General features: G+C 39.1%; 1 protein-coding gene across 2 annotated transcripts; it reads right to left on the minus strand.

The window, feature by feature from the left end:
- Positions 1-8,506: 8,506 nt before the first annotated feature.
- LOC144216869 (uncharacterized) lies at positions 8,507-31,590 on the minus strand. 2 transcript variants are annotated; one of them, XM_077746324.1, is made up of 5 exons: positions 31,462-31,590; positions 30,458-30,576; positions 28,245-28,355; positions 26,003-26,143; positions 8,507-8,543 (listed from the first exon to the last, which is right to left on the minus strand). In XM_077746324.1, the coding sequence occupies exons 1-5, from the start codon at positions 31,548-31,550 to the stop codon at positions 8,524-8,526; spliced, it is 480 nt and encodes a 159-aa protein (XP_077602450.1). In that variant the 5' UTR covers positions 31,551-31,590; the 3' UTR covers positions 8,507-8,523. The 2 variants fall into 2 exon arrangements, with proteins under 2 accessions (XP_077602450.1, XP_077602449.1); XM_077746323.1 differs by lacking the exon at positions 8,507-8,543 and adding an exon at positions 25,621-25,787 and having other exon boundaries at positions 31,462-31,588.
- Positions 31,591-72,089: the final 40,499 nt, after the last annotated feature.

Raw genomic sequence — 72,089 nt, forward strand, 5'->3', positions numbered from 1 at the left:
CCATTGAGTATAAAGGCCATTACTACACAAGTCAGGACAACTCAGAAGAGCCCGTTGGGCTCCAAAACTCTCTATGGCGTGGGCAGAGGCAATTATTGGGCCTGTATCACATTCACCACCTCCTTCTGTCCAGTGCAGCTTCAATCTGCCATTTTCCTCAGCTGTTGATCTTGAAGGTATTCCTAAATAAACACCTTGCCAGCTAAACTCTCTCAGAACCTTTGTTTTCAGGAATTCAAACTGAGTCCAACAAAACAATGGGAAAAAACATTCTGATCCTGAGCAAACACAAGTCTATTTTATTGTAGCATTACAGTACATTTCGATCTGGGAGAGAATTTGCATCTGCTTTCTTGGATATATTCTCTTCAACAAAAAATTAGGAATCAGCGTGATGGTGTCTATTAAAGACTTTTACTTGAATGTGTATTTGTTTTGATGTTATACAGTAAATTAGAAAGGCATTATATTTAATCTTCCCAATAAATGGCACCATAATTATCTCCATCTACTCAAATCTTTTCTTGTATGCCTCAGTGAAGACTTAATTCCTCGAATAGCAGCTGCACATTTCTTCTTGAGAGCTTCTGCTAATTTTAGTGCTTTCACTCCATTCTGAATGGAATTTGAGTTCCTCTTGGATGTTCTGAGATATAGGCGATTTTCTTAATATTAATACTCCTACAATTAATCATTTTGTGGACACTGTTCATATCGACATTTTCCTATGCTATTATCTTAAAATCTTATGACTTATTTGGTTTTGATAGGTCTCATTTAAAAAGCACAGAGCAACCTATGGTGAAAGTGTCTATTCCTTGCTGAAATGAGAATCTCTGACATTTAAGGATTTCACTGATACTCACTTACTGGGATCACTAATTTGCAGCTGTAGGTTACATTTGTTCTTTACTCTCTATCCTATGTTTTTTCCAGGTGTTTTCATTTGTGTGTACCCAAAACTATACACAGTCTACCACCAAGAAGGCACTTGTATTTCCTTTTCTCTTGATTAGTTTAGTCTTTTATGTTATATTTGCAAAATTATTTATGTTATATTTTTGGGAACTCTTAAAAGCTATGGCTCCGGTTTGTTTTTTTTTCTTTCCTAGATTCAGGTAATACCAACAAACACTTTGAAACTGTTCTGACACTCTCCTGATATTTTCTGATAAATTCCATTTATTCTCAGATTTCTGAATATACATTTTGAATGCATCAAAATGCCACTTTCATTATTGTAGAGGATGTCTTTTGTTACTTTTTTTTTTTTAATGTTTATTTATTTCTAGGAGACAGAGAGAGAGACAGCGTGAGTAGGGGAGGGTCAGAGAGAGAGGGAGTCACAGACTGAAACAGGCTCCAGGCTCTGAGCTGGCAGTCAGCACAGAGCCTGACCTGGGGCTCGAACCCACGAACCGTGGGATCATGACCTAAGCGAAAGTCGGACGCTTAACCAACTAAGCCACCCAGGCACCCCTTGTTACTCCTTTTTTGGCTAGTAAGAGCACTTTCAGTTATGTCTTTCTTAGGCATTAGGATATTTTCTCCCATTATTTCTTGGTTATTTTGTTCCTTTTATTCTTTCTATTCTCTTCTTCTGCTGTTTGTACAGAAGAAATTCTAGCAGCAGTTTCAATTTATTTCCCTAGATATAAACTTACTAGCTCAATAATTTCTCTAATTTATTTCATTTTACTACTTAATCCTTTTTTTTTTAATTTTTAATTTTTGAGAGAGAGAGAGAGAGAAAAGGAGGAGCAGAGAAAGAGGGGGAAAGAGGATCTTAAGTAGGCTCCATGCTGACAGCAGCGTACCCAACGTGGGGCTCAAACTCAAAAGCTGTGAGATCACAGCCTGAGCTGAAGTCAGGCGCCCAACTGACTGAGCCACCCAAATGCCCCACTACTTAGTTTTTCCATTGATGTTTACTTCAGTGTATGTTTTACTTCTATGACTACATTTAAAAATTTTAAGATCCCAATTTTTTCTTTTTAAAAAAATGTTTTTTAAGTTTCTTTGAGAGAGAAACAGTGTAAGTGGGGTAGGAGCAGAAAGAGAGAGAAGAGAGAGAATCCCAAGCAAGCTCCACACTGTCAGCACAGAGCCTGATGTGGGGCCCTAGCTAACAAACCATGAGATCATGAACTCAGCCAACACCAAGAGTCAGACGCTTAACTGACTGAACCACTCAGGCACCCTCAACCCAATTTTTTCTTTAATAGTACCCTTTTCTTTTTGATTTATGAACAAACACTATGTATCTTTTATCATTATGGCACTACTAAATACCTTTGTTTCAAAGGTAGAATTATTTTATCATTTGATGCTTCTATTTCATAATTTGGTTTCTTTTAGGTTTATTTGATAACAATTTTTTTTAATTTACTGCTTATTGTCTCAATGTTACATTAGAGAGTACTTGTTACTGTTAATCTCCTGGGGATTATAGGTTGATATGAGAGGAGACTGTATTTAATTATTTTGGCTGAAAAACATTTAAATATTTAATATATACATGCATATATGCCCATTATCAAGTTTAAGTTCATTATCTTAATCACGAGGTAAAAAAATAAACCCTTCATGAAAATGATATCTTGTTGATGGGAAATTATTTATATGGGTCACTAACAGACCCCACTTTTTAATGATAATTATTTTATCTTCTGAATTTTTTGTATACAGTGCTAGGATAAATATTAATCCAATTACATTGAAGTTATATTTATACTTTTGGTGAGTATATTATTGTTAATCTTGATATTTACAGGGTGGTAATTCTTACATTTGCAACTTCTTAAATTCCGTCCAAAAATGTATATCCAGAAGAAGGCTAGAGTTTATTTATTTATTTTTAAATGTTTTATTCATTTTTGAGAGAGAGACAGCATGAGCAGTGGAGGGTCAGGGAGAGAGGGAGACACAGAGGATGAAGACAGCCTCTAGGCTCTGAGTTACCTGTCAGCACAGAGCCTGACACGGGGCTCGAACCCACAAACCGTGAGATCATGACCTGAGTCGAAGTCGGACGCTTAACCGACTGAGCCACCCAGGCACCCCAAGGCTAGAGTTTATTTGAAAATCACAGGTTTGAACTAGGAGATAAGTTTTCAGTGTGTAATGTGTTTTGATGCTTCACCTCATTTCTTTAGAGAATTTAAGACATTCTCCTAAGGGATAATACTCTGAGATATATATATATAAAATTTAAAAGCCTGGACTGTGAGACAACTTCACTTCACTCTAGATGTTTTGACAAAAAAGAAAAAAGGAAGGAAGGAAGGAAGGAAGAGAAAGAAAGAAGAAAGAAGAAAGAAAGAAAGAAAGAAAGAAAGAAAGAAAGAAAGAAAGAAAAAGAAAAGAAAGAAAATAACTAAAAGAAAGCACTCTTTCTAAATGTCAGGACTAACAGAATCCATTTTCCTATAATATATTCAATAGCTATTAGGGATACTTTCTTCTTTCTGCCTCCCCAGTCTTGTTTCCTCCCTTCCCGCTTACATATCCAGAGGGTCTTCTAGCTTTCACTTCGGAGCTTTGACCAGCCTTCAGTACAATGAAAAACTGGCCACTTCCCTCTAAAATACAGAAACATCCTCCTCTGTTACTTGTGTACAGAAAGACACACCATAATCACAATTATTAGAAACACCTAACAAGAAACAGTAGATAGTAACAAAAAAAGAGAAATAGAGAAAGGCTTAGATCCATGGTTAGGATATAAACCTCCCCTTCCTTTGTCCTTCCCTACACACACGCACATATACATACAAGCACACACACAGCGTTTCTCCCTTCTGAAGTCCCTATGGGAATGATCTCTAAGGATCTCATGTCCTGTCAACATCTGGCTCCTACACCCTTAAACAACAGTGCTGGCATCCCCGCAGTGAGACGCATGACAGCTGGGGGCAGTTAAAATCTCCCAACTCTAGAACTGGACTATGATTTAAACTGGGTTATGGGGCACCTGGGTAGCTCAGGTGGTTAAACATCTGACTTTTGACTTTGGCTCAGGTCATGATCTCACGGTTCCTGAGTTCGAGCCCGCAACAGGCTCTGGGTTGACAGCGTGGAGCCTGCTTGGGATTGTGTGTCCCCCACTCTCTGCCCCTCCCCCACTTACTCTCTTTTTATCAAAATAAATAAACTTAACAAGATAAAATAAACTGGGTTTTGAGAAATATTCTTAAACTATAAGACACGTAACTGCACCAATGATAAGTAAAATCCAAGCCCAACCACACTGCTGTCCATAGAGCAAGACAGGGTAATAATAAAATCTGTATGTTTTAAAAAGTTGCTGCTTTTATAATTGCCCAGCCTTGAAAGCAATCAAGACGTCCTTCAGGAAACCGTGGCTCAGTCAGTTAAGTGTCTGACCTCGGCTCAGGTCATAATCTCATGGTCTATGAGTTTTAGCCCCACATCAGGCTCTGTCCTGACAGTTGAGAGCCTGGAGCTGCTCTAGATTCTGTGTCTCCCTCTCTCTCTGCCCCTCCCCCACTCAGGCTCTGTCTCTCTCTCTCAAAAATAAATAAACGTTAAAAAAACAAATATAAAATAAATGCTTTCAAAAAAGACACTGTTAAGAGTTTTGTCTCAAATTAAAGATGTAACTTGACGTCATTTGACTTAAGACCGTGAGGTGATTTGTTAGAGTAACTGCTTCTACAGTTTAATGAAAATAAGACAACCATCTATTTGGATTACTTCCCAGCCTCTAGAAAAATAGATGTAGGCACTTGAAGAAGAAACACCCAACTCAACATTCACGGGTGGATTACTATAATACTCTTTAACACTGGTCAGCTGAGAAGAAAACATGCTAGTGACTATCCAGTGTTTTGAAGAATTGGGGCAGGTAAATGAGAAGAGCGAAGGGAAGAAATTCAACTAAGAGATAAATTCTTGCATAGGATAAAACAAAACAAAACACAAAGGAAACAAAACAAAGCAACAAACTACAATAAAATCAAAGGGAGTGGGTTTTAAACCAGGAGCAATTTTTTTCATGCCAGGGGGCACATTTGGCAATGCATAGCAATACTTCTTAAGTTTTTATTCATTTGAGAAAGAAAGAGCTTGAGAAGAGGAGGGCAGAGAGGGAGGGAGAGAGAGAATTCCAAGTAGGTTCTACACTGTCAGCATAGAGCTGGATGGGGAGAGTACTTTCACATAGTGGTTAGAGGCCAGGGATGCTAGTTAATATCTTATAATGGACAAAACAACTTCCCATCTCCCACTCCAGCAAAGAATTATCTAGTCCAAAATGTTTATAGTGGCTTAGTTGAAAAAAAATCTGTGATGGAGGAACAAAACATCATCAGAGAAGAGCAGATGAATATGGTAGTATATCAAGTTCAAAGGAAGGATGATGCTTCAAGTGAGGACCTAGAAGTGTAATTCACATTAACAGAGAATACGCTGGGGAAAATGTACTTTGTAGGTGAAGCACAATACCAAGGTATGACCTTATGGTGGCACAGACAGATAGAAGGAAGTGATCTGAGCACCACTGCATATGTTACAAGGTTTTTTTGAGCCCAGGTTTCACCAAAGATTAACTCAGGTTTCCTGAGAAAGACTCACATGGTTTCAAAATAAAATCCCCATAAAAAAACCAAAGCTCCACGGATAATTATAAAACTAATGGTATTAAATATGACCAAACCTTAAATTTATCTGGGGTCCAAGGAAGGAAAGAGGGTCCAGTGTCACTGAGCATTTTCTTTCACCTCCTACCTTCTCCAAAACTATAGTTTTCTTTCTTTCTGAAAGAACAAAAAAAACCATACCATTTTTTCCCAACTTTACTTGTGTGAATCATGAGCCCTATTAGCCAGTGTATCTCATCAAAGAAAAGACACAGTATTACATTTCAGCAGAGAAAAAGAACATGACAGATTATTAATAAGGGATTGAGAAGCAGTTTTGTCAAAAGAAAATGATTTTTCTTATAAAAGTCAAGAGATAGACATCATCATGTCTGCTCTTTTTATAAAGCTATATATCTTTGTTATCTGGGGAAATTTCTGTCTGGAGAGTCTGTATGAATTTCTGAGCAGACAAAAGAAAATCAAGATGTCGTGAGTGGAAAACTATAAGTGGTGGCTGAGGACTGTGCTAATGACAGCACAGGAAAAGGAATCAAGGAGTGAAATAAACATGTACAGAGATCACAGGACCTGTATGTTACACTTAAATTTTAACAAGTCATTATGTCTTATATTTTGATCCACTGTCTCTCTGGTGATTACAACTAAGGAATGAGCAGAAGACTGTTATTTTAGGCAAGCAATGATTTGCTGTACCTGAAATCACACCAACTATGATGTCCAATGCACTTATGGTACTAATGCATAAAGTCAATTCCAAGCTCACAGACACTTATAGCAAAGGTGTTAATATTTCTGGATCACTGACACCCCTGTGTTATTTTCTACTGTTCTTGACTAGCAGGAAGATTCCCCTTACTATTTTCAACCATAAGTCATAAGGCATACAAAATAAGAAAGTTTTTACCCTGACATAGGATTTCACCAGTATTCCTGGTCTGTCATCCCAGCTGAGAGTCAATATAATATCAAGAATTTACACAGTGAAGAATCATTTTGCCGGCCAGTAAGTTGTTGTGTAAACTCTGATGACTAATCAATGAAATTGTCCACAACTCTACTAATTTTTAACAGATTAAAAAAAAATCTTTTTCTATAGTAGGTAATGAACAGATTTAAGATAATTTTTAAATGGTGTGTCCAACACACAGACTGTAAGATTAAAACCTATTCTTTTGGCAAGAAGTTGAAGCTCAAGATACACTGTGAAATGTTGGAACTCATGAAATGTTTGATTATATCAGACATGCTAAAAGCTTTATTTAACAAACACAATGTGAAGTACTCAAATGATGTACAAGTCTTCTATCTAGGTATGGGTCAAATAATGACCTCCCAAGCGATGCTGGTAGAGAATATAACAAATACTGAAGATAAGTGTAAGCTATTAGAAATACAAGAGGTAATCTAGTAAAACAGATTAATTTGCCCTAAAATTAGTGGAATAATAACTACTTAAAATACTTTGTTGAACCCTACACTTAACTAATTTAATTTTACCTTCTTAAAGTAAAATCTACCTTATTGGTGCCCAATTTATTTAAGACACAGATATTTCATGTTGCACAAATTATCAGAATAATATATTCCCAAACAGCTGTGAGAAAAATAAACTACCAACAAAGAATTAATTGCAAAACTGTAAACTCAATCCTCTGTGAAAAATGATACACGTGAAATCTTAGGATAGTAGTTTTGTAGATACTGAAGTATAAATGGAATCAGAATGAATTTCACTGGTAACCTACATTTTTGGCTATGTTAGCCCCAAAGTCATATTATAAATAGCCCCTATATGAATCACATCTGAGCACAAAAATTTATTTTAAAAAGAAATGTTGATAAGTATTTGTGGAATCATTCTTAACCTTCAAAGAACATGAAGACATATATATTTATATTAAAAACAATGGGGGTTTTAAAATTTCATATTGTAGAGTAGTAATTTTGAAAAGACCATTAATACTACAACTAATGGATAATATCTTCTTTTACCAGCATTAAAAAATATATATATCAAGACCAATGAAAGTTCTGAACTTTACTCTACTTGAAAGCAAAAAAGTTAGCTGCCAGGTTCATGAATGATGGCAGAAGAAAGGAGATCCGTGGGAGAGCAACAAAGGAGTTTATTACTTATGGCACAGAAGACAACAGGGTCATGATACTCACATTTGTCTGTCTTCTTTCTCCTGTTCCACACGACTGAGGCACAATTGTTCAGCTGGATGCTATACTTACTAAAACTTTGCATTAGGCTAAGTGAGCCCCTGAATCACATATGTTATTGCAGGTCACACCATTTTATCAATGATGATAATGAAAAGGATGATGATCTGCAGACAACAAGCAGCACAGAGAAATGCCATTGTCGGTGGTGCCTGGGTGGCTCAGTGGGTTAAGGATCAGACTTTGACTCAGGTCATGATCTCACTCTCTGTGAATTCAAGCCCTGTGCTGGGCTCTGTGCTGGCAGCTCATAACCTGAAGCCTGCTTCAGATTCTGTGTCTCCGTCTCTCTCTGCTCCTCAACTGCTCATGCTCTGTCTGTCTCTCTCTCTAAAATGAATAAACATTTCTTTAAAAAAAAAAAAGCCCATTGTGGGCCAGGTTCTGATTTTGCACTAAATGATCATACTGATCATCTTATGATATTTACACAATAACATCAAGTTGTATAATTTATTGCGCTATTCCCAGAAAGAATGGTCAATTTAAGAAGAGAGCTTAATTAGGGACGCCTGGGCGGCTTAGTCAGTTAAGCGTCCGACTTCGACTCAGGTCATGATCTCGCGGTTCGTTGGTTCCAGCCCCGCGTCGGGCTTCGTGCTGACTGCCAGCTCAGAGGCTGGAGCCTATTTCAGAGTCTGTGTCTCCATCTCTCTCTCTGACCCTCCCCTGCTCACGCTGTCTCTCGGTCTCCTAGAAATAAATAAATTAATAAAAAAAAAAAAGGAAGAGAGCTTAATTAGCTTAAGTTTACAGAAATAAAAGGTCCTAGATGTCTGGTGCCAGAGCTCATAGTTGCATTCACAAATTACAAACGTCGTAATCTTTTGTTCTGAAGAAATGACTTCCAGTCTGAAACTTCCAGAGACGATTGGTCAAATATCTCTTTCGAAGTCTTAAAACTACCCAACAGGTAATGATCCATTATTGGGATACGTGGGATTGGCACATTTTGCTAATGTATTTTAATGAGTTATACTGAGAAATATGTACAGAAGAAATTTTAGGAACTGCAGTAGAAGATTATATAACTTTTCCAAGCTTCATGTAGGACGGTGGTTCTCATAGTCCAGTCTTAGCACGAGCAATATCAACTTGGCCACACAATTTATGACAGTTGCCAATTTCAGGCCCCATCACTACCAAACACAAATTCTGGAAATGTGTCTCTGCAAACTGTTTTATCAAGCCCTCAGTGTATGTGTGATGCGTGCTAATGTTTAAGAACCACTGCTGGGGAAAACCCTCCCTGGCTTCCAAATCAGGAAAACCAAAAACAGTAAGAATGGGGAGGGAGACATACTTTGTGAAAATAGGGAAATTGATTGAACTATTTCATACAGAATTCTTACTTAGTCCTCTTTCAACAATTTGGCTTCAAGAATATTCTGGTAAGCATACAGATTCCCAAGCTGGAGATGTTAACACTTTTTTTTTTCCTGGAGAAGTGAAAAGGCCCCCAAAGAAGTCCCTACGTATCTGACACTGAAAATGGTGAGTATGCTATCATTCACCCCACAGGCAAGCCCATGAGTTAGCAAATCTTGCATAGGGTCACAGAGGTTCCAATCAACCTTTGATGCCTCACTCTAACACATTTACAAGCCAAACCATCAGTGAAATGCAAATCATAAAAGCATTTTCAGACATGTCAGCTCTCCAAACACGCTCTTTCTTAGAAAACTCCTGGAAGTTTCACTCCTCTAAAACAAGGGAATAGACACCAAGACAGACAGACCTGGGATCCATCAAGCAGAGCTCCCCCCCCAAAAAAACACCAAAAATATATACCAGGAGTATATTTGTGCAGAAGATCTGGCAAGTCACTCTTCCAGATTGTTTCTCAGAGATGAAGGACTGTAGGTGGACTGCCTCCAAGGAAAACATGAGGCTGTTCATCTGATGGTTTTGAATACAAAAGAAATGGCACTCAAAGAGGTTTTTAGTACTGTTGAATAATCAGACAAAGATTAATGAACGAGAAATGGAAAAAAATGCAGAAAAAAAGTAAACAGAAGAAATGGAATGATAATAACTACATGTCTTTTTCGGGAAGAAAAATTATGGAGCTGTAATAAAGTAAATAGTCCAGATTCAGTCAAATCAAGCCTTCAAATCAAAAGATTAGAGGGTCACATGGGTTGCTCAGTTGGTTAAGCGTCCAACTTTGTCTCAGTTCCTGATCACATGGTTTGTGGGTTTGAGCACTGCGTCGGTCTCTGTGCTGACTGCTAGCTCAGAGACTGGAGCCTGCTTCAGATCCTGTGTCTCCTTCTCTCTCTGACCCTCCTCTGCTCACGCTGTTTCTCTCTTTCTCTCTCAGAAATAAATAAAACATTAAAAAAAAGTAGAGAATGTAGTTTACAAAAATGGAACCAAGAAAAACTGTGTGTATGTGCAGGGACATGTATACACAAAAGTGTTTTAGTAAATATTATAAATAATGGGCAATAAGCAATGAATAAGTTTATCTATTAGCCTAAAAATTAATAAAGACTTGCAAAGGCATATTATCTAACTATATGGCAGTAAATGCCAAAAAAGCTAAAAAAGTTGGAAACAATCATGGTTTAGCATAAAACTTGCAAGATTACTTTCATAATTTTACACAAAATAATTATTCCAATTACTATTATTTATTTTGATAAAAATAAAATTTACAATTAAAACAAGGGGTAAGAGGGGACAGATTACTCACTGGCCTAAAACAATAAAAAATGGGCAAAATATATACCAGTGCTTAAAATATCAGGTAGTGAAAACCAGTAAGATTTGAGAAACCAGAAATTAATAACGCAAACCCTTAAAATGCTCCATCCTACTGCCCAGAAGATGTCTCAAGGCAAAGAGAGGGAACACCATGTAGAGCCTGCTGGGCACCCTAAAGTTGAGACAGAGTTGAGAAAACAAGGAATCCAGTGAACCTAGAGTTTGTAAGACACAGGAAAAAGGTAGAGAGCTGCACAGAGAGAGGAGTCTGGATTTATGCAGTAGTCAAATATTCAGCTGAGTACTAATAAAGGAATATATGTAATGAAATTAATCAAGGCTAGCAAAAACAAAATAAAACAAAACTAAGCCCTGAAAGGACTATAGAGGGAAGATTGTCTGTAGTTGACACAGGGCTAAGAATGATTCCTATACTTAAAAGCCAGAGTGTAAAACTCATCAATCAATGGGTAATGACTAGAGTATAAACTGTCTTCCTGAAATAGCAGGAAGGAGGTAATTTAACGCTAGAGGTTTACACAAATGTAGCTTTGTTTCTACCTAAAGAAGTTTATCTTTTTCACTTGAACAAAATTTTTTAATGCTTATTTATTTTTGAGAGACAGACAGAATGTGAATGGGGGAGGGGCAGATAGAGAGACACACAAGAATCAGAAGCCAGCTCCAGGCTGTGAGCTGTCAGCACAGAGCCCAGCTTGGGGCTTGAACTCGTGATTGGGGAGATCATGACCTGAGCCGAAGCTGGATGCTTAACCGACTGAGCCACCAGGGTGCCTCTCTACCTATCAAAGTTTAAAGTTAGACCAGCAGATCAAAAGTGTCCAGGTAATCTGATCTTCTTTGTCCTAGGAGAAAAGCTCTATAATAATTTTAAAACTCCAGCATGCAATATGTAAATACATAATGCCTAACATCCAAATGAAAATTACCAGGCATGCAGAGATCCAAGAAAATACAACACATATTAATCAACACTGGTCCATAAATGACACCATACTGAAGGCAGAGTAGTAAATGAGGATATTAAAATAGTTATCGTAATATTCCATATGTTCAAGAAACTAGATAAAATACTGAATATGGTAAATGGAGGCATATAAGATATTAAAAAGACTCAAAAATCACACTTGTAGAGATAAAACCTAAAAAATACACTGGATAAGATTAACAGCAGATTAGACATAGATTCATTTGAATTTCTAATTTAAAAAATAAAAACGTAGCAAATTCTTTCCAAGTCATTATATCTGTAATGGCAAAAATATTTTAAAAATTCTATGCCACATAAGAAAAAGTTACAAACTGTAAAAAAAAAAAAAGTATGGATTTAAAATGAAGGCACACTTTCAAACTATGAGAAAGTGCTTTATAATGGGACACATCCAGGAAAACTAGAGGGCTACCCTTATTAAACTGAACAGATAATTTTCCATACTTAAATAACTCTGTTTGCCACTCCAGAAAGTAGACTAAAAGATTATCTTATCCTGCACTTGAATCCAGGTATATTAGAACTGAGAGAACTGAGTGTATATATACACTCATATATATATAACACATACAGATTTTAAAATTATTAGTCATCATATAGGAAATAATAAATAGTAAATATCAAAAATGGACTTGGTAGCATGCTGGAAATTTTATCTTATTTGACCATTTAACAAAATCCACTGTGGAACTCTTCAATATTTATCACTTTGTAGAATGCATGCTATGCTCCAATCAATGAAGAAATATACCAGTTGTTGTAAAGATTGATATGAATGGTATTTTTTGAAATAGTTAATAAATCTTTACAGTCCGCTATTCCCATATGATTCAGCTTCAAATAAGCTGTACTAAAGATTGCAAATGAATGTAAAAATATTTTGAGGATCTATTTTGTGCCAGCCCCTGCATGGCACATATGCAGGATGGACCTGAAGGGGCACAGCAAAGGCTCTGCAAACTGAACGGACATTGAAAGCATCACCCACATAAAGCGATACAGAATTTGCACTCTGAACTCAGCCATGTTGATTGCATCTGAAAATATAAAATACATTTGTCGTAGAACTTTAATAGCATTCAGAATCTTTCACTGCAATACTGAAAATGTATCAGATACAATTCTAAATTACCCCAAAACAAAGAACCAGAAAATATGATCAACTTTCAAAGGAATAGATAACCAAAATATGCCAATCTCATGATGTCACAAGTGGAATTTTCAGGAAAAAAGCTTTAACACAGCTACTATTAACTGTGGTCAATGAGGGAAGATAAATGATCCTGAAGAGTAGAAAATGAGCATATTATAAAGACATACAAGCAGTAAGAGAAAATCGGAAATTTTAGAACTACATACTACAATCTCTTACGTCTTAAAAATGATGAATTGGGGCCCCGTGTCAGTTAAGCATCTGACTCTTATTTTCAGCTCAGGTCATGATCTCAGTTTGTGAGATTGAGCCCCATGCTGATTTCTGCACTCAGTGCAGAGCCTGCTTGGGATTCTCTCTCTTCTCTCCCTATGACCCTTGCATGCATTGTCTCTCCTTCTCTCTCAAAATAAACAAATATTTAAAAATAAATAAAACTTATGAACTGAAGGACAATGACGAAGGAAAGATTCAGTGAATCTGAAGTTAGATACAGAGAAATGCAATATGAAAAAAATGAAAAAAATGTTCAAAGAATGAACAGAGCCTCAGGCAGTTAGGGACATTATCACCAGTTCTAACATTTATGCCACTAGTGTCCCAGAAGGAGAATTTACAGATTCAAGAAGCTTGTGAATCAATCTTGTAAAACCTGCACAGGATCTGTATCATGAAAAGTACAAGCACCGATACAAAAAAAAAAAAATCAAAGAAGACCTAAATAAATGGAGAGACATATAATATTCATGGTTTGGAATGCCAGGCATATTAAAGATGTCTGTTCCAAATGATATACAGATTCAGCGTAAGCCCTATTACTATCTCAATAAGATTTTTTGTGTATATACTTACAGGCTTACCTTAACATTTATGTGGAAACGCAAAGGAATCAGAATGGCTAAAAGAGTATTGGAAAAGCAGCAACAGTTTGTAAGAACCACACACCCATTTGTAAGAATTAGTCAATATCTACAGTAATCAATATAGCATGGAATAGCAGAGGCAGAGACACATAGATCGATGGAACTTGAAGTAGGGAACTTGGAAATAGACCCACACAAATATGACTAGCTCATTTTTGACAAAAGTTACAATATTAATATAAAATGGTGGTGGAAAAAAATGGACAACAATGACTATAGTTATTTATCTAAACCTCACATTTTGCATAAAAATTAACTCAAATGCATCAGAGATGTACATGTAAAAGGGCAAGGTATAAAATTTTTAGAAGACAACAGAAAATCTTTGGGACCTGGAGTTAGGTAACAGGTATTTAGATATGACACCAAAGATACTGTCCATAAAAGACACTAGCTGAAGTATTTGGAGTCATAAAAATTGGAATTCTGGGGGCACCTGGGTTGCTCAGTCAGTTAAGTGGCCAACTCCTGACTCAGTCGGTTAAGTGGCCAACTCTTGTTTTTCGCTCAGGTCGTGATCTCGCAGTTAATAGGATTGAGCCCCATGTCATGGAGCCCGCTTGGAATTCTCTCTCTCGCTGACTCTTTGTCCCTTGTCCAATTGTTCATGCACTCTCTCCCTCTAAATAAATACATAAATAAATAAAAATAAAAATAAAATATAGGTAAAAGACTTATACTCACAATCCACAAAAGAAAGTATGGAAACGATAAGTACCTAAAAAATTGTGCAACGTCCTTAGCCATAGGGAAACACAACTTAAAAACACAAAATACCACTACCTATCTATTGAAATAGCTTAAAAATATTTACATCTATATTTATCATATGTTACACTAATATAACAACACTCTCAGGCATTTATATGAGGAAAACTTATGCCCACATAAAAACCTTTGCACTGTCACAGAAGCTTTATAATCACCACAAATGTGAAAGCACCTTTGAACATAGGACATGTTAAAGGGCTCTACATAGCCCAATGGAATACTACCGAGCAATAAAAGTAATGAAGTATCAAAGTATTCAAACGTTTTGGCTGGATCTTAGGAAAATTATGCCTACCTGAAAATGCCAATCTCAGAAGTGTACATATGGTACGATTCCATTTATAGAAAATTTGTGAGTAAAAAAATTATAAACCTGGAGAACAGATAAGTGGTTGTCAGGAGTTGGGGGCAAAGAGAATGGCGTGTCCATTAAGAGCAGCCTGTGAGAAGTGGTTGGTGGTATCAGACCATTTCTGTATCTTGACTGGAATGATGTGTATATAACTCTATACAAGGGATAAAATGTCAGAGAGTTCTATGTAAAATCTACAAAACCTGTCTGTAAAAACAGTGACATCTTACTATGGTCTGCAGGATAGTTTATTGTAGTGTTCCAATCAATTTCCTCTGTTTGGTCATACACTACAATTAAGTTGAAGGAAGCAGGCTGACAGGTACATGGTACCACTCTGGAGTCTTGGTGCAACTTCTTGTGAATTTATATTTATATCAAAACTAAAAGAGGTTTTAGGGGCGTCCGGGTGGCTCAGTTGGTCAAGAGTCCAACTCTTGATTTCGGCTCAGGTCATGATCTCATGGTCTGTGATTTTGAGCCTCAAGTCAGGGAGACTGCTTGGGATTCTCTCCCTCTCTCTCTCTCTCTCTCCCTATCTCTCTGTCCCTCTCCCACTCTCTTTCTCTCAAAAATGAAAAAATAAACTTCAAAAAATACTTAAACATTCTTAAGAAGCTCATCATATCTCAAACAATATAAACAACAACAATATCCTACCCTGACACATCTAAGTCAAACCACTGATAATCAAAGGTAAAGAAAATAATTACCAAAAATGTATGGAATTTTATTTTGAATACCTAAGTTGGGTGCTTTTACCTGTATATTACTCTCCTCACAATTGCTATTAGTTTAGGTATTATGATATCCATTTTTTCCTTAAATAGTTTATTGTCAGTTGTTTTCCATATAACACCCAGTGCTCATCCCAAAAAGTGCCCTCTTCCATGCCCATCACCCCCCTTCCCCTCTCCCTCACCATCCCTCAGTTTGTTCTCAGCATTCAAGAGTCTCTCATGGTTTGCCTCCCTCCCTCTCTCCATCTATTTTTCCCCTTCTTCTCCCCCATGGTCCTCCATTAAGTTCCTCCTAACCCACCTATACCTGCAAACATATGGTATCCTGTCCTTCTCTACCTGACTTATATCGCTGAACATAACACCCTCAGGTTCCATCCATGTTGCTACCAATAGCCAGATTTCATCCTTTCTCATTGCCATGTAGTATTCCATTGTATAGATGAACCAAATCTTCTGGATCCATTTGTCAGTTGATGGACACTTAAGCTCTTTCCATGTTTTGGCTATTATTGAGAGTGTTGCTATGAACACTGGGGAAGATGTGCCCCTATGCATCAGCACTCCTGTATCCCTTGGGTAAATTCCTTGACACATCCCCACAGGCAAGGGAATCAAGAGCAAAAATGAACTACTGGGACCTCATCAAGATCAAAAGCTTCTGCACGGCAAAGGAAACAATCCACAAAACTAGTAGGCAATTGATGGAATGGAAAAAGATAGTTGCAAATGACACATCAGATGAAGGGCTAGTATCCAAAATCTATAAGGCTCTCACCAAACTCCACAACCAAAAACCAAATAATCCAGCAAAGAGATGGGCAGAAGACATGAACAGACACTTCTCCAAAGAGGACATCCAGATGGCCGACAGACACATAAAATGATCTCCATTTTTTAAACGACAGCACTGACTCAGAAAGCATAGAAATTTGCTAAGTGGTGGTAAGAAATTCAGTCCAGTTTGACTAAATTTGAAGCCCAGTTGTTTTTATACACCCAAATAGTTGTAATGCACTTTCTTAATAAATCAAGTGAACATATGGAGTATAAGCATATCCCTTACTGTTTAAGTATAAAATCAGAAGGATAGGATACTGTAGTAGTGATTTCTAGGCCATATTGGTTCCACTATTGAAATGGAAGAAATGATCACGGTAAAGCTAATTTGCATCAATTAAGGTACATTAGGTGAGAAACAAAGTAAATGACTCTGGCTAATGGGACCAAACAAGACTTTATTGAGGGGTTAGTGGGGATGCATAGCATATTAAACTAATAGTTAAAACAGCCAGGTCTTCCAAAAAGGAGGAACTGAAGAAAGTCCAGTCATAGAGGCTCATAGATCTTCAGTTGCAGACAAAAGATTACCAACTGCCCAGTCTCTAGCTCCTCTATTTTCATTTTCCAAGCTATTGGTACAGATTGCTCCAACCCAGACTGATGATTCTTCTGAGGGTGAATCATGGAAGCCAAGTAGAGAATTAACCACTTCACTTAACTGACTTACTTGCCCATATACTTGTGGACAGAAAGTAGAGCCTCTTATCAAAGGAAGTGGGAAAAAGAACTACGCAGGTGAAACCAAAAGCAACTATAATCGATCTCTTCTATGACACTGAGGTACACGACACTTCTTATACGTACATAGCCATACGGGCGATGGACATAAAAAATAGATTCAAGATAATCATCTATATAGAGATTATATACACATGTATATATTTGCATGTGTTTCTAAACATATATGCATATATATCATATATATGAAACATGTGTATGATATATTTGCATGGCACTAACACATTCATTGTACAAGTTCAAACATAAATTTTAATTTCCTTTGTCATCTGCCATCTTCAATCAGAGGGACACATACACATATAGGTGTCCCAAATCCCATAGGGCAGTTTTAAGTTTTAATAATATCAGAAGTACAAAAGCTACAAATTATGAACACCACCATCTGAAAGTTGGATCATTTTAATTTCCCTCATATTGCCTCATGAACTGTGAGTAACGCTTTTTAAATTATTTTGTGGGTACCTGTCCCTCTGATTGAAGATGGCAGATGACAAAGAAAAATGAAAATTTATGTTTGAAAATGTACAAGTAATGTGTTAAGTGATATGCAAACAATTCAACATGCAAATTATATTGTTCAAAAATTGATAACTTTTAGATTTCTAAAAATATGAAGCTTGATAGTAGTATGATTTTTGGAACACCCTTGGGTGCATATATTTGATTGTGATGATTTGTGACATATTCCATCCTTTCTACTTTCACCATACAAGAAGTGTGTGTACACCTGCATGTGCACAAGCTCATGAAAGCCAAAGGGGTGGGTTTTTTCTGCTTTTGGTTTCAATTGTGCACTAGCTTTTCCTGTCTCCATAATAAGTAGAGCGCCCCAGGCAAGTAACTGTGTGGGCGGGCATGTTAGAGAAAGGCAGGGGGAAGGTATATGTGCATTTAAAGAAAAGGATATCGAAAAATAAGTAAAATTGTTAACAAAGACTACGCTGGTGGAAACGTGTGGATGAAAGGGTATGGATTACAATCTGTACCATCCAGGTTCATGCTCTGCTGCACGTATTCATGGATATAAGGCGGAGAAGAGGGGGACATGTTAGGTGGGGCTCAGAGCAACAGCTGGGCTGGAGGCTAAGACTTGCAGCCCGGTGGTCAAGCCTCCACTAAATGAAAGGGACCCTGAGAAGCTACAAGTAGATCTCAGACTGGGAAAGAAACTGGTATATCCTTTGAAACCCTCTATCAAGTGAGCAATCTTCTCCCGAGTCCTGCCAAGTTGTCTTCAATCTTCTTTTGCACGGGTGAAAGCTCTAGGGATGAGAAACGTGCTTTCGACAGGACAAACATCTCTCTAGGGATAGCGCCCTCTTCTCCACCAGACAATCTGGCAGGTGTTTGCAATGGCACCTGACTCCTGGAGGGGTGGGGTGGGCGGGCAGGGGCAGGGAAGTCTTCCTAGAGATCTCCTGAGTGCACGCTGTTCCTCGTGTTCCTCGGGCTCCTCGCAATGTGGCTCTTTTCTCCAGACAAGGGCACCACATTTGACCAGGGTAAATTGGGAGCAGCTACAAAGGATCAGGCACATCCATCTTCAGTCAGCTCTCCCTTGAGGCTGTGGGGCTCACGAGAACTTCTGTGCTCCCACGAGACCGTAGAAGGTACTGGATACCATTGCTTGAAATCTTTCTGCCAATGGGTCTGTGTTGCTGTGAGAAAGCCAAGAGCGAGAAAGGGGTCTCTTCAACAAGGAAGGCAGCTTTTCTTATCTTACGGATAAAGGTCCATTCACTCTGCATGATTCAGAAAACTCGGGGAAATTCCCGGGCTCCAGTCTAGCTGTGTCTTTTGGAGCATGGAAAAGGAGCCCTTCCTTTGCCCCATTAACTAAAAAGACACACACTGGTTCACGGTAGTGTGAAGCTGGCTTTACAATGTCTTTGCAGCTTCCTCTATGTTTCACTCCTATATCGATGCCTTCAGAAGAAAGCATTTGATGCTGTATCAAAAATAAACAATCAAAGGTGGGGACTGTGTCCTTTCATAAAAGAATACGGGGATCTCAAGGAAGCAACACGTTTAAAAGCTGCCGGAAATGATACTTACTGGAAGGGTAGCCTCCATCCCTCTCCTTCTCCAGGTGCATCTGATACTTTAGAGAAAGCAGCAGAACTACTGGCAAATAGTTTATACAAATGGGGATTTAAACAACAACAGCAGCAACATCAAAGGCTTCCATTAGTTATTTCTCTCAAGAGGTTATAACTCTCACTCAAATCCACGGAAAAGGTATAGTACGACTGGCCTACATAAACCAACCTTTCCTCCAGGGGAGAAAGTTTGCCCCTATGTAGTACTGTGCCTATTGAAAGGGAATAATAACCCGGAATAAATTTATGGAAAATGTGACTGCCGAGACATCTGGTTTTCTAGGAACGATGGGCCCAGGCTTCTCTGCCCTAATGAACTACCAGACAGGTCTTTCTTTTCCCCTGCCTCTTCAAAGGCCATACAAAGGAGACATTCACGTTCACTGACTCCACTTTCGAGGATCTATTCTTCTGAAGGAAATTCATTACCACAATTACAGGAGAACTCTGACAGACATCCCTGCTGGCTCCCACCTTTTCTAAGAACCATGAATCCGAAATCCCCTTAAGATACTCACTCACCTAAAGGACACTCACCTCTTCTACGATTTCGCCGATAAAAGTTTCCACCTTCCAGTGCGGATTTTTTTTTTCACCTACCATGGTAGAGACTGTACACCACTGTAATTGCTCGTTACCTGGCTCAAGAGCAACTACATGATGCACATGGTGGGACTGCCTTCTTCTTCCCCCTATCGGGAGAACAGTAGGTATAACTGAAAACGGCTCTCTGCTCCTCCTGGTGGTGTGGCGATAGCGGTGAGGACCCGGTGGGTATAAATAAAACTACATTGGATACAAGGGTTGTGTAGACAAGATAAAGCCCCCTCAGCAGAGTATGGGGTACAATACTTCCTCTCTTTCAGGAATTGAAAAATAATCTTTTTATTTTCATGAAGATATTATAAACGAAAGAATATACTAAATTCCACTGGAAGATAGTCTTCACTCCAAAATGCTTCATCTTCTGGCACCTGTGTGTCCTCTTCCTGCCTTCCTTCTCCTCCCTCCTCCTCGTCTTCTCCTCTACCTTGTTCTGCTTGCTCTTCAGCCAAGTCACGGCAACATGGAAAACGCGGCAGCTCGAGCCCTCACTGACCCCACTCTGCACATGCTGCCTGAGGGCCTCTAAGGTGGGGAAGAGCCGGCAGCCGGCCATGCACCTGAAGCCGCTTTCTGGGGCCACCAGCCATTCGGGCGTCTTGGCCCTGGAACATCCCTCTAGAGGTGGAAGCTCTGTTGGACTCTCCGCCTCCTGCCTTTCCTCCTGGGCTTCGTTGTTCCAGCTGGAGTCACCGTCAGTCAGGAGTTCTTCTGGATACGTACAAGAGAGGCCGCGTTTTCCAGAGCTTATTTCAGAAATGGTCGGTTCTTCCATTTTTGTCTTCTTTGAGGCAGGCTCCAGTCCGTTCTCTCCCTCACACAGGACAGCCACCCCCCTTCTCCGGGGGGCAGCAGGTAGTCCTATTTTCGCGAGCCTCTCTCCTTTTGGGTGTTGGTGAGCACAAGGAGGGTTTTGTATTACCGATGGGATGGAATGGGACGGACGAGGCTGGTTGAAAGCGGGGAGAACGCTCCAACTTCTCGAGGAATCCCAGGCCACTCTCATCTTGATTGCATTGAAGTCTTTCTAGGCAAGAACGTTCCAAACATAGGTGGCATGAGTATGTGACGTCGGGAGGACTGAACACGGCCACAAGACCGTTGTTATGTGGACGTGGGGAGCACAAGCATATACACATGTGATATTCAGAATGTGGGCAGCGGTATGTTTTGTTTGAGGTGTGCACCTGGTGTCCCTGGGAAGATGAGGGTGTAGTGCGTCTACTGGCGTTGTATGTGGGTTGGGGGCCATCTCCGGTGAGTGTTTTCCACACTGGTCAAGGGCAATGGCCGATGAATGTGTGCATGTGTGTTCCACGGTGCGAAGGTACATGTGAACAAGTAGGGGAGCATTGCCTGTTCTTGCTGTTGAGGCAATACAAGTCAATGTAAGGAAATGGGTCAGGGTGGCCTGGGTCCCCTGCAAGGACTCTGAACATTCGGCCAGGCCAGCTAGTTGCTTCTCAAGTGAGCCCTCAGAGGGCCAGCCCACCCCGACAGATGGCCAGTTAATTTCATAGGATGTTCGGAGTTTCTCAGGAGTTAATTTTACACCATCACTTCCCGAATATCCCTTCTTGACATTGCTCAACCTACCCTCTAGGGGAGTCGGTTTCCGCTGCTTTCCACCCATTTCCTCCCCCTACCAGTCGACTTTTACGCCCAAGAAGGGGAAGACCAGGGAAGGAGGGGGACCAGATGGGAAAGGACGCACCCCCGCTGTGTCCGTTTCCGGCCGCTCTCCTCTCGGAGATATTTCAGGCTCCTCTTAGCACTGGCGGGTTTAGTGTCAATCCCTGTCCCGGATCAGACTCCCCCGAGGAAGCCTGAGGCCGCCGTAAGCCATATGAGGTCGCCACGGAACCGCGGGTCGGGACTCAACACTCGCTTCGGCCCTTGGTCAGGTCGGAACCTTCCCGTTGTTCCTCTTAGTCACACATACTCACACAACGACTCCAGCCCACCGCCCTACAGCCAGCGCCTCCGAGTTGCAGCTTCGTGCCTCGTTCCTTATGGACTTACTAGTGCAACTCTGGGGGGGTGATCAGCCTCCCCTTCTGCCTCTTAGGGGCAGGTCCACCCAAACGAACCCGGGTTCTTACCAGTCAGATGGGCGGCGCTCCTTCAGCTGCTTCCTGGGCCTCGGGTTCCGTTAGTGCCCACAGGGGCCTCGCCTCGGCTCTTCGGGGCAGGCTAGTCCCTTCGGGATCACGAGGTCCGCTGGCGCCAGGTGAATCGTTTCGTTTGGCGCTCCGAGTCTCGAACCCTGGTGGCAAGGGAGGTGGCAAGGCACCGTCTCCGAATCCGCAGGAGGCCCCAGGCAATGGTGCAGGATTCTCGCTCAGAGAGTCGTGGCACCGAGGCTTTTGGTAGTAGGAAACAACTTTAGTTGCGCCTTCACCGCTCTGGTGGGTTGGGACCCAAAAGAACTGAGCGGCCCACATCACATGGAAGAGTGGTTTTGGTTTGTTATTTTAAGCCATTTTCGATTTCCTTGTCTCCCATATATGGTAACACGCCTAAGCATGTAGTCTGATTAAGTTGTTTCCGTTTACAAGAACTAGGGGGATGTAGGCACCTGGACCTTGGTGACCTTGGTCCTAGGTGACCTTGAGGTCTTCTCCCCGCACTTCTTTATGTTCTTCTTTTCCTGAGCGAGGGGTTCCTACCGCAGCGTGACCCGCCTTCTTCTTCCCCATTCTCGGGAGAACAGTGGGTATAAGTGAAAATGGCTCTCTGTTCCTCCTGGTGGTGTGGTGAAGGCGGTGGGGACGGGCTGCGTGTCAATAAAGCTACCTTGGGTACTAGGGTTGTTTAGACGCGATAAAGCCCTCTCAGCAGCGTGTGGTCTACTCTCCTTCCTCCCTTTTAGGGGCTGAAAAATAATCTCTTTGTTTGCAGGAAGATTTCCTCACGCCAAAATACTTTATCTTCTGGCACCTGTGTGTCCTCTTCCTGCCTTCCTTCTCCTCCCTCCTCCTCGTCTTCTCCTCTACCTTGTTTTGCTTGCTCTTCAGCCAAGTCACGGCAACATGGAAAACGCGGCAGCTCGAGCCCTCACTGACCCCACTCTGCACATGCTGCCTGAGGGCCTCTAAGGTGGGGAAGAGCCGGCAGCCGGCCATGCACCTGAAGCCGCTTTCTGGGGCCACCAGCCATTCGGGCGTCTTGGCCCTGGAACATCCCTCTAGAGGTGGAAGCTCTGTTGGACTCTCCGCCTCCTGCCTTTCCTCCTGGGCTTCGTTGTTCCAGCTGGAGTCACCGTCAGTCAGGAGTTCTTCTGGATACGTACAAGAGAGGCCGCGTTTTCCAGAGCTTATTTCAGAAATGGTCGGTTCTTCCATTTTTGTCTTCTTTGAGGCAGGCTCCAGTCCGTTCTCTCCCTCACACTGGACAGCCACCCCCCTTCTCCGGGGGGCAGCAGGTAGTCCTATTTTCGCGAGCCTCTCTCCTTTTGGGTGTTGGTGAGCACAAGGAGGGTTTTGTATTACCGATGGGATGGAATGGGACGGACGAGGCTGGTTGAAAGCGGGGAGAACGCTCCAACTTCTCGAGGAATCCCAGGCCACTCTCATCTTGATTGCATTGAAGTCTTTCTAGGCAAGAACGTTCTAAACATAGGTGGCATGAGTATGTGATTTCGGGAGGACTGAACACGGCCACAAGACCGTGGCTATGTAGACGTGGGGAGCACAAGCATATACACATGTGATATTCAGAATGTGGGTAGTGGCATGTTTTCGTTGAGGTGTGCACCTGGTGTCCCTGGGAAGATGAGGGTGTAGTGCGTCTACTGGAGTTTTGTATATACAGTATAATATGTATATATATTGTATATTTGGATTGCTAACTCCGACACATATGTGTCAGAGAGGAATGGAGAATACAGTCCTTTTTCTGGCCAAAGCTCCTGAATATAAGTAGTCAAAATTTTTTTTAAATTTACCAAGTGTTGATATAAGAGATGTATATTTTCCTCTTGGAGACGCCTACATTGTGTCTTGGAAGTGTGCTATCACAGAGTGTAGTGAATATAGTGTAATATTTGTTTACCTGACTCTACATCTGTCATTGCATCGAACATATTTTCATTTTAGCTGTTATAGGCTGTATGATGGGTTACCCACAAGATGCCCCTAACTTATCCCCAGAACCTGTAAAGTTATCTTATAAGGTCAAAGGACTTTGTAGATTTCTTAAATTAAAGACCTTGAGGTTAGAAGATTATTTTGGATTAGATGGGTGGATCTCTATGACCTATTTTCGACTCCTGACCTCTAGTATAACAGAATAAATTATTGGTGTTTTTAATCCACTGAACTTGTGCTAACTTGTTACAACTTTTGATAGATGATAATATGTATGTTACCTTAAGCTAAAGTCCTGCACATACTCTGGATTTACTGGGGGATTTACAAGTGGGCAGTCTCTATGTCCCCAATCTCCTTTCTTTTCTGAGGGCAGAGTTGCTTATTTGAGTCAATGGTACTGCCCACTCTTCGTGCAAAATAAGGAGCTTAGAGTACTTGAACTTCCAGTCACGTTACATGTGACTGTCATCCAATACTTCAGGTATACCCATTGTTTTGACCATCTCTGAATTCGTCATTACCAGTTTGGGTGTGTTAATCATCAAACCTGTTGACATTCAATCACAGACTTACCAACATCTCAGCTCATCTTTTGTTCCTGTGTTGTATTCCATCTTTCTGAATACATTCTGTGTTTATAAATTTTGTTTTATTTTTATACTTTTATCTGAATAACATCTTTCTTTCATCCTTATTCTTTGTGATAGGACTGTTATTTTCCTTTAGCACAGAATTTGACACTGTCATGCAGTTTCAACAATCGCTGGTGAGAAGTTCACTGCCTGACAAATCACCATTCTTTTGACATGTTGTGTGCTTCTCTCTAGTTGTTTTAAGGACTTTGTTATTAAAGTTCTGAATGTTTGTTTTAGTGTACTTGGGAGTGGATTTATTTTTGCCTTTTGTGTGGTGAGCTTCCTAATGATGTTTCCTGATTCTAAGGATTTGTTCTTCCATCATTTCTGAAAATGATCTTGACCATTATCACTTTGTGTTGTCTTACTTTCTTTGTGTTACTCTTCACGAACCTCAGCTGGATATGTCCTACTGTCACATTGTGTCCTCATTTACCATAATCCCCCCTCATACTTCCCATCTATTGATCCCTCTGATTTCTATTTGTAGGTACTTCCTTAGCTGCATCCTGCGGGTCACAAATTTTCTTTTCATCTGTGACAAATGTAATGTTTAACTCATCCCACATTTTTAAAATAATTTCTAGAATGTTATTTTTCATTTCTAAAACTACCACTTTTATGTAATCTTCTTCTTTCTTGGTAGTGTTTGAAGGTTTTACATCCTTGATAATTTTAAACATTCTTATTTACCACCCCTACAGCTCTGTTACCTCAATTGATCTTTAAAGCCAAAACTTAAGAGTTTGCTCTGTTTGCAGAATCTAACTAAGAGGTACATGATTTGTAGTTTCCTTTTTTTTTTTTTTTAAATTTTCTTAATGTTTGTTCATTTTTGGAGAGAGAATAAGTGAGACACAGAGTGTGAGCAGGGAGGGTCAGAGAGAGAGGGAGACTCAAAATCCGAAGCAGGCTTGAACACACAAACTGTGAGATCATGACCTAAGCCGAAATCAGTGGCCAAACTGACTAAGCCACCCAAGTGCCCCTGTTTTCTAGTTTTCGATTGTGAGCTCAATTTAGCAAGTCATTAAGTAGAGAAGACTGTTTAACGTAAATAACTAAGGAATCAGAGCTCTTTTATATTTTCTGTGGTCAGGTATTACTAGAAGACTACAAACTATGGTTTAATTTTATATTAATTTTTAAATTATAGGCTTAAGTGACGCCACAGCAATTGTGGATACTGTGCCTTAGATTTTACTTCTTCCCTCGATAAATGATGTTGTTTCCTGAAATGAATGCACAGACTTCTTCTGTACTGCCTATAAGTGAAAAATGATAATGATGAAATTCTACTGAGGGTACAGAAGCAGAGACCCAGACTCCCAAATAAGAGGAGGGAAAGATGATAACTGGACCCAATGTGTACCTTTCCCCTATTAGCTGAGCAGAGATGCTGAGCTGGACCTCTACAGATCTGTTCAGACTCTCACTGCCCTGAATGCTGAGACTTTAAGTGCCCTTCCTTTCTCCTTACCAGCATAAGAGCGACGGCATAAGGAAGAATTCCCAGATAAATATTCCAATTCAGAGGATGTGTGTTTTGCCTCAGAGAGCAGAGGGGTGTCTTCAAAAAAGTACTCAGGTGGTAGATCATTTGTGGGTGACTTTGAGATCCCTAGAAAATGATATAAAAGTCATAAAACTAGCTGGTTCCATTCTGTTCCTCTCCTACACTCTTCTCCCTAACCTACTCTCCCCACTGCCACTCCACCCTCAACCCATAGAAATACTTATTTTGTCCTAAACAGGTTTCCTTAGCTTGGGCAGGAAACTGGCATATTTCAGAATTCTGTTCTTCTATCTGGATCCTGCTACTAGGGCTCCTCATATCCATTCACCTGCTTAGGATATTTGCTACCACTTGCCTTCCTTCCCACTTGATACACATTGATCCTCTGCATTCCACATCTTAGAGATTTATAACCTCATATGAAACAATTGATGGGTTTTTAGTTTTGAAGAATATACTCTTTATTATCACATCAGTGTCTCTGTTTCCAAGTTAACCAAGCTCATTGCTCACTAATTGTTTAAGATTATGATCATCTCTGGGGCGCCTTGGTGGCTCAGTCAGTTATTCATCAAATTCGGCTCAGGTCATGATCTCACGGGCTGTGAGTTTCAGCACCACATCAGGCTCTGTGCTGATGCCTCAGAGCCTGGAGCCAGCTTCTGTTTCTGTGTCTCCTGCCCCTCCCTGGCTTGCACTCTGTCTCTCCCTTTCAAAATTAAATAAACATAAAAAAATGATGACCATCTCTTATGAATGTGTCTGGTATGTGTATTTTGCGCGTATTGTAGCAAACTGTGGTGATGGATGCAATGTGATTTGTGTGCATATGTTCCTTAACATGTTGCTTAAAACAGTACAGAGGCTTAATATATGATTGATTTCGTGTTTTTGAATCTGAATATGGGGTGAATTTTGTGTGAGTGAGAATGGTAGGTATGCTTTGTGTCTGTTTCAGTTCAGCTAATACCCATGTGTGTAGTCCACATGTCCCATGATTACAGATTTGAGTGTGTATATGTTGTTATGATTTAGGTGTCCAAGGTAATTATTAGAAATATTCTCCTTAAGACTAACAGAATTAGTGTATTTGTGAAATCCAAGGAAGAGCATTGGAGGTTGTAACAATAAAAAATTGTAAGAGAAAGAGTATATTAGCTTCAAGATCCAAAGCAAACGGGGGTACAGACCAGATGTGAAAGGGTAAGTGTACAGTGACATGTGACTGCGTTAGAAAAAAACAAGTATAAAATACTGAGGTCTAAGGGATGAAGATAAAGTCTGAAAACTACCATCTAGCAATTTAACTCAAGCATGTGCCAAACAGAAATAAGTCCAGATAACAAAATACATGCAATAGAATATCTAGAACATTACTTTTTAGAGTAGCCCCATATTAAAAGCAACCCAAGTACTCAGAAATGTATAATCAATAAAGAAATTATTTACATTCATAAAATCTGTGTGTATAAAATCAACTACACACATAGATTAATCTCACAAATAGAATGATGAGTGAATAAAATTAGACACAGACTACAAATTGTGCACTACTATTTACATGAAATTTTAAAAAACAGGGATAACTAATCTAGGGTTTTAGAAGTCAGAGAAACTATCACTGCTTGTACGGTACGGACAAAAATATGGCATAGAGAATTTACATGCATGTGGAAAATTATAAGGAAATGAATGATGAGGGTAAAGAGGGATAAGTGTGAGAACACTGGCTAGAACTATACAAGAAAGGGATGGGTCTTGGGCTGGATGTCTGAACTCTACCTCAAGTCCAGATCTCGACTTGATCCTCCTTCTTTTGGCCTGTTTCAAGCAATGAGTAATTTCCTACCTTCCTGGTAACAAAAATGCTTTTGCAGGTTCATACTGACATGCGCTTCCACATTTGGCTCGTCAAATTCTCATACCCAGACACTCTCCCACACATGTCCTCAAATAAAGCACTGATCTCCACTGATCTTTTGGGGCTTATTCTAGTCCTTTTAAGTATTTTCCCTTGCAACTGATGGCTTCCACTGTTGATCACGGAAGAAGATGAAGACACATTTAGAGTTTCACTCTATACCAGGCAGCCTTGTATCAACTAATGGCAGAATCACCCAGTGTATCTCTGGCCTCTGCCTAGACCCCAATGTGTTCAATACACTCTCTGTACGAGCAGCAGCGACTGTGTTTTCTGAAGACTTGCCGGAGGAGCAATCTGAAGAAGAATCTCCCCCTGCTGTCTGGTCTTGAGTTGGGGGCATTCCCTGGTGTCCATGCTGCAGAACTTGCAAATTCAGATTTGATGAGAAATTACCTAAAAATGACAGAGATGTGGTCCAGGTTTGGTATCTGTACATTTACCCATCCATTAAACAAACAAGAGGAGTCTACTACATGACATGTTTTGTGAACAAATATGGCCTCCATTTTCATGGATAACACAATATGGTTCATTGATTGTATTTATATCATGATTACTGATTGGCTTTATAGAAGGGTTCTCTTTGTAAATGGAGCAGAGACTGCAAGCTGTGTCCTTTTGACCTGGACATACTACTAGATTATATTTATCAACTTCTCTTGGGGTAGTTCCGACCATGTGATGATGTTTATGACAACGGAAATGAGTGGATATGACATGTGCCACTTCCCTAGCCAGAACCATAAAGACCTCCTCTGTGTGTCTCTGTGCTCTTTCCTTTTCTAGTTGATGAGAATGTTGATAACCCAGGGTCTATTTGTTTTTTGTTTTTTTTTTAAAATATTTTTATTTATTTATAGGAGAGAGAGAGATACACACAGCATGAGCAGGGGAGGGTCAGAGAGAGAGGGAGATACAGACTCTGAAATAGGCTCCACGCTCAGAGCTGGCAGTCAGCACCGAGCCCGACGCAGGGCTCGAACTCACAAACCGCAAGATCATGACCTAAGCGAAAGTCAGAGGCTTAACCGACGAAGCCATCCAGGAGCCCCACCCAGGGTCTATTTGAAAGCTGCATGTTAACGACAGCACAGTTTCCATCAGCCCAGGAGGCCTGATCCATTCCTTCTCATATATGCTGAATTATGAAAGAAGCAAGAAATAGATTCCTTTGTGTATGAGTCACAAAAGCCAAAACTACTCTAACCCATGAAGCAGAGATGTAACGTGTTCTTCAGAGGCAAATAATTGGACCTGGCACACAGTAAGTGAACCATTTTATACTAATATCTACCTTTTGCTGGTTTATTTACATTCTACATGTGTGTATATGTGAACACATGATTGTGAGTGCATGTTTTACAGCTCTCATAGTTCACACTTCATCTCTCCACATGTGCTCATTTTGTAGTCGGCAGACATGCAGACAGACTCCTTTTCTAGCCCTCTCTCCCCACAGACCACAAACACTGTTGGCAAGTGCCAAGTTCTCTTCCAGAGTAGGAGCTACCACTTGGAACCTCCAGGAAGTTCCCCTCCCCGGAACAATGGTCTTCCCTCACAGAAGCTGCTTCTTTACTGTTAATCTCCCCAGTAACCAGAACTATTTCAGTTTCCCATCTTTTTTAAAAAAAACACAAGAAGTTTGTGTTCAAAGAAGTTACCTGTTTACTGTTAATCTCCATAGTAACCAGAAGTACTTCAGTTTCCCATTTAAAATAAAAAAACCACAACGTTTTCCACATTTCAACCATTATGGTTAAACAGTGGTATGTGTATTCTGCCTTTTTCTTGCGTGTCACATAGGAGCCCTACATTTACATTTTCATAGTCTGAGGGCTGAAGAAATAAATTCCGACTTTATATTCTCATCCCTGTACAACCAGTTTTAAGTGATTTCTTTGTTGACTCACCTCTATGAGCCACATTTTCTTCCCCATTAATAGGATAAAGGACAATTAGAAGACTCCTAATAACATCCTGTACTTACTCATTGTCCTTAGGGAAAAATCAAACAAAGGAAAAAATACTTTTTTAAGAAGAACTGCACTACTCAACCACTATGCCTGTGTCACAGTGAGTGACATGGTGTAACTAGTACAGGTCCTAAGCTGCAGAGAAAAAGACTTGGTCATTTGAACTGTCTTTACTCAGATGACATGTTGCTTCAGAAAAAAATCAGCATATATACATCCCTCCCCCAGCCATCCGTCCTCCTCTACCTTACCACAGCTAGCGATCCTCTCACCCTCTTTACTTTTTTTCAGTTTATTTACTTGTATTAAGAGAGAGAAAGAGGTGGAGAGAAGGGAAGATAGAATCCCAAGAAGCCTCAGCACTGTTAGCACATGCCCGACGTGGGGCTCGATTTCATGAACCGTGAGATGATGACCTGAGCCCAAATCAAGAGATGGACACCTCACCAACTGAGCCACCCAGGTGCCCCTCTCCCTTTTCCATGTTACCCAATGCTCAGGAAGATGCTTAACACATACCTCTTGACTTCTTGACACTTTGGGTGGAGCATGTGCTTTCCAGATGTTTCCTTTTTTGTTTTCGCTTCATGGATCCACTCTTCGGAGTGACTCCGATCAATATCTTTCTCTCTGAAATTCTGTTCTCAGAGAATCAGTACATAAAAGCAAAGAATCAAATCAGTACAGTCAAGAACAGCAACCCACAGGTGAAGTTATGTCCTCACTGAATCACTCTCCTGACCAGCGCTCAGGATACCAGTAGGCCTATTATGATGTCAGTCAGCATCAGTGTTCTGTGACCTATGGATTACATCACTGCGCCCCAGGGACCCAGCTGGTACTCACAGGACTGAAGGAGTGCCATGACCCACTGACTAGAGTGATTGCTTTCACCCATTGGAAACCCTGTCATTGACTTGAATTTGTATACCTTGCACATGGTATCAAAACTAGAGATGACTTGAATCAAATAAAGAACATCGTTTTATGTGTCTACAGTAACCATATTACTAAATCTCCAACGGGAAAGATAAAATAGCACCTTAGAGAGCTAGCCCTGAATGGTAGAAGAGAGTTGACGTTAGATCTTGTCATCAGCACTATTTAACTTATGTGAAACAGTTAAACGTGAAGCATACATGGGTATATAAGTGTGGATTTGAGAACAATACATACTTCTAGACAACCCTAAAATATATTGACTTTCCCCCACTACTGGGAACAATCTCATGTATGTTTACAACAAGCCACTGTGTCTTTTGCTACTCTTTTCCTAATTATTTCCCCCAGAGGTTTGGGGAAAGTAAAACCCTTGGATTACGCTGACATTCCTGGACCACATAATGAAGCTTGTTCTTCTCAAACATGAAGGTCTCATTCTACAGGCTTCTGTTCCAAGCCCCAGTCTGTGTCCTCTGGAAAGAACTGGGCTCTTTACAGGGTTTTAACTCTGTGGTCAGCTCCATCCTATCTCCCATCAACGATGGCATAGACTCCTTCCATTAAGGGAAATCCGTATTTACCTCCACGTCAACAGCTGGGCCTGAACCAGGCCATAAACTACGGTTTCCTTCAGTCTTCTCTGACCCCAGTAGGTGCTGCCTCTGCACATTCCCCTCACTTACCAGGGACTCAGCCTCCTATAGCCACTGAATGGCAGGCACATTTATCAAGAAATGCTCAGCCTTGGCAGCTATCACAAAAGGTGAAAGGAAAAATTAGATACTATTTTACATGTACCATATTGGTAAAAAAAATAGATCAAACCATACAAATGAGTATAAAGATCGGGGTAAAAAAAAAAAAAGGCATCCTCATGATCTAAAATGACTGAAGTAGCCACATTTAAGAACAATTAGCCAACATTTTGTAAAATGAAATAAGCATATAATCCACGAGCCTACAATTTCATTCCATAAAGAGGTGATACACATGGCGTTATTTATACTAGCAGGGAGATGTAATTTTAGTTTAGCTTAGTTTCCATCTCAAGAGGAAAGGGCGAGCAAAGTATGATAGGTGCATACGACAAAATTCATTTCCCAGGGTTGAAGTCTTGTCCCTTAAAAATCTATGACTACAGGGAAGAATGTCAGGAAGTGACTGGTGATCAGAGATAAAAATAAAATATAATGCAATGAAATAATCACAAGTAGTTCCTTGAACAGGCTAGTGACTACGGAGAATTATGAACTGAATAGTCAATACTTTTCAGAAGGAAAAAAAAAAAGAATACTTTCCCCTAAAAGTAAAACGTCTCAGATTATGTCTAGATCCAATTCAAAACAATACATTGTCCTGAAGATCTTTTACTGTATTAGTTTCCTTTTGCTGCTATAGCAAATTACCACAAACCTAGGGGCTTAAAATACAAATGTATTATCCTACAGTTCTGGAAGTCAGGAGTTCAATATGGGCCTTACAACTTGAAATCAAGGTTTTGACAAGATCGGTTTCTTGTGGAGGCTCTAGGGGAGAATCTGCTCTATCTTTTTTTCTAAGCTCACAGTTTGCCTGAATTCTTTGGATCCAGCTCCCTCCCTTCATCTTCAAAACACACCACTTCAGGGGCACCTGGATGACTCAGTTTCTTAAGCCTCTGACTTCAGTTCAGGTCATGATCTTGCAGTCTGTGAGTTCGAATCCCACATAGGGATCTGTGCTGACAGCTCAGAGCTTGGAGCCTGCTTTGGGTTCTGTGTCTCCCTCTGTCTTTGCCCCTCCCCTGCTTGTGCTCTGTCTCTCCCAAAAATAAATAAACATTAAAAAACAGAAAACAAAAAACATAAGACTTCAGTATCTGTTTCCACTGTCTCATTTCTGTTCTATCATTCTCCCACCTCCCATACCAATGATTCTTGTGAGAACATGAATCCCACACAGTTTATACAGAATTACCTTTCTATTTCAAAATTATTAACTTAATCCCTTCTACAAAGGCTCTATTGACACTTAGAGTAACACATTCAGAGGTTCTAGGGGTTGGGTATGTGTGTGTATGTGTGTGTGTGTGTGGGGTTGACATGTTCTTCAAGGGGCAGAGAGAGTGAACATTTCAGCTACCACAGCCAGACAAAATCAAAGCATGTGAGAGTCCATTCACCTACAGGACAGGAGTGGGGTGGGAACTATATAAAAAGATAGTTTTATCATACTGTTTCCTATGAGTATTTAAGATTAAGAATTAAATTCCTATTTAAGAATTTTTGAGGTCCCATTGTATTACATATACAAAAAAATACTAAGCGTATGCTAAAAGTTAAAGAAAATAATGCAAATCCCGGGAAAGTAGTTTTCAAACTGGGTAATTCCTTTAGCATTCCTTTCTCTGAGTACTTCCTCTTTTTAAAGTACTTCTCTTAATAATAAGTAATAACATCCTTCAAAGTTTCTAAGTTTTAAAGGAGTATAATAGTCTGAAAAAAACACTTTCATGTGAGTGTACTCTGAAAAATACAAGACAGAATTTATGTGATAATGGATTAGAGAATACTTATGTAGGATTTCAACTGAAAATAATCCATGAAAGCACAGCAAATACATTCAGTAACATTACTAATCTACTTAATCTGGTACATGATCCAAGGAGAGTGAAATGCATATAATTATGTAACTGCCAACCCCATGATGCACCTGTCCTGAAGACACTCTGACGGGTCAACACTGTTGGTTTGTTTCTTTGTTTGCTTACATAGGCCCTCTACCATTTAATAGTAATTCAACCCATGGCACAAATTCTTCTAAATGGACAGCCAGAATTAGACAGAGTTGGGCGAGTTGCTTCTAAACTGCCTCCTACTAAACTTTTATAGGAAAAAAAGATCTTCAAGAAGTAAGATGTCCATCAAAATGGAAACCCTATAAGAGTTGGATCTATTATCTACGTTCTTTTTAAAAAAAGTTTTAATGTTTATTTATTTTTGAGCAAGCGAGAGACAGAGCATAAGTAGGGAGGGCCCGTGAGGGAGCGAGACACAGAATCTGAAGGAGGCTCCAGGCTCTGAGCTATCAGCACAGAGCTGGATGTGGAGCTCAAACTCAGGAACCATGCGATCATAATCTGAGCTGAATGCAGTTGCATAACCAACTGAGCCACCCAGGTTACCCTGTGACCTACTGTCTTGACTGCTATAATTCTAGTATCAGCAATAGTAGTAGACATTTGAGATTTATCGAACAAAAATATATATAAACCTATACATGAATAAAGATGAATGGATTCAGATAATGAGAAGAGTGTGAAGCTTTTCTCTGGCTTTAATTACCTAACTTATATTAGCTGATGAAACAATGTTTCTTGTAATTAAACATATCTATTCTAACAAAGAATATTTTAGCTTTCAAACTCATTTACATACATAATTTCTTCTCACAAAAGAATGGATCAGACTCATCATTTATAAAAAGGAAAGGTTACGGAAGCTTCAGAAAGTTAAGGAATCTGCTTGGTCATAGGCCTATGTGAGTAGGAAAAAAGTCTTTCTGCTAAATAAACATGAAACTAAATTGGTCTCTCCTTAAACTAAGAGAAGGTGTATTTTGTTTTGAATGCTGCTCTTAATACACGATAAGCTTACTAGAGCCATTACTCAGCAGGTTAATAAATCAGGGGAAATTCTGACTGAATGAACCAGTGACAGGAGTTTTAACAATGCTTATCTTTTTAACATGCCCAAAAAGCAGAATTTGTAGAGGTCAAAGACACTGCTTAGAATAACACTCCCTTCACACCAGCTCTCAAGGGAAGCTTAACTAATAAATGTCACACCCTACTTTTAACAAGCCTTCCCAAGGATGCAAAGCTATCCAAGAAAAAGAGTGAGGGTGAGTACTAGGAAGAAAAAGAGAAAAGGAAAAGAAGGCTGTTAAGTCAGCCTCTTCAATTTTTATCTTTTGGAGCACCTTTGCCTCTACCAAGGGTGAAAGGCAAAATGAAGATCAGAGGATTGAATACGCAAATTAAATGTGAGAGAGGGCTGATATCTCCAGGTTGGAGTTTGAATCCCAAATCTGTCACTTGGTGTTTATTGGAGGTTGGGGAAGCTAACTGAACTTCCTGTGATCCATTTTCTTCACATTAACTTGGTGCCAATCTTATCGAGATGAACATTATGTGATAAAAGTATTTTTTAAGGTTATATTTTATTTATTTGGGGGGGGAGAGAGAGAGCAAGCAAGCAGGGGAGGGGCAGAGAGACAGGGAAAGAGAATATCAAACAGCCTCTGTCAGCACAGAGCCCGATGTGGGGCTGGAAATCATGAACCCTGAGATCATGACCTGACCCAATGATCAAGAAGAGGCAGAAGCTCAATCAACTCAAGCACCCAGACGCCCAGTGATAAAAGACTTAATACACTTCTTGGATGATTGTTAACACTCAATAAATATGGGTCATGAGTTGACCGTATGCTGACTGTTTTCACATAAGATGGGTGTACACAATTACAAATCTAAGACAATGTGTCACGTTTAGCACCGAAAATCCAGCAAATGCACACTGAAGACATTTGAAATAGCTAATTTACTTTCAGTATTTATTCTGTTTAAATATTTTCACATCCTACTTAATTTTAATGATGCTAGTCATATAAGTCAATTTCCCTTCTCTGTTCTCTGTTATTAGTCCAAAATGGCAATTCTCATTTGCCTTTGAAAATCTGATGAAAGTACTGCTTTTCTAAAATTCTCTTGAAAACTGGCATTGTGCTGCTTTCATGAATCTGTTTCCATTTTCATTTAAATGCACTTGACAATGGGTGCTCTGACATGTCAGATGCAAAAAACTATAAGTTGTCTGGCAATGGCTGTCTTTTACTACCTGTGGTGATAAAAACATTTCTTCCTATGGTGATAAAAGGATATTTAACATTTCATGTTGTCAAATTACCTGTAGTTAAGTTCCTTTATGGGAAATTGCATAATAGGAAAAAGTAATGTTCTATAAGTTTTTTAATAAACTAACTGAATCACCTCAGGAGAAAGTGGTTACTAACCAACAGGTGGTTTGCAAACATAAATCTTTTACCAGAGACATCACTGCTAACTGCCTGGTGCCAACATTTGCGATTTCTTTGGGGATCGATTTTCTTTTATTTATTTTATTTTTTAAACTAGGATTAAAAGTAATTTTTGTTTATACAATTTATTATTGTACATCCATATTAAAGTGTCCGTAGGTTTTGCTCACAAGAATCACTTTTAAGAAGAGGGTGATCTATCTTTAACTGCTACAATTTCCTCATAATTTTCTATTATCATTTTAAATGTATCTTGACATTTATTTTCAAGGCAAAAACAAAGCTGAACCAGTGAAATGCATTTCAGGATAGGGACAAATGAGAAACATGAGATAATGATAAACTCCAAATTATTTCATAGAGGAAATATTCTGGAACATATTATAAATGGACTTAAATATATACTTGGTTCGGGAAAGTCTTAAGTAAATGTAACCTGAATACACTTTAAAAGAAAAAATAGAAATTAAAAACAAACTTATTTTTATAACCAGTCCAAGGAAATTCAAATATCCATTTAAATATTAGGCTAGTACAAAACAAAAAGAAAATAAATTTAGACAGAAATGTTCACAGAGTTCACTAATCAATCATCACATGTACATTCTTCCCCTAAAACAACAATTTTGAATGCTACTCTTTCTACCTCTTGCTTGCTTCCCATAAAAAATGAAGGGGAAGCACAATTGTTTTCCACTTTTAAAGAAACAGATTCTGGATCTGAGGTTCATTTTGAGGACAAAGTGCAGTTTTGCTTTTCAGAGACAGTTGTTCATTGTAATTTTTTTTAGAGCTTTTGGATCCAGAGAAAGAATGGGAAAGCACAGATTCAAACTTCCTGGCTTCAGGACATGAAGAATTTTTGCCATTTCTTATAACCCAACAGGTTTCAAGGATATCTTTTTCAGGTAACACTCTTTGGGGCCTTATTGTTCCTTAACTGCAGAAGGGCAACCACTCTCTTTCTTTCATAATGAAAACTGACTTTCCCAATGAAGAAGCCATTACTACTATCAAATCGTCATCCTCAGACATGGAAGATTGTAAAAACTTTTCTTCTTCATATAATTATTCCCCATCACTCCCTACTACCATGAGGGCTATGAGATCTTCTTTTAAAATTTTTGGGGCGCCTGGGTGGCTTAGTTGGTTAAGCGTCCGACTTTCACTTAGGTCATGATCTCGCGGTTCGTGGGTTCGAGCCCCGCGTCGGGCTCTGTGCTGACTGCCAGCTCAGAGCCTGGAGCCTGTTTCAGTCTGTGACTCCCTCTCTCTCTGGCCCTCCCCTGCTCACGCTGTCTCTCTCTCTCTCCTAGAAATAAATAAAACATTAAAAAAAAACTAAAAAAATTTTTTTTATTTCACTCAATGTTTTTATTTGGGGGGGTAAGCAGATATATTCTAGAGGAACTACACAATCTTTTTCAGAAGACTTTCACGGAAAATTAGAAATGTGCACTGAGTTGGGCTCAAGCTCTACCTTGGCTATTTTTTTTCCTTAAAATGATTTACTGGTTTCTTTGTCAATATTCTGGTTTCTTTTCATTTTCTGTCACTGATAATAATTACTTGACACCATCACTTACTTGTATCATAATCATGATGATTAATTTGCCTCAACACTGTGAGAGGGGGAAAAAATCAGACAACTCCGTTTGTATATATATCAGGTTGGTGTTACATTTGTAAATAAACTTAGGGATAATTGATATCATTTTGGTGTTAACTCTGCATATCCCAAAATGCTGAGAGCACTGTGATTTTTTCAAGTCTCCCTTTGGCTTTTTGTTTCTTCAAACAATTTTATTTTTTTTGACCTAACTCACTCTAGTTAAGCCTATTCGAAGTTATTTTATTTTACTTTGTCATTTTAAATGGGGTATATTTTTCAGTATGTTCTCTGGGGAGATACTTTTACATGTGAAGATGATTGATTTATGTTAATTTTATGTATAGGTAAGCCCACAATTCTTCCTCTTTAAACATACTTAACTTTGTAATTGTATTAGTTAACACTTCAAATAAAATTTAAGTAGTAAAGATATTAGTGAACATTTTTGTATTTTTTATAATAGGAGGAATATCTCATTTCCCCCCCTAAATTGTGGGATTTTAAGTCAAGATAAAGATTTTATCATGTTAACGAAGTACTAACCAATTTTTATTTAATCATTTGATAATCAAGAAAAGATGTTAAATTTTATGACACACGTTTTCAGCATCTATGGAGATTTATCATGTGGGGTTTATCTTTGGACATAATGGTGAATTTTACTACTATCATTAATATTGAATAATACCTACCTTCTTGCAATAAATCCCACCCTGGCAGAGCTTCTTTACCGTTTCTCTTAGTTCACATATGTTCTTGGGTTATATCCTTCTGCAATTCAAGTTCTCTGTTGAATTGTTTTTTTCATCAACTATATTATTTTTCAGATTTAGTAACAGATTTTAAGGTCTTATTTTTCTTGATTCATATTTTTGTTATCATCCCCCATATTGATTTTCCCTCTTCCTATAAATGAATATTAACTGATTAAAATGGTCTATTTTATTGCCTTTTTCAGTAATGGGCAAGATGGCGGAGAAGTAGGGAGCTCCGTACGTTGCACTCGCTCCCATACCTCACACGGAAAAGATCTGAAGCCATAGGAAACCTTATGGAACCCAAGAGATTGGAAAAAAAAGGACGCAGAATCCACTGAGAAAGCCTTCTAACGTGACTAAGAACTGGGGAAGATAAAATCGGGCTGGCATTGGACACTCCAGGGATGGGGGAGATCCCTCTCTGTGGGGAGTGACAGGGGAAAAAGAGAGATTCTGAAACAGAAAAACCTCCATTTGGGGCACAGAAAGACCGTGCTCGCCAAATACCTGCGCGGCAGGCACCCATGCGCCAACTCGTCCCGGAGACACTGCACACGAGGATCGCTTCTTTGTGCCCCTGGCTGGCTGGACTCCTAGAGAAGCTGCACGCCTGTTGCGCCATTGTGCCCCTGGCTGGCTGGAACTCTAGAGGCAAGACAAAGAGCTTAAAACTGGGAGATTTGCCCGCGAGTTCGTATTTTGGGGGAGGAGACACAGAGGGACTTGGTTTCCCTCTCCCGAGCAGGCTCGGTGCGCCCAGCAGGCAAGCTCCCTCCCAACACCCCCCATGCTCACCAGCCCGACCCGGGGGAGAAGGGAGCAGCGATTCTGGCTCCATCCCCAGAGCTAGGCAGGAGGCTTGGAATTGCCCCGAAGGGAACGCCTGCGAAGTTGTGTCTATGGCAATTTCAGTGGGGTGTATGGACTGGGATTTGGAGGCTGGGACTGGCCAGGGTTGAAGGGCGCAACCAACTTTGGCTGCCCCCTGGAAGGGGAGTTGACACGCCCAAAAATCGGGGTCCAGTGCTTGGTTCAGGAAGGGACTGGAGCTCTGCCACTTTCCTCCACACAACCACCAAGGCTGAACTCCCACCTGATGCATTAGATCACACCATGCCGATCCCTGCTTGAAAGCTGCCCTCCTCCTTATATTTTTTTTACTTATTTTTTTATTTTTATTTTTATTTTTATTATTTTTTTCTTTATTGTTTTCCTTTTTTTCACCAGAACACTGACCTGATTAACTCTGGTCACCGGCTTGCTTAAACAATCACATTTAGTCCATTCTGTAGATGTAAATTCTACACCTACCGATCTTTTCATGTCTTTCTCTCAGGAGTAATCAGACTATACAGTTTCTCTGGATAACACCAGCATCCTTTTCTCACCTATCCAACCATATTCCACCCTTTAGCTCTTTGAAAAAAGCTTCTTATCCCTTCTGCCTGTTCATTCTATTTCCAATTTTGTCTCATCCCTGCCCCTTCTTCTCTCTCTGACTCTATGCTCTTCAACCAGCACTACATACATCCGGCTATTTAATTGTAGCTGGGAAATCCGGTTATATGCTTTAAACCGTTCTTTGTCCATTGGTTTTCTTCTTTTTTCCTTTTCTTCTTTTTGACCTTTTTATGTATTGTTTTATTTTCTACTATTCGCCTTTCCTCCTCCGTCTTTTCTCTTAACTTTTTCGTTTTCCTTCTTGGTTTACATGTTAGTTGGATTTGTCTGTGCGTTTGTGTGCCTCTGCTCCCTGTGTGTCTGGCTCTCTGTTTTCTTCTCCAGGGCTACCTCAAGAAACAAGCCAAAGTACACATGGTGGAGAGTCCCAAATATCACTACGAGTAGGAAAAGAAAATAACCAAGGTCTAAACAAGAGAGACTAAGAGATACCACTCAAAAAACACTCTCTGAAAGGATAGGCCCTGGACAGTCAAAGAGTCTTCTTGGATACAGCAGCGCTCACAGGTGCAGAGAGCATAACAAGTCTTTAAAACTGACAAGAGCCAGAAAGCTAACTAAAATGATGAAACGAAAGAGCTCTCCTCCGACGAAATTCCAAGAAGAAAGCACAACTAACGAACAGCTCAAAACAAATATAAGCAGCATAACCGAACAAGATTTTAGAACAATAATCATAAAATTAATAACTGGGCTGGAAAAAGCATAGGGGACATCAAAGAAACTATGGCTACAAGCAACATGGAGAATAAAAATAGGCATGACGAATTAAAAAAATGTGGTAAATTAGATACATAATAAATAGAGGCCTCCAATGCACAGAATGAATACGCAGAAAGGAGATTAAGTGATTTAGAAGACACCATTATAGAAAAACAAGAAGCTGACAAAAAAAGAGACAAACTGATCCAAGAACAGGAAAGAAGATTTCGAGAGAACAAATTATACCAGAAAACTTCCGCAACCTGGGGAAGGAAGTAAATGTTGAAATACAAGAGGCTCAGAGGACTCCCCTCAGACGTAACTTGAATGGATCTTCTGCACGGCATATCATAGTGAAACTAGCAAAGTATAAGGACAAAGAGAGAATTTTAAAAGCAGCTAGGGAGAAAAGGGCCCTAACATACAAAGGGAAACCTATCAGAGTGGTGACAGACCTATCTACTGAAACGTGGCAGGCCAGAAAGGAATGGCAGGAGATCTTCAATGTGATGAACAAAAAATATGCAGCCAAGTATCCTCTATCCAGTAAGCCTGTCATTCAAAATACAAGGAGAGATAAAAGTCTTTCCAAATAAACAGAAATTAAAAGAATTTGTCACCACTAAGCCAGCCCTACAAGAAATCCAGAGGGGGACTCTCTGAAGGAAATGTTGCAAGGAACAATGATACCAGGGACACCACCACAAACATGAACCCCACAAAGGACAAAAAGGTTCTAAACCCACATATCTCAATAATAACACTGAATTTAAATGGACTAAATGCTTCAATCAAAAGATATAGGGTAGTAAAATGAATAAAAAAATAAAATTCATCTATACGCGATCTACAAGAAACTCCTCTTAGACCGGAAGATACCTTCAGATTAAAAGTAAGGGGATGGAGAAAAATATATCATGCTACTGGAAATCAAAAGAAAGCTGGAGTGGCTATACTTTTATCAGACAAACTGGACTTTAAATTAAAGACAATAACAAGAGACGAAGAAGGGTACTACATAATAATTACAGGGTCTATCCATCAGGAAGAACTAACCATCATAAATGTCTATGCACTGAATATGGGAGCACCTACATATTTAAAACAATTAATCACAAACAAAACAAGCTTATAGATAAGAATGTGCTAATAGCAGGGGACTTTAATACTCCGATTACAGCAATGGATAGGTCAAACAGACAGAAAATCACTAAAGAAATAATGGACTTGAAAGACACATTGGACCTGATGGATCTGACAGATATATTCAGAACTCTACATCCTGAGGCCAGGGATTTCAATTTCTTCTCAAGTGCGCATGGCACATTCTCCAAGATAGATCACATACTGGGACATAAAGCAGCCCTCAATAAATATAAAAGAATTGAGATCCTACCATGCACATTCTCAGATCATAATGCTTTGAAACCTGAAAGCAATCACAGGAAGAAGTCTGGAAAATCTCCAAAAACATGGAGGTTAAAAACCACCCTACTTAAGAATGAATGGGCCAGTCAGGCAATTAGAAATTAAAAAATATATGGAAACAAATGAAAATGAAAACACAACAATCCAAAATCTATGGGATGCGGCAAAGGCAGTCCTAAGAGGAAAGTACACTGCTCTACAGGCCTATTTCAAGAGATTAGAAAAAGTGCAAGTNAAACGGGTACAGCCCCTCTGGAAAACAGTGTGGAGGTTCCTCAAAAAGTTAACACTAGAACTCCCCTAGGACCCAGCAATAGCACTGCTAGGAATTTACCCAAGGGATATAGAAATGCTGATGCATAGGAGAACATGTACCCCAATGTTCATAGCAGCACTCTCAACAATAGCCAAAACATGGAAAGAGCCTAAGTGTCCATCAATGGATGAATGGATCAAGAAGATGTGGTTTATCTATACGATGGAATACTACATGGCAATGAGAAACAATGAAATCTGGCCATGTGTAGCAACCTGGATGGACCTTGAGGGTGTTATGCTGAGCAAACTAAGTCAGGCAGAGGACAAATATCATATGTTTGTACATATAGGAGGATTAGGAGGAACTTAACGGAGGACCATGGGGGAGAAGAAGGTGGGAAATGGTGGGGGAAAGGGAGAGAGGCAAACCATGAGAGACTCTTGAATGCTGAGAAAAAACTAGGAATGATGGATGTGGGGGCGGGGGGAGATGGGCACAGAGAGGGGCACTTTTGGGGATGAGCACTGGGTGTTATATGGAAACCAACTTGACAATAAACTATTTGCAAAAAAAAAAAATTTATTTTGGTAAGTTTCAGTATATGAAGATACTTAGATAGATCTTTAACCACACATTTTTACCCTGACCACACTTGATAATATTTTCTGCATTGTAACATAATTTGTTATATGGAAGCAATGAAATCATTTATTGGCAAAGGAAAATGAATCAAGACAAATAAAGTGAGAAAATGATCTTGAAGCCATCATATAATGATAGGTATTGTTTTTCTAAATTTATTTATTCATTTGGGAGAGAGAGAGAGCAGGAGCAGGGGAAGGGCAGAGAGAGGGAAAGAGAGACAGAATCTCAAGCAGGTTCCACACTGTCAGCACAGAGCCAGACAGGGGACTTGAACTCACAAAGCTAGAGATCATGACCTGAACTGAAATCCAGTTTCAGATGCTTAAGCGACTGAGCTACCCAGGCTCCCAAGCAATGGGTATTCCTAAAACAAAGCTCCCATCTCAGGCTAAAGAAAGACCAAGAATAATATAACTACTGGCTACTTAACAAGAATATGTAACTCGGTGAGACTTTCTGGACTTACTTTTCTTCTGTCGCACTTGCCCATTTTGATTATAGCTTCTACCTCCCAGCACTTCCAAGTATGAAGAAGTGATTACACATGATGCATGTCTGGAAAGATATTTAAGGATCATAGAAACGTAGCCCATAATAATCATCACATCCTTCAAGATGAAAGCATTTTCCTGATTCTTGGGCCAGGACTGCAACTGAATTTCAGGACCCAGCACTCCCTTTCCCTCAGAAAGATGGAGCTGTCAGCACCTCTGACAGGACTCTGTATCTAATACTCGGCTGACCTTGTGGTGTGCAGAGGATTTACAACACAGGGTGAGTGGGGGAAGGAGCCAGCATCTCTGTGATTTGGTGCGGTGTCAAATAAAGTGGGAGAAAGCCTGCTCGGTCAGGATCTCAGGGAGACTTTAATCCTCACTAGACCAGAGCTGAAGTTTATATGACAAGCAGATGTGAAATCTGCTCTGGGAATTTAGCCACCAGGGGCTCTGGAAAGGGAAAATAAAGGCCCACTGATATGCGAGATGTAATAGTGAGCCCAACAGGTTCATTCAATTCTAGCTGGTTTACAGTAACTGATGTGCTATGATCTGCTGATCTGGCCTTTCTCTTTTTAACCATGTTCTTCCAATTTTTTAAAGTTAGGCTCAAGTCCAGATGCCTCAGTCAAGTTTTCCCTGATGGCATCAACACTATTCTTTTTTTTTTCTTTTGAGTATTTATATTTTGAGAGAGAGTGTGTGCACAACTGGGGAGGGGCAGAGAGAGGGGGAGGGACAGAGGTTCCTAAGAAGGCTCCTCTATGATGACAGCAGAGAGCACAATGTGGGGCTTGAACCCATGAACCATGAGATCATGACCTGGGCTGAAATCATATTCTTAACCAAGTGACCCACTCAGGCACCCATATTCTTTTCTTTTCTGAATATCACCCCCTACAGTCAATCCACAATTTTAAAATATAAATTATTTTTTAAAATATTTTTTAAATATTATTTAAATATATATATTTATTATTTTACTCCATTCTGTTTAAAATATTTAAAAACATATATATATTTTATATTTTATATATATATTTTTTACTCCATTCTGTTCTGTTGCTGAATCAATTACTTTGTAGATTAGAAAACCAAAACGAAATACATATGGATGATTTAATATGATGCTGTGGGCAGCGCGACTGGACAAGCCCTGTGTAGTCATTTGGATCCGAAGGATGCTGAATACAATGCTAGGAACCTACCCTCCGACTTTCAGTAAAACTGGGTATTGCTGCCTATATTGAAAGGTAGGTGTAATTTGTCAATTTGGAATGAAGCATTACTGTAGATAAATGTAATCCTTGTGAACTTGGAAGACAAATTCAGTGGAGCTAAATTTGTTTTTCCTTTTTTTTTTTCTTTTTACCAGATTTGAAGTTTGTTTAACTATATAGAGGTGTGGCTGGGTGGCTTAGTCAGTTAGGTGTCCAACTTCAGCTCAGGTCATGATCTCGTGGTTGGTAGGTTTGAGCCCCATGTCAGGGTCTATGCTGACAGTTCAGAGCCTGGAGTCTGCTTTGGATTCTGTGTCTCCTTCTCTCTCTGCCCTCCCCCACTTGTGTTCTGTCTCTCTCTCTCAATAATAAATAAACACACACAAAAAAATTTAACTATGCAGAAAAGGTGAAAAGCAGAGGAAAAGAAGGAAATAGAAATCAGGAACACAGAAGAGACTGACCTGTATGAAGTAAATGGAAACATCTACCTCAGCTTCTGTATCAGTAATGTACAGAAATCTCAGAGGCTAGTTTTTCTTCTAACGTGGCTCACACAGGTTTAAAAGGTCTACCTAAACACACAGCCCATAGTACTATTTCCTGATAAGAAGAAGGGAGATCTTGGGGTAGGAATTTAATGTAAATTAAACAAACTGAACAATAAAAATACCTTTACCAAATACCACAAATCCATTTTGTGGTAAAGGCTTGCTCCCAGGGGAGAAATCAAAACAAGACGATAATCTAATTATTTCTAATTTTAGCACAATAATAAATTGAGTGGCCCAAGAGGAAATATGCCAACTTGGCACATAGAAACTATGAGTAAATTCTATCTTTTTTCCAGCATAATTTGTTTACTTTTTGAATCAGCTCTACCTCTTCCATGAACATTCCCAGTTAATGTTCTTACTTTTGTAACTTGATGCACATTACATGGAACTCTCTTTTCCTTGAATTCATTCCAAGGACTCTGGCTTCCAATTACCTCCAGAAGCAAGCATATATAAATGATTACTTTTCCAATCAAATGTATCTTGTGTCATCTCTCATCTCTTTTTACATGAGCATCCTTAATTCTCAAATGCATTCCAACAAGCCAGCTCTTCTCTGCCACATGCAAGAAAAGGCCTTACTATTATTTGTCTGCTTTATCCAAAAACTACTATTAATGTATACTTCAGGTAAGGATTTGGGAAATTATCACAGTCAATTCCTTCACATTTCATCAAATTTGTTGAATTTTCATAGCAATATTCAGTTTTAGCTATCTTGACACCTCTGCAGGGCCCACGTAGAGTATTAAGAGCAAAGGATGCCAGAGCTAGTCACAAAGAATGCTAGAGTAACAGATGAAGGACCATGGCTATCAGCAGTTTTTTTTTTGTTTGTTTGTTTGTTTTTTTAGTTGCAGAATCTGGGGCTGTAAAACTGGATTCAGAAGAGACAGAGGATTCTGGCATACAGATCAATGGAAATCAAAGATTCTCTCAGCTATTGACCTACGTAGGGTACACATCCTGAGAACAGATGATTTTCTATGACCAAACTCAGGATATGTCTATATTCTCCCAGTTTATGTACCTAGAGCCTTTTAGGTTGCAAAGTATATCAAATCCAAAGTACTTCTGACTCCTGTAGTCACTATCATTGCTTTGTTTTCTTTGAATGGTTTTCTATTCACTTGACTCATCTTCTCTATTATATTAATAGATCCTTGGGAACCAGAAGCATATTCCAAACACACAATACACACTTCAATACTTTAGAAATTGCAAATAAAAGCTTCTTACCTAGCCTCTGCCTAGAAGATGAAATAATAACTTAAAAAATAAAATGTTTAATCAATCAATGGATAATTTTACATATACAACAGTAAATAATAATTGTCCATGATACCCTTCACTCTAGGAAATGAACTCTTTCAACTGAAATAACTGGTTGCTTTGGTAATTTGGTGGCAAACTGAATTAAAAATAGTCTTAAAATGATATTAGAAGAAAACACTTTCTAAGTTTGATTAAAAAGTGTGATGTTAAAAAATAAAGAAATAATATAATCTGGTACCATGGGATTAATTAGGAAACTGAGTGCTTTTTCAGTTTTAACACATTTAAGAAAGAAATCTTCAAAAGATGTCTAGTTAAACAATTGAGATGCACAGAATATAAGGAAAATATAAATGTAAAATAATCAATGTTCATGTAATTCACAAATTTCATGATGTATAGATCAAAGTACTTTACGCATGTATATAAAACCAGAATAAAGAACAAAAATAGCTTTTCCTCATTGAATATTTCCAATGAAAAAAAAATTCTAATTATTTGTTTTCTTTGTTTACATAACCACTTTCTTAGGCTAAAATAGAAAATGCTCATAAGTAAAACCATTTTTTTAAATTTTTTAACATTTATTTACTTTTGAGAGAGAGGGAGACAAAGAATAGAAGCAGGCTCCAGGCTCTGAGCTGTAAGCAGAGAGCCTGACGCAGGCCTGGAACACAAACAGCTGTATCATGACCTGAGCGGAAGTTGGATGCTTAACCGACAGAGCCACCCAGGTAAAATAATTTCCTGAGAGTAGTCAAGGTAATTCTGAATATTATATACATTCATGAAAATAGTATCAAATGTATTCATAGTACCTCTTAGAGTAAGGTGAATTAATAAAACAAGATGTTATGAAGTTTAACAATGGCATTCTGGAATTAACTTCTTCAACCAAAAAATATTTTTTAAAAAGTCAATTTTAAAATATATCATTATTATGCCAATTTAAGGTAAGTTACTAACAATTATTACTTATTAGCCCTCTACCCACTTTGGGCATGAAGCTATAATAATTTGGATTCTGGCCTTTTAAACTGAGTTCATTGTATAAACCCAGAACTCAAAATTCTAAGCTAAGGAGACATACCCTCAACATGCATGTTATGCATGCAAATTTGGAAATATAAAAGTAATTTTATTTAAGAAAAAAATGACTTCAGTAACTTCAATGACTTCAAATCAAAATGATTATCAGAAAATTCTGGTTGCATATGTTTTGATTTAAAATGTTCTTCTGGCATGTACTTGATTCTTCCCCACTGAGTTGTCCTTAAGGCTACCTATATAATGTGTTTACCTATAGTTGTTTACCAGAAGGCAAAAAAAAGAACTTACAGCAAACTTCATGACCCATATTACCAAACTTCTTTGAAATGCTGTTCCAGGTAGGCATAACCAGTATTGTTTTTCGTGGTCAAATGGAAGCATGTGTCGCTTTCCTTCACCCAGGGCAATGGAATCCATAGTCTTTATTTTCTTTTTCTGGGGCATTTCAAGTGACTCTCAAAACCCCTATCCACCAGTTATCTGGAATACACAAAAGAATTCCACGGCTGTCCTAGTATCAACTCATCATTTTATTCTCTGTTGGGATTAAGTGTTATTTAGAATATTAACTTAAAAGTGTGCATAACAAAGAACCTACTGAGGTTCTAATAAAAAAAAAAAAACAACTTATACAACCTGAGGAATAAATAAATAAATATGGTGAACACTCAAAAGCAACCTAAGCGTCCACTGATGGAAACATAGACAAACAAGATATGGTATGTATGTACAATGGAATGTTAAATATCAAAAAATAAGGAAATCCTGATATATGTTACAACATGGATGACCTTTGAAGACAGAGTGCCAAGTGAAATAAACCAGGTGCAAGAAGACAAATACTATACGATTCCATTTATATGATGTATCTAGAGGGGTCAAAATCAGTGGTAGTTTCCAGGGGCTGAAGGGAGGGAGGATAAGGAGTCATTGTGTAATGGGTAGAGTTTCAGTTTTACAAGATGAAAAGACTTCCATGGCTTTACCGTGATGATGGTAGCATAGCAATGTTAATATACTTAATGCCACTGAACTGTACACTTAACAATGGCTAAGATGGTAAATTTTAGGTGATGTGTATTTTACTAATTTTTAAAGAAATAAATATGGTGAAACTCATGAATGGTATAGTTGGATTTAAGATTTATATCTGGAGTCAAATAGGGTTGACTTTGAATCTGTTCTACTATTTACGGACTATGTCCTTGGCCTTTCTGCCCTTCAATGGGAAGGGAATGCATATATGCTCATGACTGTGTTGTTCTGACTTACACATGAGAAAACATTCAGCCATTTCCCTTACAGGATATATCTGTCTCCTGTAATAAGGTTAACTGGTTGTAATGTGACCTACTGGGTGATGAGGGAACAAGATTTGCCTTATGCTTTGATTCAATTCAGATCAATCATTTCCAGGCAAAATAAATAATTGTGGCTACAAGAGAGATGCTGTACTTGAGTGGTTTGTACTTTATTTATCCTAACAATGAACTACCTATCTATACCCATATATATGCCTATATTGATAAGGAAGAAACCTGTGTTTAAGTCCTAAGGGTAAAAAGAGAGAGTCACATTATTTTGAGCTAATGCTAGATGAAATCAATGCCAGATTTGCTCAGGGATATTTAGGTTTTATAGCTATACATATATAACTATAAAAAATACCTTTGTTATTGAAACCTGAGCAAGAGGGAGAAATAAAGCCTTTATTATTGTGAGTCATGAACACTAGGACTCTTAAGAATTCTTTTCATAGAAAAAGTATACATATCATGGCATCTTAGAAACACAATAATTAGATATATGAAATTATGGGATGGACAATATCGAACAAGGGACTCACCCAGCAGAAGACTCAATAAGTAAGTGTTTCTTTCCTTCTGCCCTATCTCTTCAGTGTATACAGTATGCAAATAGGAAGAAGAATAAAACTCCAAGAAGGAAATAAGAATATGGAGTTGAGGAGGCATTTGAATAAAAAAAGAGAAGAGAGAACATCACAGAAAGTATGTCTCAAGTTCTACGATTAAACGTAAAAGATCAGGAGATTCCTCATATGGTGAGATCTTTCCGAGGAAGCCGCTGGTTATATGGTAACCTATGCCACATAACCAGGAGAATGTTAGCTGAACTAAATATTCTGTCTACTTAATTCTCACAATTTAAATATTTTAAGCCCCAAATATTCTGACTAAAATATTATCAATACCATATGGTATTATTGCCACATGTTTGTTCTCTGGACTTAAAAGTGCCTTGCAGATACAATCTGCCAGTCATTGTCTCCATATACTGACAGAGAAGAAATAAACAGAAAAAGGGAGGGCAGAGAATATGGGGAGTGGGAGAGACTCTTCAGACACACAATCCAAGGAGGGGCACAGCTCGGGAATCTGAGCAAGTCCAAGTCTCCTTGACCTGTGTGTCTGAGGTGTCTCACACGCGTCCTGGCCATGAAAGAGGTGTGGAGAGAAATGGGTGTCCATCTGACCACAAAGAGTAACCAAGAAATGAAAACATAAAACCATCTACTCTGATGTAGCATATTAACGTTAACATGCAACCTGCCAAACACCTACCTACACTCCCAATCAATTGTAGATTCAAGATGGTTTCTAGGAAATCCAGTTCACCTGAGACTTTGGTCCCAGACATTTTAACCTCTCTAGCCTAACAGCTTAAATAATTCAAAACTAATTAAGGAAAGATGTAAGTGGAAGTACAAAGCTTCTAATTTCAGGAAACTAGCTATGCATGAAATAATGCACAAACTCACTGGAAGTACCTGGGATTTTGGTGTTCATGTACTCACGTGCCTTCAACCGCATCTATCTCCAGGACTGTATCTAATTATGGATGTCAGTTCACTTTCTAAAAACATAACCCAGGGAAAAAGGAGACCAGGACACTAATGGCAAGGCTGTGCTATCTCTGTCACAACAGCTTTTCCAAATATGCAGCCCGATTTTAAAGTGTCACTTAGCACGATTTAACCACTGTCCCTACAGCTATAGTAAATTTTCTTAAATTGGGAAGATGTTCTCCTACAAGAGAAAACCAAACATGTAGTTATCCAGCTTTCTACATTAGGCCACTTTAATTTTGTGGTTTTAGCTGGTTACTGATACCCATTAAGAAGCTTTATTACTGCCAGTGAAACAGACTTTCCTCACGCAGAAATGTCCTTCAGCTTCATGGCCTTCAAAGAAGTATCAAATTTTCAGAAAATTTTAAGAGTTTATAAGGGGGCAGAATATGGCAAAACACCGATAGCATATTTACCTAGACTACTAATAACATCTGACATTAGACCTAATGATGGTACAGCTCATGACTGTGAAACATCTTCTGATGAGATTAGTATTCGAATGGTTATTTCTATGAGTAAAACTACCTGGTAATAGACTTCTAAGAGTTGTAATTCTCCAGGTTTTAATTCTTGAGCGAGGATTATGCAGGAGTCAAAGTTTCGGTCTTCATAATCTGTATATTTGTAACTTCAGTATCATTGATGTCCTATAGTTTTTACAGTTAAAGAAGGACTGTTAATTTTGTCTATCGTATAAAGGATTCGTAGAGAAGGTAATGCGATAAGAATCAGGAATAATAGCTGGCAAAATTGTTCAGATGGTCTCTATCTTGTTGGATAGAGAACGCTAAGAGATAAGATGAGGCATAGACATGTGAACCGTTTCAAAGTCATTAGTGATGAAGGTTCCTTTGTATCTAGATAATGGCTTGGACAGTCAGTTCAATAAATGATATGAATCCCTTATGCCTCACTGCTAGACAACCAGTTTATGGTTTTCAATAAAGCATGTAGAATATTCTAACACCAGGGTAGGTCAAGTCTGGTCTGTAGACCAAACCCAGCCCCCTGGCTATTTTTGTAAATAAAGCCCGTTTATTTACTGCCACCTAGAGCTGCTTTTCTACTACCACAGCAGGAATGAATAAATGCAACAGAGACCACAGTGCCTGACAAGCTGATAATATATACTATCTGGCCCTTTACAAAAGGTTTGCCAACCTAATACAACATATTAATTCATGCTACTGTAGTTGTAGTGCATGTAAATTGCAAAAGAGTTATATGAGCTGTTACAGTTTTGTAAAGTCCCTCCTAAGTGAACAGAAATGCTATATATCTCTTTTCTGCTTCACTTATTATTTTGCTTTAAACATTTGAATTCTGTGCATTTTAACCACATATACCAAGACTACAAACTTAATTTTTTTTTAAAAAAAGGATTCTTTAAATAAATAACGAATATGTATTTTTTCATTTGTTGCCAGGTACCCAACTAAATCAACAGTGAGAGGTTTAACAACCTAAACCTACTGGAATGTGAATGTACATTTTTGGACCATGCTAAAGTACATCCACTTTCTTCTCACAATGTCAAGAGGGAGACTGAATAAATCCCCTCTTTAGAACAGGGGATACAGATGGTTAGAGAGGTTTCAAAGACTTACGATGATGAAATTGTAGCATTAGAATCACATATTCTATCTCTTAATTAACAGTTTATCCATTTAACATTCTCGTTTGGTGACATTAAATAGTGTGCTTTGAATTACCTGTATATGCTCAGAGATATTTCTCTTCATCAAATCTCCCTCTCAGCAGAAATCCTTCCTTCTCGAATGTTCATGAGTGACCTGGGGGAAAAAACAGTGCTCCTTTTAACCAGACCAATGTTCATCTCTGTTAGTACGATACTTTCTAGACCTACTTTACTGAACTAGAGAGACCAAAAATAAATTCTAAATCTAGAGGGAAGTACTATTTGTTTACCTCTAGCACAGTAAGGATAGGCTGACACAGTGGGGCAGGCACATATCTTGGCCAAAAAAATTTAAGGGTATCCCAAAAAGTTTGGCAATATATAAATAATGTTTAATGTGACACTTTTTAAAAACCAAAAGGAATGTGAACATCCATAGGAAATAAAATATAAAGATTTTCAACCATGACAGGATCAGTCACAATGCCTTAGAGAGCCGATATGGGACCCTAAGCCAAAAGAAAAATCAGTAATATCAATCTCACTTTGAATTAGCTTTGATTTTTTTGTGTGTCCTTTTAAATTTTGCACCCAGAGGCACCTGTCCCTCACCTCATTCTAGTCCCATCCTCGTTCTTCATCCAGTTGACTGGAAGTTCATCAAATGGTAAGTCAATTGAAAAGCTCCTTTGTGAGCAGCTGACTTGGAACACAGCTAGAGAGGGAGTAAGCTTCTGCAATGTGCCGACAGCAGCATTTACAGGTGACATGGATAATATCCAACCAAAAGAAAACATTCCTTCTGTTTTCTTTGTTTCCTTTCCCACGTTCATCTTCTCTATATTGCATTGACACTTTTTTTCTCTCAAAACACAACCTGGTCCTGACCTTTATTGTCAAAGATAAATAGAGGGCTGACCTTTGATTTAGACCTGGGTGCTTATTCCAAGGCTATCATTAGATAGGTAGACAGACAGATAGATAGATAATTGGGCTAAGGACAGTGAAATCCTAAGGGACACAAAGAACTTATTATTAAACATAGATTCCACTTCTATCACCCTGTACCTAACAGGAAGGCAAAGAATCTGAAAGTCTTAATTGAAATATTACCACTTACTGCACTACACAGCACTCCCCAGGCCCTTCAGGATAAGGCTTGGCCAATGCACGAATATCCTTTGCCAGCTTTACCATGAAAAAAGATAAGACAAGGCAATTTCTTTTTCAGAGTACATGAAGCACTGATGACCCACAGGTTGGCCAAGACAGTCTTAAAGTTTCCCTCCATCTGACTAAACTTTAGACAAGTTTCTTCCTGACTCTAGTCTCTGACCTTCCTTTTCTTCAACCATTTACTCTGGAAAACTCGTAATTGTAAATTTTTTCTCTACCTCTCTGGGATAGAAATCTTCTCCCAGTCTCTCACCAGATTGACAACTCAGAAATGACTTGGGAGCCATCTCTTTGAAATGTGATCATCAAGGAAGACAGTACCTGTTATGACTGCATTATGTCTGCCCTGACTTTATATTTGAAGCCCTAACCCTCCCCCCATCCCCATTTGACTGTATTGGAAACAGGGTTTTTAAGTTACATGAGATCATAAGGGTGAAGCCCTGATCCGATAGAACTGGTGTCCTTATAAAAGAGAAAGACAAACTACCCATCTCTCCCTCTCTCTCTCAGTTGCTTTGTAGGAACACAGCAAGAAGGCCATCATCCACAAGCCAGGATGAAAGTCTCCACTCTGCCCCTGCTGATACTTTGATCTTTGCCCTTCCCAATGTCCAGAACTGTGAGAAAATCAATCTCTGTAGTTTAAGCCAACCATCCGGTGGTATTTTGTTATGGCAGCCCAAGCAGACTGACACTGTCCACCTATCTTTTAGTTGCTGTGAAAGGGTAAGACCCTAACTTAAAGAAATGTAACAGCCTACTCACAGGGACCAAAATTCCTAACATCTCCCACCACTTTTCCATTAGCCCACTCTAATGTTTAAAAATCCTTCAGCATTGTCGTCATCAAGACAGTATGGTATTGGCACAAAAACAGACACATAGACCAATGGAACACAATTGAGAACTCAGAAGTGGACCCAAAAGTATACAGCCAACTGATCTTTGACAAAGCAGGAAAGAATATCCAATGGAAAAAAGACAGCCTTTTTAACAGATGGTGTTGGGAGAATTGGACAGCAACATGCAGAAGAATGAAACTAGATCATTTTCTGACACCATGCACAAAAATCAACTCAAAATGGATAAAGGACCTGAACGTGAGACAGGAAACTATCAACACCCTAGAGGAGAAAGCAGGAAACAGCCTCCTTGACCTCCACCGCAGCAACTTCTTACTTGACACATCCCCAAAAGCAAGGGAATCAAGAGCAAAAATAAATGATTGGGACCTCATCAAGATTAAAAGCTTCTGCACAGCCAAGGAAACAACCCAGAAAATTAATAGGCAACCAACGGAATGGGAAAAGATAGTTGCAAATGACATATCAGATAAAGGGTTAATATCCAGAATATATAAGGAACTCATCAAACTACACGCCCGAAACACAAACAACCCAGTGAAGAAATGGGCAGAAGATATGAACAGACACTTCTCCAAAGAGGACATCCAGATGGCCAACAGACACATGAAACGATGTTCAGCATCCCTCCTCATCAGGGAAATACAAATCAAAACCACACTGAGATACCACCTCACGCCAGTCAGAGTGGCTAAAATGAGCAAATCAGAGAACTCTAGATGCTGGCGAGGATGTGGAGAAACGGGCACCCTCCTACACTGTTGGTGGGAATGTAAACTGGTACAGCCCCTCTGGAAAACAGTGTGGAGGTTCCTCAGGAAACTAACAATAGAACTCCCCTATGACCCAGCAATAGCACTGCTAGGAATTTACCCAAGGGATACAGAAATGCTGATGCATAGGAGCACATGTACCCCAATGTTCATAGCAGCACTCTCCACAATAGCTAAAACATGGAAAGAGCCTAAGTGTCCATCAACAGATGAATGGATCAAGAAGATGTGGTTTATCTATACCATGGAATACTACATGGCAATGAGAAACAATGAAATCTGGCCATGTGTAGCAACATGGATGGACCTTGAGGGTGTTATGCTGAGCGAAATAAGTCAGGCAGAGAAGGACAAATATCATATGTTTGCACGTATAGGAGGATTAGGAGGAACTTGACGGAGGAACAAGGGGGAGAAGAAGGGCGGAAATGGTGGGGGAAAGGGAGAGAGGCAAACCATGAGAGACTCTTGAATGCTGACAAAAACTGAGGACTGATGGATGTGGGGGGAGGGGGGGATGGGCATGGAGGAGGACACTTGTGGGGATGAGCACTGAGTGTTATGTGGAAACTAATTTGACAATAAACTATTAAAAAAAAAATAAAAAAAAATCCTTCAGCATTTTGTTTGAGCCATGATGAGGTTACTCCTTCTTCGTTACTGCAAGTTTTAAATAGTCTTCCTTGCCTGTTAACTCACTTCAGTGCATTTTCCTTTGACAAGATTAATTACCTACTGATAATTCATTTATTGCCTGCAATCTGTATGCCACGTTTCATTTTTTTTAAACAAAAAGCATGATTGTTTTACATACATATGAAATTCTGTTAGTATATATTAAGCTGATACATTGTTTTTGGCCTGTAATTCTTTGCAGAATTTACATGAAGAGAATTCTCTTCCTAAACACAATACCGATTTCTGAAGAATTTGTTGAATTCACCTCATGTAGACTTCCTCTTTCTTTAATATCCTGCTTGCTTTGTTCTACAGGATTATCACAAACACAGCTACTTAAGTATTCAGTGAAATAGCAAGTTTTCTGTTTCCCAGAAAGATACTTTTTAAGTGAAACTGTCATTTCTCCATACCCCCCTCCCAAAATGTATACAGTACATTGACCAAAAGACTTAGCTTTTCCTGGACTATCCCTGTTTTAGAAAGGAAAGTCCAATTTTCCAAGAAGACTCAGTCCTAGGAAAGCTGATTGAGTAGATGTCTCTTCCTCTTTGGGTTATTCTCTAAGATTAGCTATCCACCAGGTCATAAGAAACAAAGCCAATGCAAATGATTGGTATATTTTTTATTAGGCTGATGAACTGCAATTGATGAGAATAGAAAAGGGATGAGAGAGGGGCGCCTGGGTGGTTCAGTCTGTTAAGTGTCTGACTTTGGCTTAGGTCATGATCTCACAGTTCATGAGTTCGAGCCCTGCATAGGGGGCTCTGTGCTGACAGCTCGGAATCTGGAGCCTGCTTCAGAATCGGTTTTCTTCTCTCTCTGCCCCTTCCCTACTTGCACTCTGTCTCTGTCTCTCTCTTAAATATAAACATTAAAGAAAGAAAAGAAAGAAAGAAAGAAAGAAAGAAAGAAAGAAAGAAAGAAAGAAAGAAAGAAAGAAAAGGGTTGAGCAACATAAAAAGTAAAAAGAAAAGAAAATAGAGTTAATGATAGCATACTTCCCTATACTTATTACCACATGAGGGGAACTATGATTCTTAACATATTTATTTGCAATTATTAAGTAAATTTACATAGCTGTTGTGTCTGTTTTTATGCATGTATAAAGAATGTCTACCCTTAAATATATTGTTCAAGTTCATCTATCCCTCAGTAAATCCAAAGATACACCAGTATTAGGTAAGGGATACCAGTGTATTTTAGGACAAAGATAAATGCTTTTTCAAAGCAAAAGCAACTCAGCATATTCACTCTGCACAAAAGAAAAATTAAGTTCAAGTTTAATGCTGGAACCAATCACTGAACATTCCTGCAAAAGTGAAAAGTGTTTGAGTTATTGCTTCTGCGACTACCCCTAACATTTTTATTAACTTCCAAATACATAATAATGATGATATTTCGGGAAAATTACCATACTTACAGACAGATTTTAAGAGAGAAATTATTCCCTAAGCCCAGCTCCACAGCTATCATGATAATAAAAATGTCCTGCCCATGGCAGCATTTAACTGATTCACTGTTCTCACACCTTCAACTTGACAGACCCAAGGACACAGACATAGTGAAACTTAAAATGTCTTGCTCGGAGTTGCAATAAAAGCGTGTTTTCAATTTATATGTTTTCTTTTATATATAAAAGAAGTAGAAAAGAACAATTTTATTTATATATCACATAGTTTTATCCTTCCTAATTCCAGTCAATTCATTTTTTCCACTGAGGCCAATTTTTCAGATGCATGGGTTAAAAAGTGTTTAACACAGTATATTCAGGTGGGTATTCCTCTTTGGGGGAAAGATCATATTTGCTTATTCACATATATCCTACTTTATATAGAGCTTACTCTATAGAATATATATACTTTAGAATACATATTTCTCATTTTTAAAAAACCTTTTGATATTTATTTTGGAAGGGGGGGATTATGCATGCAACTTGAGGAGGGGCAGAGAAAGAGGGAGACAGAGAATGTGAAGCAGGCTCCAGGCTCCGAGCTGTCAGCACAGAGCCCAACGCAGGGCTCAAACTCACGACTGCAAGATTATGACCTAAGCTGAAATTGGAAGCTCAACCAACTGAGCCACCTCTCTATTTTTTTCTAACATTATGTTTTGGTTCAAATTATCATTAACCACTGACAATAGTCTCATATTTATATGCTTTCCTTCATGTGAGAAATGTATAAATGCAAATGGATAGTACTATCAAGCATTAAATATACGTTTTTTCTCATGTGTCATCATTTGCAAACATCCACTTCCCTACTGAACTTGTCCTTCTATCTAATTGACCCATTCTCCTACTCTGTGCCTATCAGAAACACCAAGACGTACTGCTAAACACATAGATGTTTTGGCCCAACCTCTGGAAATTCTGATTCGATAAAACCCAGGTAGACTCTCATTCTAAACAAAGCCATTTTAATTAAACAATTTGTAACAGGTCTGGGAAACTTTATGGAAGATATAAAATAACATTTTTCTAGTTAGAAAGAAGCAAAACAAATCCTATGAAGAAAAGGCTTCTAGCTATGAAAAGCAAGAGGGAAACACACCGTTCATGTTTTTACTATAGATCTCTCTAACTCATGGGTTCCTTCCTGCACTTACAGTCTTCCCTGCAATGTCACAGGCCTCTGACTTCGGAATGTGAAAATTAACTGTAAGAGCAGATGAGGGGGTAAAGCAATGACTCAGTCTCCTGGTGTTGTGATAACTACACGATACTAACTAGCATATGAAAATGATACCCCATAAATTACAGCGGCTCCTGAGGACCAATGAGGTGTCGGGCCCTGTGCTGAGCTTGGAGAGTAAAAAAGTGAATGGGGTCTACATGGAGTGTGAAATTTAGTGAAATCCAATATTAAGATATCTGCATTTTCAAACACCGCTCAGGTCATACACTGCTTTTAAACTCCCTCTCAATGCTACCTTTGATGTTTCTATGCACATAATTTTTCTATCTTTTTACAGTTTGCTTGTTTGTTTGTTTGTTTATTCATTCATTTTACTGGAGGAAGAAACAGGAAGCTGTTATAAGGCAGTAAGAAAGTTTCCACAATCTGGTTCCATTCTCCAGCACAGTCCCATACCAGCATGGACCTAGGGAAGACATGGCCTTGACTGGCAAGCGCTGTTGGTCAAAAAAGGGACTAGTATCCCACTGACAATCAGAAAAACCCTCTATTTTTATTTTCTTTATTGACAATCCTCCTTTTTCCCACTCTGGAAGCTTCATCATTTTAGTATTTGACCTCTATTTACATCTGAATAAAAGTGATTAAAGAAACCCTAAAAGTTAGAGGAAAAAAACCCCATGGAATCACATACATGAAACTCATTACACGAGAATGATAAATTGCAATAGTGATTACATCTTTTTTCTGCTTCCTTAGGACCCTTCTAACTATTTCTGTTAGGCCATTTGGTTAGATTTGTAATGTTATTGGAAAATGACCTCTTTTTTAAGAAAAGCAGGGGAAAAAATACTGCTTCACAAGAGTGAAAGCCACAAAAAGAAATCGATTGTGGTAAAGTTGAAAGTAGCAAAACTTTAAAAAACAAAAGTGAATACAAATGAAACGGACAGGACTTACTCAAATCATATCCACGGTACCGCATCACAGAAGCAAATACTCAAGAATGTTCTCTAAGTTTGCAATCAACAGTAAGTTTGTCAGTCCTGGATTACACAGAGGTGGATTAAAAATTCCAAAATGTATGGGGTGTCTGGGTGGCTCCGTCGGTTTGGCGTCTGACTTCGGCTCAGGTTATGATCTCGCAGCTTGTGGGTTCCAGCCCCATGTCGGGCTCTGTGCTGACAGCTAGCTCAAAGCCTGGAGCCTGCATCAGATTCTGTGTTTCCCTCTCTCTGACCCTCCCCTGCTCATGCTGTCTCTCTTGGTCTCTCAGAAATAAATAAAACGTTAAAAAAATTTTTTAAATTCCAAAATGTAAAATCATTGTACAGTTATTCAGCCTGTTATTTTCCTGCATTATCCTGAATAGTTTAATTTATGATTTGAGTTATTTATATAAATACTTAGCTTGAAAACCTTTAAAGAAAAAGTAGGATTGTGGGATTGTCATTTTCATCTCTACTACGGAAAATGAGGCATTTTCCCTTATCTTTAAAGAGTAGAATGCATCATCAACAGAACTGTTGTCATGACCAAAATGAAAATCTTTAATTTATGAACTTAGAAAAACTTATGTTACAAAACGTTTTCATGTAAAGCTTTTCTAAATGTTCAAGTTTCTTATTCAATATACAGAATCTAATTAGGCACTCCTAGACATTTAATGAAAATGAGTAGGTTTACTGATGCTGATTCCTAATCTAACATTTTTAGTGACATTCCTCATGGAATTCATGCTGTTCAATGTATGTTTAAAACTATCCATAGGGGTACCTGGCTGGCTCAGTTAGCAGAGCATGTGACTCTTGATACTGAGGTCATGAGTTCAAGCACCACGTTGGGTAGAGATCCTACATAAAAAGAATGAATGAATGAATGAATAAATGCAATAAAGAAATCTCCCAAATGAGTATTACTATGTATAGAAAAGAGCTACTTTCTGGTATTTTATGTCATAAGGCACTTGCATTCTAAGTAAAAGTGAATCCCTCTTTCCACATCCCAAATCCCTAGCTTTCATCTTACTATTGAAAATATCTATTCTGGAAGATTATTTTTTCTCTGAAATGAAAAATATATATGAATCTTAACACAAATAAATTATTTTGTTGTTTTCAATTGACAAGCAATAAAATTCTGAGAGTAAAAATGCTAAAATATTTTTTTTTACTGTAATTCTAATTATTGGACAAATCTAAGGACAGCAGTCTTTAATGTTTTAACAATGGTTCTCATTTTCTTTAGTGGTCTATCACTTACAATTTCTGACAACAACATTTTGTTGTCTGGTAAGCTCCCTTTCACTATGCTTTGACAATGTCTCAACAAAAAAAGAGGTGCAGTTATGGATTAATGTGTTGAATCCATATATAACAATGGAAAAGGGAAATGTGTCTACAAGAATGGTAAGCTGTGTCGCTACTGTTGAGAATCCAAGCCTAATTACCAGCTGAAGAGCTGAGTCAAACTGGACAGTGCTGAGCCCTATTTAACATCACTGTCTGGGCCAATACAGCTAAACAGAACGGAACAAAAACACAATAAAACAAACTGAAGAAAATGAAAACAGCAACAGTGACAGAATCCTGAATATGCCATGATTTGGAATAGTAGGAGTTCAGGTCTTAGCAGTACTGTTTAATTAAATCTCACTACGTTGCTAAGCAATCGAGAGCACTATACAGATGACCCTTGAACAACATAGACCTGAGAGTTGCTGATTCCCCACGCTGTCAATAATCCACATATAGGGGCGCCTGGGTGGCTCAGTCAGTTAAGCATCCAACTGCAGCTCAGGTCATGATCTCACAGTTAGTAAGTTTAAGCCCCACATCAGGCTGTCTGCTGTCAGCACAGAGCCTGCTTCAGAACCTCTGACTCCCCCCACCTCTACCCCCCCCCCACAGTGGCCTCTGCCCTCCCTTGCTCTTGTATGCACACTCTCTCTCAAAAAAATAGAGATTTTTAAGAAATCCACGTAGGGGCACCTGGGTGACTCAATCTGTTAAGCGTCCAACTCAATTTCAGCTCAGGTCATGTCTTATGGTTTGTGGGTTTGGGCCCCGCATTGGGCTTCATGATGACAGTGAGGAGCCAGCTTAGGATTCTCTCTCTCTCTTTCTCTCTCTCCCCACTGGCCCCCCTGTACCCCGCTGCTTCTCATGCTCTGTCTCCCTCTCAAGCTAACTAAATACATATTTTAAAAATCCACATATAACTTTTGACTCCCTAAAAACTTGACTGCTAATAGCCTACTTTTGACTATAAACCTTACCAATAACTTTGTCAATTAACACAGATTCTATGTGTATTATACACTGTATCCTTCCAATAGGTGAACTAGAGAAAAGAAAACGTTAATAATATCATAAGAAATGAAAAATACATTTACAGCACTGTTCTATTTATGGAAAACAAATCAGTGTATAGGTGGGCCAGTCCACCCTTCTGGGATAGGACCAGGTGCAGCAGCACGACTCGCCCCAGGACAGGGAGGTCCCACAGTCTGGTGGCCTCCACCTCAGCAGCAGCCTCTTTTAGAACGGGCCCACAGATGTCAACAGGGGCCCACAGGAGCACAGCTGCTCTCTCTGTCGGGAGGCATACCACCAACCTGTGGCCACCGGGGGCTATAACCTTTAAGGAGGCTGGGGGGGCTGAGGTGTCACTCATGGAGGGATCTGAGACCTGTGGCTGCTCTGGGACATGAAAACTCGGGGCACAGAGGCACCAGGGGACTTAGGGCTAGTGTGCGGCACCATCTGTGCCCTCTGGGTGCATTTACCCACCTCAGCCCCACTTCCTGCACACTAGCCTCAGACATGAAACCTGACAACCTTGTGAGCACATGGGGCTAGGTGACCTACGGCCCTGCCTGCTCCAGGGGCCCCAGGAGGCTGCTGATGGCCTGGTGGGCCTCCCTGGGCAGTCAAGTTTTGCAGCCTCTGTATCATATGCCTTTAGTTTGGTCCTGTGGAGACTGGGGTAAACAGCTGTAAGTAAATGTCTTGTGGTTTTTGCTTGCTGTTAACTTAAAAAAAAAACGAAAACTCACATAAGTGAAGCTACTCACTTCAAACCTATGTTGATCGAGGGCCAATTGTATAGGGTTAAGTTTCCTTCTTCATGAAAGGGGGAGATTGGATCAATGATCCCTAAGTAACTGTCTACCTCTAATGATGTCCATTTTCATCCGACAAATAACAATTTCAAGAGGGCCTGTGAACACTGCACATTTTGCAGAGGATGATTAAATTCTTTCCAATATTGCTAGAGAGACTCAAACATCAGAACTCAGTCCTAATACACCCAATAAAATGGAGTCAGAAATGACCTTGATAATGGGGCATCTGGGTGGCTCAGTCAGTTAAGCATTAGCTCAGGTCATGATCTCCTGGTCACAAGATGTGGCCTCGTGTGCTGGGCTCAGCATGGAGCTCAGAGTCCGCTTGGAGTTCTCTCTCTCTCCCTCTCTCTTTGGCCCTCCCCTGTCATGCTCTCTCCCTCTCTCTTTCAACAAATGAAGTGAGCCCAATAAAGTGGCATCCCAATATAATCAGTTTACATATTTTTGGAGTGATACAGTAGAACCTGTACTAAAACATACAGACCAATGAGACCTTACTGATATAAATAAAAAGTAAAATATTTATTCCAGAATGATCTTAGAGACTGGTTACCTAAACTTCTCAATGAAAGGAGTAGGAAACTGAGGACCAGGAAGGTAGAGAAAAGCTCCAGGGCAGAATTCAGGGCACAGCTGTGGCTCATATCCTGGCCTTTTGAGATCCTAAAATTATACTATTTCTCCCCCTCTATTCTGGTAACTCACTTTCTTCTAAATAAGAAATATGGGAAAGTAAATGACCCAAATTCTTCTTTTGGTTTAATTATCTTAACTAAAAGTTACTATGCATGAGGCATATTAAAATAAGTTTGTTAACAATGCAAAATAAGAGCTCTTTAGATAGTTTTATCAATTTATTTATTTATTTATCTTTATTGTTTTTTCCTCTTTTGACAGAGAGAGAGAGAGAGTGACCAAGCAGGGGAGGGACATAAAGAAAGGGACAGAGGACCCCAAGTGTGCTCTGTGCTGACAGCAGAGAACACCATGTGGGGCTTGAACTCCTGAACGGTGAAATCAGGACCTGAGCCAAAGGTGAATGCTTAGCCGACTGAGCCACCCATGTGCCCCAGTTTTACCATTTTAAATTAATAAACTGAACCATGTATTTTCCTCACGTCCCTCCTGAAAATACACTAAAAATATTTAAGAAAAAAAAAAGATTAAGCAAAGAAGGACTAAAAGGACAAACAGCAGGAAAGATGATCACAAAGTGACATCTGAAATCTGGAGGACAGAAAGATTAGTAGCAGATGACAGACACTTAGCCAGATTTTAAACTAGGCATGGAATATATACAGAGCAAACCACACAAAGAATCACAGAAAACCTAGGGAGTTTTAGGCAACAGAACTCTCTGAAACTGGGGAAGATCCCTTCCCCTGTCTCAGAAGTAATAAAACAACTTTCCCCACTCAGGATAAAACCAATATTTTCCTCTCTAGAGAGCTTTAGCAAGGGAAATAGGGAATTGAGAAACACGTGGTTCCCACTGAGGATATGGAACCATACAGAAGAAGGAGATTAAAGAAAATTCTTTCTGGGGCACCTGGGTGTCTCAACCTATTGAGTGTCTGACTCTTGATTTCATCTCAGGTCATGGTCCCAGGGTCGTGAGATCAAGTCCAGCATCAGGCTCTGTGTTGTCAGTGTGAAGCTGCTTGAGATTCTCTCTCTCTCTAACAAAATTTTAAAAAAGGAAAGAAAATTCTTCCAAACAAATGGTGAGATGCTATAGCCTTCCTCTATTTGATCTGAGAACATTGGCAGCCAGAGTTATGCCCCTTAGGTACGACAGGGAATAAGCTCTCTCTAGGGAACTTAACCAGCCCCAGAGAAATACTTAGAGACACTCAGAGTTGGGTATTTGACAATTAAAAAAAATGTCTAGCCATAATATTCTACAATGAAGTCTGGTAATCTATAAGCAACATCATGTGCAGAAACTTCTAAGAAACTATTTTAGTGACCCATGTTTTTCTGAGAACAAAACAAAAAAAAATAGATTCAGGAAGTTGAAGACTAGCAATAATCAGAAGAAAAATGTTTTTAAAAAGTGGCTTAAGAGCTTTAGAAAAGGAGGAAAACTATTAGAGCAATAAGATTAAGTGGTACAGAAAGCTGTAAGAAACAAAACATAGGATTATGAAAAAGAATGTGTTCAAGTTAAAAACCTGATGGTGAAAACATAATATTTAAATAAAATATTTGGAAAATAAAATATAAAAGATCCCTAATTCCTCTATTCATTTGTTTGTTTAACACTATTTAATGAACTCTTATTCTGTATTTGGTGCTGGAGATAAAGCAGTGAAGAGACAGAATTTCTTTAAGGATTTTTTATTCTAGTAGGAAATAGATGACCAAGGTAAAGAAGTGAAATAGTGTACAGGTAGTGTTAATAACTAAAGAGAGAAAACAGGAAGGGGGATATGAGATTTGGGAAGAGGACTGGAGTTATAGAGTGAGTAGCAAAGGGAGAGAACCTTAAGCAGGCTCCACACCTGGCACAGAGCCTGATGCAGGGCTTGATCTCAGGACCATGATATAATGACCAGAGCCAAAATCAAGTGTCAGGTGCTTATCTGACTAAGCCACCCAGCCAACCCCCAGAGTTCTTATTTAACCCCAAAAGGCACCACCAGCTCCAGGGTCTCAGACATCAGAAAAGAATACATTCCAAGGTACAAGGAAGTATTTTGTTAAACTCTGGGAGGACTGGATAATATAAATGATATTTTTGGGAATCTCTATAAAATCAAATTTTACATTTTTTGAAATATTTTCAAGAAAACAGTTATATTTCCAAAACATTTATTATCACATTTGTATTTATTTTTAGTAATGAAAATTTTATATATCTTTATTATCTTTTTAAAATAGATATTCAATGTTAAAAAAAGATTGATGAAGAGAGAAAGAGCATTCCTACTATATTTTTAATACTAGGGGTACATTACAGTAATGGAAAAAGTACCTAACAGGAGAGCTCATTATTTTTATATATAGTAGATTTCAAGTAAGTGCTAAATCCATTTCCCCTTCTAGCAAGTATTCATTGAAAATACTCCACTTATGGGTGTATGGAACACTTATGGGTGTTTCAACTTAGTTCGTGATCTCACAGTTTGGTTCATGAGTTCAGGCCCTGCATCTGGCTCTGTGCTGACAGCTCAGAGCCTGGAGCCTGCTTCAGATTCTGTGTCTCCCCCTCTCTCTCTGTCCCTCCCCTGCTCTCTTCTCTCTCCCTGCCACCTTCAAAAATAAATAAGCATTAAAAATTTTTTAAATACTCTAATTTTAAGGTTATCAAATTTTAACATTTATCTCTTCTTAATAGGTTAGATACTCTGGAAACACTGTTAACCACCATTTTTTTCTTAGCTTAAAGAATCATGTAGGGACATGATAGGTAACACGACAGAAATATATTACTTGGAGTAGAGTACAGAGTAGGACTTAATAAGTGTCAGATAATGAGTAGAAATTAAGAATGTCATTGTTTCCTATGGCAGTATTCCAATACTAATGAAAGAAAAAGAGAAACAAAGAAAAGAGAGAAAGAAACAAAGACAAGCAAAGAAACTAATTAAAGGTAACTCAGAAAGGCAAAACTAAAGTTATAAATGACTATGAGAGATACAAAGTAATCAGGAATCATCTCTTCCATAATTCTTGCTCTCTTGCAGAACATAGATGAGAATGTTTGTATTATTTTGGAATTTTGGTTAAAGTGTTCCAAAGGATAATGGGTATAGCCTTAGACAACATCCCTTTAGTCTTACAAAGTGAGAAGTCCAAATAGGTCCTTTCACCCTCAACCTTATTATCCCCCTTCATGTAAAACAGGCTAGGGTTTTGTTAGAAATCACCTGATTGTCCTGGCTTGGATCATCATTTTACAGTGGCTTGGGTGTATGTGGGGTAAGGCAGGTGAAAATCTGGCTAACAAAAGAAAGTGGACAGGGTTATGGATAGCAAGAGTAAGGCGGTAGCTTTACTGAAGGTTGCTGTAAAGTCAGAAGAGTGCCCAGCTGCCCAGGACAGGCCAGTAGCCCACTACTCCTTAAACATCTCTGACTATGGAAAGAAACAACTCAAGGGTGCAAGGGTGAGATCAAATCTACACGGAGTGTAGGAACAGCTTCAGCTTGGAAACTAGAGTCATATAGAGTTAATATTTCAGGTAGGTCATCAAATTCTCTTCCTTAAAAGTATGTCGAATCAGGTTTTTACCTTACCTCTTGGCTGAACTGCATTGAAGTTCTAAAGAGCTCATCACTAAGCAAGACAAAACAGTTTCAGAAGCCAAAATATGTCACACACATATATACAACTCTTTCATGTACTTAATACGTTGTCAGTAGGCTGACTGAAACAACTGCCCATGGAACATGATAACTTGAGTGTGCTTAATTTCACTAGCCTATGTTTCTTGGAGTCGGTATTAAGAGTACAGATTAGGTTTAGCTTCTCAAGTATACTTTTCCTTTGGGAGCATGGTTTTCCATATAAAACTTAATGATGAGTGTAATCATGAAAATGATCACTGGCTTCATTTCAATTTCTCCCCGAGAGCAGACACCAAGACACCATATTGAGCACTAGTAGCTTATTTAAGGAGTGATAAAGGAGCACAAATGAGGAACTGGAAAAGGAGAGGGAAAAAGCAAAGGAAAATCCAACAGGTTTGATAAATAGCGATTACCACTATGGACATCTGGGACGAGAACGGTCTCGTTATTGTCCTACACAGAGACAAGGAGCACTTACTCTAATTGGTTGAGGTGGCTGAATTGTACACTGCAGTTTCAAGTAAATTCAGAGGAAGCTGAGAGTATTTAGAATGAGGAATTACATGCTCGCTATAGCCTATCACTTGCACCACACATATTTATTCATGCCCCACATTGCATACAATTGGCTACTGATAACTCTAGCCACTGGCCAGACAAAATCTCTCTCTAAAAAAAGAAAAACAAAATGTAGGGGAGTCATAAGAAGCTAAAACTCACTACACAAGCTGGAGTTCTATGGCTCCAAGAGGTTCCAAGATAGTAAGTACTATTCATCAACTGTCTTCTGTCACCTATTCTAGATTTCTTTTTCCCTTTGTCATTACTTCTACTTATCCAGGTTGTTTATCCAGTGGAATGTCCTAGATTTAATCTCTGAGAAGTATGAGCCCTTAGTTATCTAAGATTGCTGCAATTGCACATTGACTATTTTCACTGATTGCTGAAACATCAAGGGATACCATAGTGATTTCTCGCCTCCAGACATACTCTACCCTTTCTTCAATACCTACTGGCACTCTTAGGTCCCTAGGTCTTCATGCTTATCAGTGTTGATTACATCGAAGGCTACAATAACTTCTTTCCTGCTGCTCTGTAAGAAAGAGCAGACTTTTTAAAAAATACTGGAGAGGCGGCACTATTCAATAGGCACAGGTTGAATACAAACCGTATCCTGTATCAAATATACTTTCATGTTTCCACCCGGAACAATCATCCTTATTTTTAGTACCTTGGTAGCTTCCAGATAATGTGATAGGAATGCATGCCCATCCTATCTGTTTATTATAAAATCAGCCCTTGGATCTAAGTCAGTATTACAAAGGATCACATTTGAAGGAGACTTAGAAACTCTGTACTCAGCTCTCCCTTCCAGGAAGAACTCTTCGCCCATCTGGAAGTAAAATCAACAGATAGTGCCAACTATCAGTTCCCATCAGCTGCCTGAAATAGTTAGTATTTACTGATTTAACACTTTGTACTTGCTTCAAAGCTGCCCGGTGGTTGGCAAAAAACTTTGTCAAATAAACTTCATAGTTGAACTTCTTTCCATACCCAACACAGCTTCTCTTTTCCTATTTTGATAGGTTTCAGACCCTAATAAACATCTTACACTCCTCCAGAAAATCCAAGGGAGTAAAATTAAAGAAGAAAGAAAAAGAAAAAAAAAAAAGGAAAAAGAACCCCCCCAAAAGGGCAAAATGTTTATTCCTCATCCTGCCCACTAGTCTACATATGCAGAGATCAGAGAAACGAGGTAAGCAGCCATAGTTTACAAGTGAATAGGACTTTTCTTGTGCTTCCTGGAAAAAGGCTGCCCCTTCGGGGAACAAGAATCTCAAATCATGGAGAGTACAGAGTTTCAGAAACAAGAAACAAAATGTCCCCCAGTGGGTCATTCGAAGTGATGTTAAGTAAGACAACTCCTACTCCACTGCCTCTACTCTTTCTACTAGGGCCAAAGTACAGTATTAAAGTATTTGCTACAAGTAATATATTGCATACTGGAGGAAGGATTCCATACACTTGCAGAGTATTGACCATAACGTGGCATTTGAATTGTTTCTTTGGTTGGATATCCCAGTACTCTAGCATCTGGACATCTGAGTGGTGCAGTATGTGGTACCAAAGGGAGATCCCATAGTCCTGGGGATCTCTTCCATGCATCCCTTCCTGGATGTACTTCCATACTTCCACTGAGAGAAAAAGGATCCCTTTGTCTATTTTGATACGTAATACCCCATGTTGGTAAAACAAACACTAAGCACCCTGTTTGAAAAATGGTGGGAATTGGAGCCCTGCGAGGATAAAAAGCAATTGCATATTCAGAATGTGTCTTTTCCTATTTGAATAAATATATGACCTTTCCAGAATGGAAAGGATTCAATACATCAACTTTCCAGGCAGCAGACAACAGGAATCCCTGAGGAATGGTACCCTCTGGTGACAGTCAGGTGAGCCTTGGTATGAAGGAGTGCGTGCTGTTAGGCCTACATATAGCCTCCTTCTCTGCCATCATGACCACTTAGGGGAGTTCTGGGTTGAAACAGGTGCTCATGTCTGGAAACTGGACAAGCAATGGGGACTTTATATTAGAAAGCCAGCACTAAACCTTTAAGATGTCCGTCCCTACCCTCTTCTGCTGGTACAAACCAAACAGTACCTGTGCTGGCTGTCCACCTATTTTTCCCCTAGGGATGACATACTCTGTTAACCATCTCCATAACTGTCGGCAGCTAAACCCCTCTGGCCACCCCTCTTACCCTACCACTCTGGGTGATGACTGCATCCACCAGCTGATGGAGGTTAAGTGATCCGAGGCAGCCTCCATTCCTTTTTTTTTTTTTTTTTTTAAAGATTCGGTCACTCTTGTAGTTACTTGTGAGCCCCAGTCTATCTTCTTGGTCTTTTCATAAATACCATCATCTGACAGGTTTCCATTTGCCCACTTCACTGAACATTTTATTACTTTCTCACACCAAGTACCACCACAATGCCACCGTATCTACTTCTCTTGGCATGAGCCATAAGTTTTTCCAGAGGTCTTTACCAAGGCACTTAGTTCTTTATCCCAGGAGAGTTGTTAACTCAGAATGCAATCCCACTTAAACTGTGGTGGGTCCTGACAATTCATGATGGTTATGTTTTGCAGTTTTTACAGGGTATAGTAATTGTTTTTCCTTACTAGACCTAGAACATCCCTGGATGTCTTAGGTTATAACTCAACCCTAACTTAAGGTCTTAGTGGCCAGAAAGGGCAATGGAAACTAACCATGAGTGCCATACATGAATTACAGAAAAGAAGCATTTGTACTCTGGAAGGGCAATAGGAAAATTCTACCTCTTAACAGAGAAGGGTACATCATTCTGTGCACTCAAAGACTCCAGAGGACTATCAGAGTTCTTGATTTGGAAGGACATAAAACATTCCCATTTTATGTAAGTGGGCCCCATGCTTTCCCAGCTTAGGTCCTGACCTTAGGAAACAGATTCTGCTTTTGCTGAGAGTTTAACCTGTATTGGAAATTGTCTTCTCTTCTAATTAGGACCTAATCTGATTCTCAACATGCTACTCTCTCCCACTGCAGGAGACGTGAGCCTCTTTATGTACTACCAAGGGAGACTGCAGATACTCTCCCTTAGCTCATAAATGGAGTTAATCACTCCCAGTTTTTCCAGCAAAACAAACAAAAACTAAAACAACAAAAAAGCAAATGGAAACAAACACGCAAAGATTTCCTAACGCAACAGTGGAAGTGGATGTGGGTGTTCGCCACAGGCTGTTCCTGCCACCCTAGAATATTCTACTGTGCTCAACATCTCTTATCTGGTCAAATGTTTTAGGGTTTCACTTACTTCCCTATCAAGGCCTCCAGTATCAATACAGGAGGCATTGATGGCTATGGATCTCATCTACTTTATAGCTTCACCGCTCTTACAGTGAAATCTTGGACCTAAATTTTAGCATAATCTTCTCTCTTGCTTCAGTTGATGAGGTTAGATTTAAACATGGCTGTAGATTTATCCAGCTTTTCAGGTATGCTCTGAGTAAAGAGCTGGTTCTCCAATACTGTTGTTACCTTTTTTCCAAAATATTTGAGGCAGTTAACAAAAGACAGTCAGGGGCACAGTCCTTATAATCACCACTGGTGACTGAATTGCTACAGCTATTGACTGTATAAGCCTCAACTTACCCTTCCTTCTAAATATCATCCCAATGTATCACTCATGGGGTTCATGGGAAGAAAGGTGCTATCGTACCGAATGGTTAGTAACACTCATTATACTCACTACCAAAAGGCATTCCTTATTGCCACCTGACTAATGAGTAATTCATTTCCAGAGTATTATTCCACTCTTCTGCGTAACTGGACCATTTCCATTACAAAGCCCATGATGTGGGAGAAAGCCTTTAAGAAAAGATGCAGAAAGATTCATGAACTTGCTGTAGACAGCTATCACCTTGCACACTGTCTGCGTGGTTACTCACGGGTGAAATAAAGTTCTATACGGTGGGCATCAAAAGTGCTTCCTGTAACCACTTAATCATTTCTTTTTAAAGGATAATTCCAATGTACTGCTTGAACATGCTTCAACTGACCTTCCCCGTAATTTTTCAAAGAGTACATCTAAAGATGAGATAAATCAATTTGAATATGTAGTTAATCCACTATTTATACCTGGCTTCATGATCAATTCATAGCACAGGCTAAACTGTGTTATGTGAACTAGCCCACACAAAACCAAACACCCAAACAAACAAAAAAGTGCTCTATGAAACCAAACCTGTTGCAGCCTCTTAAAGTAATTTAACCTGATGTAGTTTTTAGTTATACCTTCTCTTAAAATGAGTTTTGGAAGAAGTCCTTTTCATTAAAAGCCAATCTACTCCTGTGTTCAAAAAGTAGTGTGAAAGATGATACACAGCAAGTAACACCTGATTCATTTCCGACATTCCTAATGGAAATTTTATAACGCTAAAAAATCAGTAAAATGTAAGTGATGCGACCGACGGTGAATTTCCATGGAGAGAAGAAAGAAAAAATGATCTGACTGTATCATTCTTAACCACTGCTTCAAGCCATTCTTTTCCCAAAAGTTTCAGTCCCTTTTACAAGATACATAGAAAAAGTGAATGAAAGTATTCTAAGATTAGCAAGTAGATTTTGGAAGGAGAAGAATCCTATAAATAAGATATCTTCTTATAGGCAGATAATCTGAAATCCACATGTAAATGATAATAATACATTTTTCTTTATAAGGATTTGATCAGAAAACATGTAAGTGGAAGTGCATCAATACTATGGGGTTTTGGCAATGACAAGGATGAATAAGACTTACCAATGTTCTCCACTAATGCCCTCAGAGCCATATACTTTATCATTCTATGAAGAAAAATGGCATATCTACTTTCCCAAGGGATATTCTACTTAAAAGGAAGGTCCTGGACTGCCAGTAATAAAAAAATAGTATGTTTATATAACCTGTCTTATAAATAAGATTGAGAAAATTAAAATTCATAACCTTTGCACTATCTTCTTTAACAAAGAGCTTAAGAATATAAATGAAATGGAACAAGGCATAGCTAAAATTGAAACCAAAA

Source organism: Crocuta crocuta, unplaced genomic scaffold (assembly GCF_008692635.1).
Source record: "Crocuta crocuta isolate KB4526 unplaced genomic scaffold, BGI_CrCroc_1.0 scaffold218, whole genome shotgun sequence".
Lineage (NCBI taxonomy): Eukaryota > Metazoa > Chordata > Mammalia > Carnivora > Hyaenidae > Crocuta > Crocuta crocuta.

Coding starts and splice junctions, on each gene's coding strand:
- LOC144216869 (XM_077746323.1), bottom strand. CDS start 31,550: ATGTGCAGAGGCAGCACCTACTGGGGTCAGAGAAGACTGAAGGAAACC. Junction 30,577..31,461: donor GCCCAGCTGTTGACGTGGAG/GTAAATACGGAT, acceptor CTCTGAGAACAG/AATTTCAGAGAGAAAGATAT. Junction 28,356..30,457: donor AAGTGTCAAGAAGTCAAGAG/GTATGTGTTAAG, acceptor TGTCATTTTTAG/GTAATTTCTCATCAAATCTG.